The sequence below is a fragment of the Quercus suber genome, unplaced genomic scaffold (genome assembly GCF_002906115.3).
Source record: "Quercus suber isolate HL8 unplaced genomic scaffold, Cork oak 2.0 scaffold_251, whole genome shotgun sequence".
Classification (NCBI taxonomy): domain Eukaryota; kingdom Viridiplantae; phylum Streptophyta; class Magnoliopsida; order Fagales; family Fagaceae; genus Quercus; species Quercus suber.
In genome coordinates this window covers 291,939-343,452 of record NW_027069707.1, presented here as the reverse complement: position 1 = coordinate 343,452, position 51,514 = coordinate 291,939, and the positions used below count along the sequence as shown (strand labels likewise).

The 51,514-nt window shown below is 35.5% G+C and overlaps 2 protein-coding genes across 2 annotated transcripts; both read left to right on the top strand.

Annotated features, from left to right (window-relative positions):
* Window positions 1-6,625: 6,625 nt before the first annotated feature.
* LOC112030931 (probable inositol oxygenase) lies at window positions 6,626-9,089 on the top strand. The gene is made up of 11 exons (XM_024063600.2): window positions 6,626-6,759; window positions 6,889-6,967; window positions 7,068-7,146; window positions 7,240-7,444; window positions 7,647-7,706; window positions 7,795-7,847; window positions 7,939-8,061; window positions 8,192-8,261; window positions 8,363-8,441; window positions 8,628-8,709; window positions 8,801-9,089. The coding sequence occupies exons 1-11, from the start codon at window positions 6,732-6,734 to the stop codon at window positions 8,825-8,827; spliced, it is 885 nt and encodes a 294-aa protein (XP_023919368.2). The 5' UTR covers window positions 6,626-6,731; the 3' UTR covers window positions 8,828-9,089.
* A 7,676-nt stretch (window positions 9,090-16,765) lies between these two features.
* Window positions 16,766-39,799, top strand: LOC112012698 (bark storage protein A). Its single transcript, XM_065780927.1, has 8 exons — window positions 16,766-17,009; window positions 17,968-18,197; window positions 32,160-32,164; window positions 38,521-38,587; window positions 38,712-38,867; window positions 39,118-39,308; window positions 39,436-39,616; window positions 39,713-39,799. Exons 1-8 carry the CDS (start codon window positions 16,766-16,768, stop codon window positions 39,797-39,799), a joined length of 1,161 nt encoding a protein of 386 aa, XP_065636999.1.
* The last annotated feature ends 11,715 nt before the right edge of the window (window positions 39,800-51,514 follow it).

Here is a 51,514-nt window from a genome sequence, read left to right as displayed (position 1 = left end):
GTTCAGTGGTATAAAATACTATATGACAATTTTGAGACTCGTGTTTGAATTGCATGATTTGAGAATACCTTGTTTGGATAATTTTTAATATTCAACAAATAATACTACATTTAGATTGCGTAATTTGGGAATCTTTTGTTTGGATAGTTTATATGAGCATTAGTACTGGGTGTGCTAAAACCCCTCAAATTGCTAAAATGGCTTATACTAGGTAAAACTCTACCCCGTGTGCTATTTTAGCAAAAATTATGCGACATGCTACACTAAATTGCTAAAAATAGCTCTTTATAAGAACTAAAAGAACACTATGAACAAACATAAATAGAAAATGTGATTTTGCTCTTTACCATCATTTGGGTCAGTGAGCCCAACACAAAATGTGACAGTGAAATCAACACCAACCCAATATAGACCACCACACATAAACCCTGTTCATGCAACCCATTGCCTCAGCATAACCCACTTAAAAAATCCCAGCTTTCTTTTTGAGTAGAGAATACATAACACTTCATACATAGCACTCCCTAAGAACCTAATATCTGAATAATTTTCTTTTTGTTTCCTACAATATTTTATCAACCAAAACCTTAATTTAATTAAAAAATATAAAGAATATGAAAATTAAAAAGCTAACTCAATACTATACCCTCAAAAACTCTAATATCCAACTCAAAATCATTTCTTTCTAGCATTGTTTTCATCAATCACACACACCAATTAACAACAACCAAAAATAAAATCCATCAGAAGAACAAATAAATTGGGTCCAACTATAAAAAAACATAGAAAGGAAAAAAACATACCTTAAGAGGGTTTCGGTGAGCGTTTTTGGTGTTTGACTGTCTGAATGTGTGGCTGCTAGTGAGGGTTTCAATGCTGAAGGATGAGAGTGTTTCAGTCTGAGAGTGTTTCATTATGAGAGTGAGTGATTTGGGTGGTTTTCGGTGTCTGAAGGAGGAGAGTGTTTGAGGGTAAGAGTGTTTGAGTGACTAATTTGGGTGTGAGACCGAGTGATTTTAAGAGTGATGAGTGAGTTTGAAAGTTTGAGAGTGACTTTGAGAGGGCCGAGCGAGTTTGAAAGTTTGAGAGTGAGCGAGAGTGTTTGACCGAGAGTGTTTCAGTGTGTTTGAACTTTGAGAGTGTGTCTGAGTGAGGCGTTTGAAAGTGGCTATGTTTTTGGTTTAGAGTGTGCAGATTTCGAGTCTTATAAACTCTATTTCTACGTGGTTAAATTTCGTTCAAGTGGAAAATTTGTCCTCGTAAGGATATGACAAACACTAGAAATTGAGTTTTAAAAACTTGAGTTCTAAACTAATCTCGAGTTTTAAAAACTCTAGATGCTAGTTTTTCATATTGTTTTGAAACGTGATAACTAACGAAAATGTTAGATATTTAAGGCTAAATGGGAAAAAAAATTCCATTGTCTTTGTTTTCTTTCTTCTTTTGGACTTGTCGGTGTTGATTATTGACTAGAATAGCTTTCGTTGAAAACTGAAAATGTTTTGTATAACGGGGTAATTTCAAAGGTCTTAATTTGGGGGAGATGGCCCAAGTTATGCCCATTTAGCCCAAAAGTTATGTCACTTCACTATTAGTTGTTGGAAAGATATTTATAAATGGTTTATATTTAAATATATTTTGGTAAATAAAAAGTCAAATGAATTAAAAATATTCAAAAATAAATTAGGATTTATTTAAGAAAAGGACCATATATAGTATAATCAGAATTTGTTTAATTTTAGGCTGTTTTTATTCTAATTGCCAAGAGTCATCAATGGTTTATATTCTCTTTCTGATCCTCCCCCAGTTATCAAATTATCAAAAAAGAAATATTTTATTTTATTCCAATCAAACATTGAATTCTAGTTGGTTTTAATTTACATGTAAATATGTAATAAATACCAAATTTAAAAATAAAAAATTATGATTATATAAGCTTTTAAACAATTGAAGTGACAACATAAGAAAGAGTCAATATAAAAAGTCAAGTACTTTCAATTTTGTATGTGTCAAATAAAAAAAATAAAAAACTTTCATTTTTATATGCGTGCCTTTTTGTTGTGGCAAAGGCATTAGTTGCACTGTCAGCTTTTTTGTATTCTTCAATGGAGTTTGGATTTGCTGAGAAAATCGTGTAGTTCACAAAATCAATAAGTAAATGCCGATGGGGAATACGAAAAAAAGTTATCAGACATACACATTGTCATGCCTGCACATAACGAGCAACTTCTTGCCAATGTGTCTATTTTGTTGATTGCCTAGGAAGGAGGTTCAACATTGGCAGTATTAAAGGAGTAGATGTAATTTATGTCATGACTGTAGAGCAAACAGTAAGATTTCCTTTATCTTTCATTGTTTTTTTCAATACCACAACAATTAATACATACTACATATACTTGATGTGAAACATTTTTCATGAGTGGTAGACTTGACCTTTTTGTGGCACTCTTAGGTGAATGCAGGTATAACTGTTCAAATCCTATTTGATGTTAGGATTAGTGCCTTTAAATCCTATTGTATAATGCTATGTATGATATTAAGTTTGACATTGTGTATGACATTATGTATGACTTAATATTATGTTTAATAAATTTGTTTTATTATTATCTGAAATAATTGTAACATGAATATTCGGACATTATCACATAGTCCATGAGATGCATTGTATGTGATTTATGTGAAGAGTCACAGAAGAAATAAATCACAAGTTCTTTATAAACTCAGAATTATAGTTCGTAGTCAGTGATGAAATTGGGCATTTCATCTGCGAAGACTATAACATATCAACTACGATGATTTGTCTTGATTATGGACGTGGAGACTTCTAGTTGATGTGTTAATATGTTTTAAGAGTTAAGACATATTGAACTGGACCGCTGTGAGATTTATTATTCTCCTAAAACTGTCAAAGGAATAATAAATCTCACGACTTATATTTGCATGAACTCTTAATCCTGAGAGAATAATGGACCTGATCATGAGGTGTAGGTTGCTTTGATATATCAGGAGTGAGATCTAAAGTTATGGTCAAAACCTCAGTATGTTGGGCAGCCACATTTAGTGTTGATAGAACATGTATTCTCAAGATGAAATTCATAGTCTCTTAACGGAGATATAAAGTATTCCCTTGAGATAAGTTTAATGAGTTTGTTATTCAGAGAATTAGGCTTAGCCACTTTAGTAAGACTAAAGTATATATTTATGGAATTGGATTTCATAAATATATAATGAATAACATTAAAGGATTAAACCGGGTACTCAAGGATTAAGATGTAGTAATTTACAAAGTGGCAGTCTACATTAATGACTTTGTATTACTACGAATATTTTATGAAGGGGTTGCATTTATAATAAAGTCTTAGGATATAATTTATAAATAAGACCTAGAGTGCAACTATATTTATATAGTGGTATTAAATATAGTTAATGGTAACTTTGGACTTGTCAAGAGTTGACAGAAAAGCCCAAGGCCCATTGGAGCTAGTGTCTTATTGGTCCCTTTTGGTCCCACTTGTTTATTTAACTAGGCATGTTTTATAAACTAATTCATTAAAAAAAAGGTCAAATGTTTCTTGAAAATTCAATTGGTTGAAAACACAATCCGTGCTATCTAACAAAATTCCACTTTGAATTCATTAAATTTTATTAAAATGCAAATCCCCATTAAGACTAACAGGTAGTTGCTAAACTATCTAGCCATGCAACTATATAAGTTGATAGTGTATATATTGTGTGCGGGAATATGTATAAGGATTATTTTAAAGGCCATCATAAGATTGTTTCACTTGTTGTTGCATGCATATTGTGACCGGAGACAATTTTCCCTAGTTCATCTTTCTCTTGAAGAAGCTGCTGCGTTTGTACGCTGTAAGGTTTTGTAACCAATGAGCTTCTTGATCTTCATTTTGTAGATGAACTGAAGAACTTTGTAGCCAATATCCTTCTCAAGTTGGTGTGTTAGTCACATACTGGGATCCGTACATCGATTGGTTAGTCATGTACTTGGAGCCGTGCATTGAAAGGAGAGATTATCACTACATTACAAATCCAATTGTGTATTGGGGTAAGAGTTCAACTGTAGGTTGGTATAAGATACTGAGATTCCTTTATTTGTAACCACTTGTTTTGATAATAGTGAATTTCAGGAGTTGTGACTTTAAATTCACCTAGTGGGGTTTTGCCTCAGAGGTTTTCTCCATTCGTAAACAAATCACTGTGTCAATTTATTTTCCGTTGTATTTAGTTATTTGATAATTTGTTTGTGCTACCACGCATATTGCATGTTAATTAACTTAATTAATTAACTTGACTAATTAATTGGCTAATTTACCCAAGAGATCAATACATTCTTGGCCAATCAAGTGATATCAAAGCAGGCACACTATGATTAGGGTTAATATTTGCTGTGTGATCCATTGACCCCTGTTGTCATGGCTGCAATCGGCAAGAAAAGATCTTTTGCTTCAAATACATCTTGTTTTTCTAATCTCTATTTGATTGAGTGTCTCAAAAAATGCAAGTCTAAAAGTTATTTGAAAGCTATCATGATGATTATTGAAAAAGATCTTATTGTGACAAAGAAGAAACAAGACTGTCTCAAAATGAAAATGTGCAGAGGAATTCATCTAAGAAGAGTGAAGGTTAAAGGCTTTGTTCATAAATGGCAGATGAGAGAAAATACATTCCTACAGATTTGTCATCTAAGCATGAGGTGTGTTTTATAATGAAGTCTGCATTCAAGGTAATGAAACGGTTTCTCATTATATATGTGTGTGTGTGTGTGATTTAAAATTTACTCTTCGGTTTTTACACCCAATATTTCACTTGCCACAAAAAAAAAAAAAAAAACAAAACAAAAACAAAAACAAAAACAAAAAAAAAAAAAAAAAGAAAGAAAAAACTTAGATGGATTAGATTTGAACTCTTCGATTTATACACTCAATAATTCATGTGACACAAAATTAATTAAATAGGACTCGTGGCACAAAATCGAGAATCCAATTAAAATCTAATTAGATTTTCTATCAGCTTTGCCAATTAGTATATATATAGATATATAGATAGAGTGGAATTTAAGCTAAAAAGAATTCAAGAAAATAGGGTACAAAGATTATACACAGTGTGTGCTTAGCCTAAAGTAGGTTTCAAATTGTTATTTTTGCAAACAGGCATACACATGACCTGTTGTTCCATAAACATACATTGAACATACATACGCAGTTGTGAGGCATGTGTATGCATCCTAACAAAATGAAACTCTAATTCTACATCTTCTTCATTCTAAGTGATCAAACAAAATCCTAACCTAATTCTACAAACAAAAACAAGCATAAACTTTAAAACAAGAGAGATTTTGGAATTTAAAAAGAAAAGGGGCTTAACTTTTTCAAAGGATATTTGAATTTTGACCAGTCCCCTCAGGATATTGGATCCAAGCCAAAACGCTAGAAGTCTCCATTTATATAAATAAATGTCATTTAATATAAATTTGAATTTTCTCTATAGAACAGTGTCATTAAAAGAATTTTAAATTCATTTTGGCTTATTTTTTGAATGGTTTGGAATGGGTCATTTAAATGTTAACCCAATACAAGTTTATCAAACATTTGAAATAAGTAGTGTTTGTGTATATTAAGGGAGCTATGTGGGTCATGTTGAGTCACTCGCTTAATAAATGGGTTTTGTTAAGGTAGAAGAGTTTTGAAATGATTATTTAATGAGTTAGGTTAGGATTGGCCTATGTAGCTAGATACCGTGTCTCAAACACAATTTGTCATCACTGCATGCTTGAACGAAATTGTTAAATCATGGTTTTTTTTTTTTTTTTTCACCTTCATATATATATATATATATATATTATAAAGATTCTCCTTCCCCCCCCCTTTTTTTAAATTTAATAATTTAATAGTTGGGGAGGAGTTGATTTAATAATTCAATCCCTTAATTTATTAACCAATCCCATAATTTTCTCTTGAAACCAATGTCTTGACTTGGTCCTCAATGGCAGAAAAAATGAATTATACTTTCTTAGCTAATGTCCTAATTATACATGTCATGCATATCTTGGCCATTTCTGGTAAATACAATACAAGATAGAAGCTCACACATAGTCATGTTTATGTGGCAAAATTCAATCATCTGCTCTTGGTGAGCAGAGTCCTTAGGTTCCAATCCTATCAATGGAGAAAAAAAAAAAACTGAAGTTTCTTGATGGTTTTTGGCTATTCATTCACAAATATCTTAGCTCGGTTGTTGATTTCATTTTTTTTAAACCTTATCCTCATAACAGAACACAAAACATGGAGTTGGCCATGACTGGATTGTCTTGTCATCCATATCTTAGGCTAGTTTTTTGCATTACGAAAAATAGGATGTGAGTATCCTCAAAGCTGACTCAATGCGATATCACATCTCTTTTTCCCCTTTTCTTTGTAAAAGACAACCATGCATGTTTTTGGCAAAAAACAACCAAAGCATTAGGAATTTGGTTACATGGTTAAAATGAAGATAATGATTGACCATTCAATACTCTTACAGAAACAAGTTATTTTAAGGTAAAGTTTGTTTGAAAAAATTAGCTCTAGGATAATAAAAATTTGCAGTTGAGGAGTCCAAGCCCGGTCTATTTTCAGTTGAGGACTTATTATTTACCTATAAATCTGACCGGGGCCTTTCAAAGGTATTTGTCTTTGCTTTTTTTGCCTTCTTCTGAGTTTTTAAGCGGGAACAAGATGATTGCCGTTGAGAACCAGGCACCTGGTACTGCTTTGATTATTGTTTCCTTCTTCCTTTTGTGCATGAATGTCAATAATTTTTATTTTATTGTTAGTCTATAAGCTTAGTTCAATTGGAGTCTAACTTTTGTGTTCTTTTGTTTGAAAATGTAAGTGTCAGAGAATGCAATACCAAAAGATGCATCTGATGGATTTGTTGTGCCAGAATCCAATGCCTTTGGCCAATCATTCAGGTTTTGACATTTTCTTCCACAATCTTTGTTTATAAGATCAGGTGTTTTTCATAAATGGTGTAGTTTCTCATTCAATGAATTGTGTCAAAATGTGTGGTAGGGATTATGAAGCAACTGTGAGGCTAAGCATTGTGGAGAATACCTATCGGTTGAATCATATTAACCAAACATATGATTTTGTAAGTACACTTTCAATAAGTTATTGTTTAAATATTAAAGTTGAGGACTTCATAGATTCAATTTGACATATGAAACTTTCAATGCAAATGCAGGTAAAGAGGACAAGGGAAGAGTATGCAAAATTGAACAAAGCAGAGATGTCCATATGGGAAGCCATTGAACTCCTTGACAGTTTTGTGGATGAAAGTGACCCTGACCTGGAGGAACCTCAGATTCAGCATTTGCTGCAGTCTGCTGAAGCCATAAGAAAAGATTATCCTAATGAAGAATGGATGCACTTGACTGCCCTTATTCATGGTAAATACCCTATGCACACTCCTAGTTTCTGTTCTAAGGCTAACATGCAAAATATAAGTTCTTTGAATGTGTAATTGTATATGTTTAACTAAGTGGCTCTATGCTCTTATTCATAATATCAGATAATCACGGCACATTCTAGGCCCTATATATTCAAGTTTACATAAAACAACTTGATAATTAATTCTTGCATGGATTTCAGATCTTGGAAAGGTTCTTTACCATTCTAAATTTGGATCGCTTCCCCAGTGGGCTGTTGTAGGTAAGAAATGTTCTTTGACCAAATAAATGTTAATATATTTCTCCTGTTTTGAGTAATTTCAATCTGATGATGAATTCTGATGTTGCAGGAGATACGCATCCTGTTGGTTGTGCTTTTGACGAATCGATTGTTTATCACAAGGTCTTCTTAAAAACATTAGTTAATTATGTTTGACATGATTATATATAGTCAGTCAATTGAAAGAAATTTCTTCAAATCTTTTGCATTGCAGTATTTCAAGGAAAATCCAGATTACAACAATCCTGCCTACAACACTAAACTTGGAGTCTACTCTGAAGGATGTGGACTTGAAAATGTGCTGTTGTCATGGGGGCATGACGATTACATGTACATGGTATATCCTCTGAACCTTCAATGAATTTTTAATGAAAAATCTTTAATAAGATTTTCATATTGAAATTTCCACAACATGTTATTCCAAAATAACAATCATAATACTAATAACGTTGTTTCAAAATCCTTAGGTGGCCAAGGCAAATGGAACTACTCTACCATCAGCTGCATTATTTACTATCCGATATCACTCATTTTACCGTAAGTATTATTCTTTATTTTTTCCTGTAAATTTGAAAAATAGTTAATATTCTCGAATTGTTTTTATACAATAAAATGAGTTTTATCTGTCCATCTCGCAGCATTGCATACGGAAGGAGCATATCAATACCTAATGAATGAGGAGGACAGAGAGAATCTGAAGTGGGTTCAAACATTCAAGTAAGCTTCCATTTTGCTGTTTAATTTGTACATTTTTTTCTTTCTTACTCGTGTTCTTCCCCAACAACTATTCATTTCTCATTGAGCTGATTGTGAGCATCAGTGTTTTTCCCCACCAATTTTTCAATTTTTGTTCAGCTGATTGTGACAACTAAACTTATTTTATTGTATTGTACAAAATAACAGCAAATATGATCTCTACAGTAAGAGCAGCGTTCATATTGATGTTGAAAAAGTTAAACCATACTATGAATCCCTCATAAAAAAGGTGTGTACCAATGCAAAATTCTGTGCTTTGGTAATTTTAAACACTTTTTTTTTCTTTACTAAAATTGGATTTTTTTTCTTTCTTTTTGCAGTACTTCCCAGAAAAGCTCAGGTGGTAATCCTTGAGGCTGGAAGGCATACTGCACTAAGGGAAAGGATCCGGCTTTAGGCTGCCTGCCATACTTTTAGTTGTGCTTGCTTTCAATTGGCAAAGTTAATTTAATCTATATTTGCACTAAAGATTTCTGTACTCGGTACTATGAAGTTGGTAAAATATTAACTAATATTAATAAATAAAACACATCATAATGATGTGGTGTGTTCATTATTATTTGGCTTGGTTCTTACTTCTTATATATTGATGGCCAGGAGGCCATGTGTGGGATGTCTTTAAGGCCTTGGGGCCTAATCAAATAAGGCTAATGTTGCGGCTTCAACAAGGAAAACAAAAAAAAAAAACCTACGAATTGTACCTAGGCTTGCTTTGTATCAGCATTAAGCAACAACAACGAAAAAAAAACCCTCTTAGAAATCAATATCTAGGGTTATCTGGAATCAACACCAAGCTATTGAAGGAAAAACTCCAACAATCAAATTGATTACTGAAGTAAACTATATACAATACTGAACTCCAGGTTCTTTAAATATAGTTCCAAACTTAGAATTTGTTTGGATACTGTTTATTTTGTAGAAAATTGAAAATATTGTAGTAAAATAATTTTTAAATGTATAAATAGTATTGTTAGACCAATTTTTAATGAAAGATGTGTTGAAAAAAGAGGTTTGTGGGTCCTGTGAACAGTGCACAAGACCCACTAGAAAACCACTACAGCCACAGAAAGTTAGAAACATGCTTCAAAAAAAAAAAAAAAAAAAAAAAAGGATGTTGGAAAAGCTGTATCCAAATGGGTACTTATTATCCTAACAAGAAAAGGAAACAATTCTAACCAATGAAAATTCTACTAATCTAGTAAGAAGATGAATTAAATCCCTAAAACAAGTAGGAAATAGAATAAGATTAAAAAAAAAACAAGTGGTGGATTTATTGGTTATGTTACAGGTTCAACAGTCTTTGCAATTGAGATCTAGTCATCCAATGCATGGGGTTCTGGACGAGATCAATGAGAATGCAGGACCTTATATTGGGCTAGTGATAACTTTTCCTACTGAAGAACTTGCACTTATAGACTCTACTTTCTTTGTTCCCAGCTCGGAGATCCTATGGGTTGACTTGGCTGGGACTCTCTCTCTCATTGTCTTTGTTTTCTTTCTTCTTTTGGACTTGTCATTGTTGATTATTGACTAGAATAACTTTTGTTGAAATATGAAAATGTTTTGTATAATGGGGTAATTTCAAAGGTCTTAATTTTTGGGGGAGATGGCCCAAGTTATGTTAATTTAGCCTAAAAGTTATGTCACTTCACTGTTAGTTGTTGGGCTAGATCGAGTTAAAAAGGAATATTTGTATGTGTTTACACACACATTAAGTAGTGTGTAATATACAAAAAAGTTTATGGAAAGATATTTATAAATGATTTATGTAGGGATATTAGGCCCAGTAGAATGTATTGGGCTAGGGGTCCAGTTTGAGGACACCTCATAAATCCGAGGATGAATGCTTCCTTGGCTAGGTAAAGCCAAGGTCAAAAGATGCGGTTTGACATCAAGAGCAACGCTCCAGACAATTCCATTGATGAGATAAGTACCAAGAAGGAACAAGACAAAGGGAGGCCATGAAATATCTAAAGGGAAAGTTGCTATCACCGCATTAAATGCTCTGCAGCTAACTCTCTGGCCACATTAATAGAGAAGTGATACCTGAACAGTAACTTTCAGCCTTACAGCTACTACCCAAAGACTTTAGGAAGGTCTTATAGGACAAGGATCAACACCAACGATCCGATCTGCACGTGGAAGGTGGAGATCAAAGGGGGAGATAGTATATAATAGAAGAGATACCCTGAGAGAAAAGATCGAGAAATAAAGAGAAAAACACTATAGCAATCTAGAAGTGAATTTGTAATCACACTTGAGAGAAACATATAAGAACTGATCTCCTCGGACAGTGCCGATGACGATTTTCTTTAGAATAAATCAATCTATATTCCTTTTCTTGCCATCTGAACCCACTTTACTTGTTGTCCAACTCATTTAAGCCCAGTTTTCTAACCCACTCTCAACAAATTCATTGTATTGGGTTTTTTGGGCCTACGTTCATTTATCCTTTAGGCTAGGGACTTAAACTACGTCCTTACAATTAGTGTCATCTGTGGGAATTTCTGGTGTTATAATGAGTCTAATGTTTAACGATGGTAGGTTCAGGTCCAAACTGGGCAGAATTTATGGGGTCTTAGCGACAAGATCACTTCTATGATCTTGAACAAAGAAGGGACCAGGAGGGAAGCGTGCACACTACCCATACTAGGAGCTAGTCTTGGGGTGGAAGCCACGTCTCTCATAAAGAGAATGCTAGAAACATGTAATTGGAGATTGATCTCCTGCGGAGGAAGTTGCACTGTGAATGACAAAGAAAAACTCCCTCAAGTTTTGTTTCTTCTTCTAATGAGGAAGGAGATGACAGTTACAGACCCAGATCAAAGACTCCCCCCAGTGAGTCTTTCTCATATGATAAGGACTACCACCATGAGCGTAGGAACAGGAACTCATCTTCTAAAGGTTTGGGGAATGATGCAATGAGCAGAACGCTCAACCAAATTTTTAAGTCACCTTTCACGCCCAGGATTGAGGGAGGGAGACTTCCTCAGCGGTTTTCTCACCCCACGTTCACCATGTACAATGGTCGAACAGACCCTATGGAACATGTGATCCACTTCAACCAGAGAATGGATGTGCACTCCAAGAATAAGTCCTTGATGTGTAAGGTATTCCTGTCTAGCTTGGGGTCTATGGCAATGAGTTGGTTTGATGGCCTAGGAGCAGGTTCCATTGATTCCTTTAAGGAGCCCACTTGGGCATTTGAGTCTCGTTTTATTACATATAGTAAGGTTATTGGGAGATGTTTAATGAGATTGATGGGGATTTTGATGACATGGCCATAAGGACCTTCAAGGTTGGCCTGCCCATCGAGTATGATTTGAGAAAATCCTTGACCAGAAAGCCGATAAGGAGTGTGCATCGGCTTATGGATCATATCGACGAATACAAACAAATTGAGGAAGATCAGCAGAAAGGAAGAGAAAAGGCTAAGGTTATTCCTCAAGACAAGAGGGATTTCAGGTCGGACAGATATAATAATAGCAGGCCCAGAAGGGATTTTGCTGGGCAATTTAGGTCTACGGCTTTTCAGGTGGTAAACACAATGTTCAAAGAGCCAATGCATCAAGTCCTGGAGAAGATCAAGAATGAGTCATACTTCAAATGGCCAAACAAGATGGGAGGAGATCTCTTAAGGCGTAACCAGAGCCTTCATTGCCAGTACCATCAAGAACGAGGGCATACCACTGAGGACTGTAGAACTTTGTGGAATCATCTGGAGCAACTGGTCAGAGATGGAAGGTTACAAGAGTTTCTATACTGGCCCAATAGGCAAGGGGACTAAGCAAGGTCAGGGGCTTAGGGGAATGCTTCTTCAAGGTCCCCATTAGGCACAATTAATGTCATCTTTGCTGCATCTGGGAAAACTGGCTCTCATCCTTCCAGGTTGATGTCTGTAGCTTGGTTACTAGCTGAGGACTCTAATTCTGAGTCAAAGAGGGCTAGAGTGGAGATCTAACCGACATTGAGTTTTTTGGATGAGGACAAGATTGAAACCATACAGCCACACGATGATCCATTGGTGGTCACTCTCAGGATAGGAGGGTATGATGTGAAGAGGGTGCTGGTCCACCAGGGCAGTGGTGTAGAGATTATGTACCCTAACTTGTACAAAGGGCTAAACTTGAAACCTAAAGATTTAATGGCCTACGATTCACCCTTGGTAAGTTTTGATGGGAAAGTTGTCATTCGAAGGGCTCAGATTAGACTACCTGTGCAAGCAGGATCACAGGTAGTGAAGGTGGATTTCATTGTGGTGGATGCTTATTCTCCCTATACAACCATTGTGGTGAGACCCTGGCTTCATGCCTTAGGGGCCGTTTCTTTAACTTTGCATTTAAAGGTGAAATATCCATTGAGGGATCAGATTGGAGAGCTTATTGGAAGCCAGTCCATGGCTAGGCAGTGCTTAGTGGTTGCAATTATGCATCAGCTTGGAGTTGAGTCTTCAACCTCTGTTGAGGGAAGTTCATAGCAATCAAGGGTCTCGGTGCTATCCGTGGTTGCTGAATCAGAAGGGGTAAAGTGCGAAAAGCTAGAGGAAATTATTATAGATGGTGATCTAGAGAAGTTTTTTTTAGGTCGGAGCTTAGTTGCCTCCTCAGGAGAAGGAAGAGCTGGTTAGGTTTCCTAGGAAGAATATTGATCTGTTCGCATGGAATACTTATAAAGCTCCAGGGGTTGATCCAAACTTCATTTGCCATCATCTAAAAGTCAACTCGACCGTCCTCCCTAGAAAGCAACCACCTCGGTGCTCATCTAAAGAACATTCTGATGCTATTAAAGAGGAGGTGAATAGGCTTAAACATGCTGGGGCTATTAAGGAAGTATTCTACCTTGATTGGCTAGCTAATACTGTGGTTGTGAAGAAGAAAAATGGAAAGTGGTGGGTATGTGTGGACTTTATAGATCTGAACAAGGCTTGCACAAAAGATCATTTTCTCATGCCTCGGATAGACCAACTAGTGGATGCCACTGTAGGTCATCATTAGATGAGCTTTTTAGACATTTTTCAAGGATATCACCAGATACCTTTGGTTTTAGATCATCAAGAGAGGATAGCTTTTATTATTCTTATTGGGAATTACTATTACAAGGTGATGCCATTTGGTTTAAAAAATGCAAGGGCTACCTACCAGAGGATGATGACCAAGATGTTTGAGCTGTTAGGATTAGTGCCCTTAAATCCTATTGTATGATGCTATGTATGATATTAAGTGTGACATTGTGTATGACATTATGTATGACTTAATATTGTGTTAAATAAAGTTGTTTTATTATTTTTATCTGAGATAATTATAACATGAATATTCGGACATTATCACATAGTCCATGAGATGTATAGTATGTGATTTATGTGATTTTGTCACAGAAGATATAAGTCACAAGTTTTTTATAAACTCAGAACTATAGTTCGTAGTCGGTGATGAAATTGGGCATTTCATCTGCGAAGACTATAACATATCAACTACAATGATTTGTCTTGATCATGGAAGTGGAGACTTCTAGTTGATGTGTTAATATGTTTTAAGAGTTAAAACATATTGAATTGGACTGTTGTGAGATTTATTATTCTCCTAAAGACTGTCAAATGAATAATAAATCTCACGACTTATATTTGCATGACCTCTTAATTCTAAGAGAATATTGGACTTGATCATGAAGTGTAGGTTGCTTTGATATATCAGGAGTGAGATCTAAAGTAATGGTCAAAACCTCAATATGTTGGGCAGCCACATTTAGTGTTGATGGAACATATATTCTTAAGATGAAATTCATAGTCTATTAACGGAGATATAAAATATTCCCTTGAGATAAGTTTAATGGGTTTGTTATTCAAAGAGTTAGGCCTAACCACTTTGGTAAGAAATTACTAAAGTATATATTTATGAAATTGGATTTCATAAATATATGATGAATAACTTAAAAGGATTAAACCGAGTACTCAAGGATTAAGATGTAGTAATCTACAAAGTGGCAGTCCACATTTTTTACTTTGTATTACTAAGAATATTTTATGAAGGGGTTTGCATGTACAATAAAGTCTTGGGATATAATTTATAGATAAGGCTTAGAGTGCAACTATATTTCTATAATGGTATTAAATATAGTTAATGGTAATTTTAGACTTGTCAAGAGTTGACAGAAAAGCCCAATGCCCATTAGAGCTAGTGTCTTATTGGTTCATTTTGGTCCCACTCCAAGTCACACACTTAAGCCCAATTGGAAAGGCCCAAAAGGCCAGCCCAATTAGATAGTTGGTTAGATACAAAAGGAAAAATGTATAGAATTTATATGGTGGGAAAAACGTCATTATAAGTGAGTGTATGCGAGTGAAAGTCACTCAATTTAATTCTCCTTTTGTAACTAATTGAGAGTCCACACTTCTTAGACGTTAGTGGAATTGGAGTGAAGACTAAAAGTATTCCTAAGTGTTTCGATTTTTGTTTTGAAATTCACCGCTTCAAGGTACGCTCTCTTATACTCTAATCTGAAATTTACATAGTGCATGTTATAGATTGAGAATGAATTAGATCCGTTAATTTTTTGCTGCGCACATACTTATTTCCATCAAATGGTATCAGAGCGGTCTTCAATTTCTAATCTATTTAACATGTTTTGAGAGTTTTAGAATTAGAGATGATAGCTTCATATTGTTAGAAGATTATGTTTTAATTTTCTGCATGTTGTTGAAACTATGATTTGATGAAAACTGAAATTGATGTTATGATGTTGTTTAAATTTAAATTCAAGTACGTTAAATTGAGTTTTAAGGCTATAACATCAGTAGAATTCAGTTTTGACATCAATCTTTGTCTGTATTGTTCATATGTTGAATGTTTGTTCATGAAAAACGGAGAAAACTGCCTTAGAAAATTTCTGGAAATTTGAGTTTCGCGATTTTCGATCAATCGAAAATCACTTTCGATCAAGTGAAATAGTGATTAGACTTTTTAAATAGATTGATTTTCGATTGCTAGTCGATCGATCGAATCTGTTTTTTGATCGATCGAAAGGCAATCGAGTATCGATCGAACAAGTCAGGAGGTCAAGATCGAATTCTTTAATTTTTTCGATCGATCGAGGGGCACATTCGATCGATCGAAAGAAAGAATATTAGAATTTTTTCTAAGTGTTTTCACATGTAGAAAGAGTAAGGCTATGTGTAATTAGATTATGCATGTTTCAAAATTAAAAACCTTTATTTTAAAACATCTAGTGGGAGAGAGATACAAGGGTTGCATTTCATGTCCATTGTTGGTTTATAATAGTGTGATCAAGCACCTCGCATTGGCGTATATGCCTTGCTCCCTTCGGAGGGTGTTTGATTCATGGTACTACAGGTTAAACTTCTTAATGATAGATGAAATGTGTTTTTACATTGAGAACGACCACACTTCCGTGGAGTTACTTGGTGATTCACATTGATTCAAGGCAATAGTGTACACTAAACTAAGTGTAATGTTAACCTCCCTTTGGAGTTATGTCATTATTGCTTAGAGGCTGAAGGGAAAGTGACAAATTATTTTGTTTGGTAAGAGTTACCATGATAGCATTAATAATGAGAATAATTCTCGCCTGATCATAGTGATTGGTATGACCTCGCTTCCAAGGAATATTAATTGCAGGATTGGCTTGTCGTTGCATATATTATACTATGGTTTTATTAAGGTTTCATATTATATGATTATATGCTAAATTGATAATGTCCAGTTTACTTATTATATTCATGTTTATTGTTTTCAGATTTGAACATGACACCATTTAGCCCACTTGTTACTATTATTAATCAAAACAAACTGACTGGATCCAACTATGTTAATTGGAAAAGAAATTTGGACATTGTTCTTACTGTTGAAGAACATAAGTATGTTCTTACTAAACCATGTCCTAGCTTTCCTTCATTAGATGCTCCTCTTGCATAAAAACAGCGATATGATCGTTGGCAGAAATCTAATGAGATGGCCAAGTGCTATATCCTAGCATCTATCTCAAATGTTCTACAGCATCAAATGTAGGATGTAGAACTAGCTTTAGGCATTATGCTAAGTCTGAAGGAGATGATTGGTGAGCAAGGCCGTTCTGCAAGGCAAGAAACCAGGAGCCAAATTTATAATACCAAAATGACTGAAGGAAGTTCAGTAAGGGAGTATTGTCTTACAATAATCTCTAATCTGAACACATTGGAAGTTTTAGGTGCCGATATTGATGGAGAATCCTAAGTGGATATGATACTCTAGTCACTACCGAAATCATTCAAGGAATTCAGACTTAATTACAATATGAACAAAAAGGTTTATACATTATCTGAATTGATGAATGAATTGGTAGCGGCGGAAGGCATCCTTGGTATTTCCAATGTTGAAGTCAATGTTGGTGAAGCTTCTACTTCTCAACCTAAGTCGAAAGGCAAGGGTAAGAAGAAGAAGAAGAAGAAGAAGGACTTCACCAAGCAAGAGGGTAAACAAATTGCCTTAGGGGTTGCTAACAAAGGAAAGAATCTCAAAGGGAAATATTTCCATTGTGGTGAGAAAGGACATTGGAAGTGAAATTGTTCAATATTCAAGGTTGCCAAGAACAGAGGTATGATTAATACATTACTTCTTGAAATATGTTTGGTACAAAATCCCACAAAGTCCTGGTGTGTGGATTCAAGTTGTACTAATCATATCTGCAATTCCTTGTAGGGGTTCCAGGAGACCAGAAAGCTTAAAGAAGGGGAGTTGTTTCTTACTTTGACTGATGGGAGCAGGATTCCAGTTGTAGCTATTGGTGTTTACAATTTATGTTTTAAATCTAGAGTTCTAATATTAGAAGACTGTTTTTATGTACCTAATGTTCGTAGGAATTTAATTTCTGCTACTTACTTAGGTAAACATGGATATTATGTTATCCTAAAAGACAATGTTGTAATAAAGAAAGATNAAAAAAAAAAAAACCTACGAATTGTACCTAGGCTTGCTTTGTATCAGCATTAAGCAACAACGACGAAAAAAAAACCCTCTTAGAAATCAATATCTAGGGTTATCTGGAATCAACACCAAGCTATTGAAGGAAAAACTCCAACAATCAAATTGATTACTGAAGTAAACTATATACAATACTGAACTCCAGGTTCTTTAAATATAGTTCCAAACTTAGAATTTGTTTGGATACTGTTTATTTTGTAGAAAATTGAAAATATTGTAGTAAAATAATTTTTAAATGTATAAATAGTATTGTTAGACCAATTTTTAATGAAAGATGTGTTGAAAAAAGAGGTTTGTGGGTCCTGTGAACAGTGCACAAGACCCACTAGAAAACCACTACAGCCACAGAAAGTTAGAAACATGCTTAAAAAAAAAAAAAAAAAAAAAAAAACGGATGTTGGAAAAGCTGTATCCAAATGGGTACTTATTATCCTAACAAGAAAAGGAAACAATTCTAACCAATGAAAATTCTACTAATCTAGTAAGAAGATGAATTAAATCCCTAAAACAAGTAGGAAATAGAATAAGATTAAAAAAAAAACAAGTGGTGGATTTATTGGTTATGTTACAGGTTCAACAGTCTTTGCAATTGAGATCTAGTCATCCAATGCATGGGGTTCTGGACGAGATCAATGAGAATGCAGGACCTTATATTGGGCTAGTGATAACTTTTCCTACTGAAGAACTTGCACTTATAGACTCTACTTTCTTTGTTCCCAGCTCGGAGATCCTATGGGTTGACTTGGCTGGGACTCTCTCTCTCATTGTCTTTGTTTTCTTTCTTCTTTTGGACTTGTCATTGTTGATTATTGACTAGAATAACTTTTGTTGAAATATGAAAATGTTTTGTATAATGGGGTAATTTCAAAGGTCTTAATTTTTGGGGGAGATGGCCCAAGTTATGTTAATTTAGCCTAAAAGTTATGTCACTTCACTGTTAGTTGTTGGGCTAGATCGAGTTAAAAAGGAATATTTGTATGTGTTTACACACACATTAAGTAGTGTGTAATATACAAAAAAGTTTATGGAAAGATATTTATAAATGATTTATGTAGGGATATTAGGCCCAGTAGAATGTATTGGGCTAGGGGTCCAGTTTGAGGACACCTCATAAATCCGAGGATGAATGCTTCCTTGGCTAGGTAAAGCCAAGGTCAAAAGATGCGGTTTGACATCAAGAGCAACGCTCCAGACAATTCCATTGATGAGATAAGTACCAAGAAGGAACAAGACAAGGGGAGGCCATGAAATATCTAAAGGGAAAGTTGCTATCACCGCATTAAATGCTCTGCAGCTAACTCTCTGGCCACATTAATAGAGAAGTGATACCTGAACAGTAACTTTCAGCCTTACAGCTACTACCCAAAGACTTTAGGAAGGTCTTATAGGACAAGGATCAACACCAACGATCCGATCTGCACGTGGAAGGTGGAGATCAAAGGGGGAGATAGTATATAATAGAAGAGATACCCTGAGAGAAAAGATCGAGAAATAAAGAGAAAAACACTATAGCAATCTAGAAGTGAATTTGTAATCACACTTGAGAGAAACATATAAGAACTGATCTCCTCGGACAGTGCCGATGACGATTTTCTTTAGAATAAATCAATCTATATTCCTTTTCTTGCCATCTGAACCCACTTTACTTGTTGTCCAACTCATTTAAGCCCAGTTTTCTAACCCACTCTCAACAAATTCATTGTATTGGGTTTTTTGGGCCTACGTTCATTTATCCTTTAGGCTAGGGACTTAAACTACGTCCTTACAATTAGTGTCATCTGTGGGAATTTCTGGTGTTATAATGAGTCTAATGTTTAACGATGGTAGGTTCAGGTCCAAACTGGGCAGAATTTATGGGGTCTTAGCGACAAGATCACTTCTATGATCTTGAACAAAGAAGGGACCAGGAGGGAAGCGTGCACACTACCCATACTAGGAGCTAGTCTTGGGGTGGAAGCCACGTCTCTCATAAAGAGAATGCTAGAAACATGTAATTGGAGATTGATCTCCTGCGGAGGAAGTTGCACTGTGAATGACAAAGAAAAACTCCCTCAAGTTTTGTTTCTTCTTCTAATGAGGAAGGAGATGACAGTTACAGACCCAGATCAAAGACTCCCCCCAGTGAGTCTTTCTCATATGATAAGGACTACCACCATGAGCGTAGGAACAGGAACTCATCTTCCAAAGGTTTGGGGAATGATGCAATGAGCAGAACGCTCAACCAAATTTTTAAGTCACCTTTCACGCCCAGGATTGAGGGAGGGAGACTTCCTCAGCGGTTTTCTCACCCCACGTTCACCATGTACAATGGTCGAACAGACCCTATGGAACATGTGATCCACTTCAACCAGAGAATGGATGTGCACTCCAAGAATAAGTCCTTGATGTGTAAGGTATTCCTGTCTAGCTTGGGGTCTATGGCAATGAGTTGGTTTGATGGCCTAGGAGCAGGTTCCATTGATTCCTTTAAGGAGCCCACTTGGGCATTTGAGTCTCGTTTTATTACATATAGTAAGGTTATTGGGAGATGTTTAATGAGATTGATGGGGATTTTGATGACATGGCCATAAGGACCTTCAAGGTTGGCCTGCCCATCGAGTATGATTTGAGAAAATCCTTGACCAGAAAGCCGATAAGGAGTGTGCATCGGCTTATGGATCATATCGACGAATACAAACAAATTGAGGAAGATCAGCAGAAAGGAAGAGAAAAGGCTAAGGTTATTCCTCAAGACAAGAGGGATTTCAGGTCGGACAGATATAATAATAGCAGGCCCAGAAGGGATTTTGCTGGGCAATTTAGGTCTACGGCTTTTCAGGTGGTAAACACAATGTTCAAAGAGCCAATGCATCAAGTCCTGGAGAAGATCAAGAATGAGTCATACTTCAAATGGCCAAACAAGATGGGAGGAGATCTCTTAAGGCGTAACCAGAGCCTTCATTGCCAGTACCATCAAGAACGAGGGCATACCACTGAGGACTGTAGAACTTTGTGGAATCATCTGGAGCAACTGGTCAGAGATGGAAGGTTACAAGAGTTTCTATACTGGCCCAATAGGCAAGGGGACTAAGCAAGGTCAGGGGCTTAGGGGAATGCTTCTTCAAGGTCCCCATTAGGCACAATTAATGTCATCTTTGCTGCATCTGGGAAAACTGGCTCTCATCCTTCCAGGTTGATGTCTGTAGCTTGGTTACTAGCTGAGGACTCTAATTCTGAGTCAAAGAGGGCTAGAGTGGAGATCTAACCGACATTGAGTTTTTCGGATGAGGACAAGATTGAAACCATACAGCCACACGATGATCCATTGGTGGTCACTCTCAGGATAGGAGGGTATGATGTGAAGAGGGTGCTGGTCCACCAGGGCAGTGGTGTAGAGATTATGTACCCTAACTTGTACAAAGGGCTAAACTTGAAACCTAAAGATTTAATGGCCTACGATTCACCCTTGGTAAGTTTTGATGGGAAAGTTGTCATTCGAAGGGCTCAGATTAGACTACCTGTGCAAGCAGGATCACAGGTAGTGAAGGTGGATTTCATTGTGGTGGATGCTTATTCTCCCTATACAACCATTGTGGTGAGACCCTGGCTTCATGCCTTAGGGGCCGTTTCTTTAACTTTGCATTTAAAGGTGAAATATCCATTGAGGGATCAGATTGGAGAGCTTATTGGAAGCCAGTCCATGGCTAGGCAGTGCTTAGTGGTTGCAATTATGCATCAGCTTGGAGTTGAGTCTTCAACCTCTGTTGAGGGAAGTTCATAGCAATCAAGGGTCTCGGTGCTATCCGTGGTTGCTGAATCAGAAGGGGTAAAGTGCGAAAAGCTAGAGGAAATTATTATAGATGGTGATCTAGAGAAGTTTTTTTTAGGTCGGAGCTTAGTTGCCTCCTCAGGAGAAGGAAGAGCTGGTTAGGTTTCCTAGGAAGAATATTGATCTGTTCGCATGGAATACTTATAAAGCTCCAGGGGTTGATCCAAACTTCATTTGCCATCATCTAAAAGTCAACTCGACCGTCCTCCCTAGAAAGCAACCACCTCGGTGCTCATCTAAAGAACATTCTGATGCTATTAAAGAGGAGGTGAATAGGCTTAAACATGCTGGGGCTATTAAGGAAGTATTCTACCTTGATTGGCTAGCTAATACTGTGGTTGTGAAGAAGAAAAATGGAAAGTGGTGGGTATGTGTGGACTTTATAGATCTGAACAAGGCTTGCACAAAAGATCATTTTCTCATGCCTCGGATAGACCAACTAGTGGATGCCACTGTAGGTCATCATTAGATGAGCTTTTTAGACATTTTTCAAGGATATCACCAGATACCTTTGGTTTTAGATCATCAAGAGAGGATAGCTTTTATTATTCTTATTGGGAATTACTATTACAAGGTGATGCCATTTGGTTTAAAAAATGCAAGGGCTACCTACCAGAGGATGATGACCAAGATGTTTGAGCTGTTAGGATTAGTGCCCTTAAATCCTATTGTATGATGCTATGTATGATATTAAGTGTGACATTGTGTATGACATTATGTATGACTTAATATTGTGTTAAATAAAGTTGTTTTATTATTTTTATCTGAGATAATTATAACATGAATATTCGGACATTATCACATAGTCCATGAGATGTATAGTATGTGATTTATGTGATTTTGTCACAGAAGATATAAGTCACAAGTTTTTTATAAACTCAGAACTATAGTTCGTAGTCGGTGATGAAATTGGGCATTTCATCTGCGAAGACTATAACATATCAACTACAATGATTTGTCTTGATCATGGAAGTGGAGACTTCTAGTTGATGTGTTAATATGTTTTAAGAGTTAAAACATATTGAATTGGACTGTTGTGAGATTTATTATTCTCCTAAAGACTGTCAAATGAATAATAAATCTCACGACTTATATTTGCATGACCTCTTAATTCTAAGAGAATATTGGACTTGATCATGAAGTGTAGGTTGCTTTGATATATCAGGAGTGAGATCTAAAGTAATGGTCAAAACCTCAATATGTTGGGCAGCCACATTTAGTGTTGATGGAACATATATTCTTAAGATGAAATTCATAGTCTATTAACGGAGATATAAAATATTCCCTTGAGATAAGTTTAATGGGTTTGTTATTCAAAGAGTTAGGCCTAACCACTTTGGTAAGAAATTACTAAAGTATATATTTATGAAATTGGATTTCATAAATATATGATGAATAACTTAAAAGGATTAAACCGAGTACTCAAGGATTAAGATGTAGTAATCTACAAAGTGGCAGTCCACATTTTTTACTTTGTATTACTAAGAATATTTTATGAAGGGGTTTGCATGTACAATAAAGTCTTGGGATATAATTTATAGATAAGGCTTAGAGTGCAACTATATTTCTATAGTGGTATTAAATATAGTTAATGGTAATTTTAGACTTGTCAAGAGTTGACAGAAAAGCCCAATGCCCATTAGAGCTAGTGTCTTATTGGTTCATTTTGGTCCCACTCCAAGTCACACACTTAAGCCCAATTGGAAAGGCCCAAAAGGCCAGCCCAATTAGATAGTTGGTTAGATACAAAAGGAAAAATGTATAGAATTTATATGGTGGGAAAAACGTCATTATAAGTGAGTGTATGCGAGTGAAAGTCACTCAATTTAATTCTCCTTTTGTAACTAATTGAGAGTCCACACTTCTTAGACGTTAGTGGAATTGGAGTGAAGACTAAAAGTATTCCTAAGTGTTTCGATTTTTGTTTTGAAATTCACCGCTTCAAGGTACGCTCTCTTATACTCTAATCTGAAATTTACATAGTGCATGTTATAGATTGAGAATGAATTAGATCCGTTAATTTTTTGCTGCGCACATACTTATTTCCATCAAATGGTATCAGAGCGGTCTTCAATTTCTAATCTATTTAACATGTTTTGAGAGTTTTAGAATTAGAGATGATAGCTTCATATTGTTAGAAGATTATGTTTTAATTTTCTGCATGTTGTTGAAACTATGATTTGATGAAAACTGAAATTGATGTTATGATGTTGTTTAAATTTAAATTCAAGTACGTTAAATTGAGTTTTAAGGCTATAACATCAGTAGAATTCAGTTTTGACATCAATCTTTGTCTGTATTGTTCATATGTTGAATGTTTGTTCATGAAAAACGGAGAAAACTGCCTTAGAAAATTTCTGGAAATTTGAGTTTCGCGATTTTCGATCAATCGAAAATCACTTTCGATCAAGTGAAATAGTGATTAGACTTTTTAAATAGATTGATTTTCGATTGCTAGTCGATCGATCGAATCTGTTTTTTGATCGATCGAAAGGCAATCGAGTATCGATCGAACAAGTCAGGAGGTCAAGATCGAATTCTTTAATTTTTTCGATCGATCGAGGGGCACATTCGATCGATCGAAAGAAAGAATATTAGAATTTTTTCTAAGTGTTTTCACATGTAGAAAGAGTAAGGCTATGTGTAATTAGATTATGCATGTTTCAAAATTAAAAACCTTTATTTTAAAACATCTAGTGGGAGAGAGATACAAGGGTTGCATTTCATGTCCATTGTTGGTTTATAATAGTGTGATCAAGCACCTCGCATTGGCGTATATGCCTTGCTCCCTTCGGAGGGTGTTTGATTCATGGTACTACAGGTTAAACTTCTTAATGATAGATGAAATGTGTTTTTACATTGAGAACGACCACACTTCCGTGGAGTTACTTGGTGATTCACATTGATTCAAGGCAATAGTGTACACTAAACTAAGTGTAATGTTAACCTCCCTTTGGAGTTATGTCATTATTGCTTAGAGGCTGAAGGGAAAGTGACAAATTATTTTGTTTGGTAAGAGTTACCATGATAGCATTAATAATGAGAATAATTCTCGCCTGATCATAGTGATTGGTATGACCTCGCTTCCAAGGAATATTAATTGCAGGATTGGCTTGTCGTTGCATATATTATACTATGGTTTTATTAAGGTTTCATATTATATGATTATATGCTAAATTGATAATGTCCAGTTTACTTATTATATTCATGTTTATTGTTTTCAGATTTGAACATGACACCATTTAGCCCACTTGTTACTATTATTAATCAAAACAAACTGACTGGATCCAACTATGTTAATTGGAAAAGAAATTTGGACATTGTTCTTACTGTTGAAGAACATAAGTATGTTCTTACTAAACCATGTCCTAGCTTTCCTTCATTAGATGCTCCTCTTGCATAAAAACAGCGATATGATCGTTGGCAGAAATCTAATGAGATGGCCAAGTGCTATATCCTAGCATCTATCTCAAATGTTCTACAGCATCAAATGTAGGATGTAGAACTAGCTTTAGGCATTATGCTAAGTCTGAAGGAGATGATTGGTGAGCAAGGCCGTTCTGCAAGGCAAGAAACCAGGAGCCAAATTTATAATACCAAAATGACTGAAGGAAGTTCAGTAAGGGAGTATTGTCTTACAATAATCTCTAATCTGAACACATTGGAAGTTTTAGGTGCCGATATTGATGGAGAATCCTAAGTGGATATGATACTCTAGTCACTACCGAAATCATTCAAGGAATTCAGACTTAATTACAATATGAACAAAAAGGTTTATACATTATCTGAATTGATGAATGAATTGGTAGCGGCGGAAGGCATCCTTGGTATTTCCAATGTTGAAGTCAATGTTGGTGAAGCTTCTACTTCTCAACCTAAGTCGAAAGGCAAGGGTAAGAAGAAGAAGAAGAAGAAGAAGGACTTCACCAAGCAAGAGGGTAAACAAATTGCCTTAGGGGTTGCTAACAAAGGAAAGAATCTCAAAGGGAAATATTTCCATTGTGGTGAGAAAGGACATTGGAAGTGAAATTGTTCAATATTCAAGGTTGCCAAGAACAGAGGTATGATTAATACATTACTTCTTGAAATATGTTTGGTACAAAATCCCACAAAGTCCTGGTGTGTGGATTCAAGTTGTACTAATCATATCTGCAATTCCTTGTAGGGGTTCCAGGAGACCAGAAAGCTTAAAGAAGGGGAGTTGTTTCTTACTTTGACTGATGGGAGCAGGATTCCAGTTGTAGCTATTGGTGTTTACAATTTATGTTTTAAATCTAGAGTTCTAATATTAGAAGACTGTTTTTATGTACCTAATGTTCGTAGGAATTTAATTTCTGCTACTTACTTAGGTAAACATGGATATTATGTTATCCTAAAAGACAATGTTGTAATAAAGAAAGATAAAGTGTTTATCTGTTTTGGCAATATTGTAGATGGTCTTTATATTTTAACTCCTAATAAGCATGAATTATATAATTCTGAATTAGATAATAACTCTTATGTGAAATCATTAAAGAGAAAGTTTCCTTCTACTAGTGATGCTTATCTTTGGCACTTACGTTTGGGTCATATTAATTCAAATAGGATTCAAAGACTGATCAAAGATGGACTCTTAGAGCCCATGGACTTTGATGAATTTTCAGTTTGAGAATTTTGTTTGGAAGGTAAAATGACCAAACGATCTTTTAAAGCAAAAGGTAAAAGAGCCCAAGATTTGCTAGAACTAGTGCATTCTGATGTATGTGGTCCTATGTCAACCTAAGCAAAAGGAGGTTATGAGTATTTCATAACTTTTACTGATGATTACTCAAGATATGGTTATGTGTACTTAATGAAACGGAAGTCCGAAGCCTTTGAAAAGTTCAAAGAGTTTAGGGCTGAAGTTGAGAATCAATTAGGTAAACACATAAAAGCCATTCAATTTGATCGTGGTGGTGAATACCTTCTTAGGGATTTCAATGATTACTTAACTCAAAATGGGATTGTATCCCAATTGGCTGCACCTGGAACTCCCCAATGGAATGGTGTAGTAGAAAGAAAGAATAGGACTCTTTTAGAAATGGTTAGGTCCATGATGAGTTACTCAACTTTACCGATTTCTTTTTGGGGTTATGCGCTAAATACAGTAATACATCTTTTGAATTTAGTCCTTCAAAATTTGTTCCCAAAACACCCATGGAATTGTGGAATGGGCATAAGCCTAGTATGAAATATCTTCACATTTGGGGTTGTCCTACACATGTGTTAAAAGGGAAGCTTGATAAATTGGAACCAAAATCAGAAGTGTGTTTGCTTGTAGGTTATCCAAAAGAAACTAGGGGTTATTTATTCTATAGTCGTAAATATAACAAAATTTTTGTCAGTACAAATGCTAAATTCTTGAAAAATGACTATATGAATAATTTTACTCCTAGAAGTAAAGTTATGTTGGCTAAAATGAATGAACATGTAAATGAACAACCAGTGGTTGAAACTAGGGATGATGTGGTTGTATTAGATACACCACAAGATACTACTCATGACATGTCTAGTACACAGGTGCCTCGTCGTAGTGGGAGAATTGTTCGGCCTCCTATAAGATTCATAGGTTTAGGAGAAACTTATAAAGCTATCTCAGAAGAGGCTGAATCGGATCCTTACACTTATAAAGAGGCAATGCATGATATAGATGCACATCATTGGGTCCAAGCTATGAAATTTGAATTAGATTCCATATATTCCAATCAAGTTTGGGATCTTGTAGAGGTGCCTAACGGCATTAAACCTGTTAGTTGCAAATGGGTTTACAAAAGGAAGAGAGGGATAGATGGAAAGGTTGAAACCTTTAAAGGAAGGCTAGTGGCAAAAAGGTATACACAAAAAAAAGGTATAGATTATGATGAAACCTTTTCTCCAATAGCAATGCTTAAATCTATCAGAATTCTCTTATCCATTGCTGCTCATTTTGATTATGAGATTTGGCAAATGGATGTCAAGACTGCATTTCTTAATGGCAATCTTGAAGAGGAAATCTATATGATGCAACCAAAACGTTTCATAGCTAAGAACCAAGAGCATATGGTATGCAAGTTGGAAAGGTCCATTTATGGACTTAAGCAAGCATCTAGGTCATGGAACATCAAATTTATCAAGCAATCAGGTCATTTGGTTTTGAACAAAATCTTGATGAACCATGTGTGTACAAAAGACAACGAGATAAAGTAGTAATGTTCCTAGTGCTTTATGTTGATGATATTCTACTAATTGGAAATGATGTAGGGGTAATGCCATCGGTAAAGATTTGGTTGTCAAGCCAATTTGATATGAAGGACTTGGGTAAGGCTAACTTTATTCTAGGGATCAAGCTTTGGCGAGATTGCAAGAGTAAGATGTTAAGCTTATCACAAGCTGGATATATAGATAAGATTCTAGAACGGTTTAGCATGCAAAACTCCAAGAAAGGATTACTTCCTTTCAGACATGGAGTTCCTCTATTTGATGACTAAAGGCCTCAGACTCAAGAGGAAGAAGATTTGATGAGACAAGTTCCTTATGCTTCTGCAGTGGGAAGTCTTATGTATGTCATACTTTGTACTAGACCAAATATCTACTATTTAGTAGGCATGGTCAGCCGATATCAATCAAATCCAGGACCAAAACATTGGCAAGCTATAAAACATATTCTCAAGTATCTACGAAAACCGAGAGATTATATGCTTATTTACCGAAGTGAGGATTTGATACCTACTGGCTATACAAATTCAGACTTTCAATCGAATCTAGATTTCAGAAAATCCACATCAGGATGTGTTTTCACCTTGGGAGGTGGAGTCATAAGTTGGCGGAGTATTAAGCAGTCTTGTATTGCAGACTCCACCATGGAGGCAGAATATGTTGCTGCTTGTGAGGCAGCAAAAGAAGCTGTATGGCTCAAGAAATTCCTTTCTGACCTTGGTATAATGAGAATGGAGCAAGTTCCAATTACATTGTTTTGTGACAACAGTGCAGCAGTTGCACAATCTAAAGATCCAAGGAATCATAAGAAAGGAAAGCACATTGGGAGGAAGTACCATATCATTCGAGATATTGTTGCTCATGAAGATATGGTGGTAACAAAGATTGAAAGTACAAATAATCTAGCAGATCCATTTACTAAAGTCTTGCCTCAAAGGGCTTTCGAGTCACATTTGGAGGGAATGGGAGTTAGATTAGTGCACAATAGTCTTTAGGGCAAGTGGGAGATTGTTAGGATTAATGCCCTTAAATCCTATTGTATGATGCTATGTATGATATTAAGTGTGACATTGTGTATGACATTATGTATGACTTAATATTGTGTTAAATAAAGTTGTTTTATTATTATTATCTGAGATAATTGTAACATGAATATTCGGACATTATCACATAGTCCATGAGATGCATAGTATGTGATTTATGTGATTTAGTTATAGAAGATATAAGTCACAAGTTCTTTGTAAACTCAGAACTATAGTTCGTAGTCGGTGATGAAATTGGGCATTTCAACTGCGAAGGCTATAACATATAAACTACGATGATTTGTCTTGATTATGGATGTGGAGACTTCTAGTTGATGTGTTGATATATTTTAAGAGTTAAGACATATAGAATTGGACTGCTGTGAGATTTATTATTCTCCTAAAGACTGTCAAATAGATAATAAATCTCACGACTTATATTTGCATGAACTTTTAATCTTGAGGGAATAATGGACTCGATCATGAAGTGTAGGTTGCTTTGATATATCAGGAGTGAGATCTAAAGTAATGGTCAAAGTCTCAATATGTTGGGCAGCCACATTTAGTGTTGATGGAACATATATTTTCAAGATGGAATTCATAGTCTCTTAACAGAGATATAAAATATTTCCTTAAGATAAGTTTAACGAGTTTGTTATTCAGAGAGTTAGACCTAACCACTTTGATAAGAAATTACTAAAATATATATATATATTTATGAAATTGGATTTCATAAATATATGATGAATAACTTAAAAGGATTAAACCGGGTACTCAAGGATTAAGATATAGTAATCTACAAAGTGGCAGTCCACATTTATGACTTTGTATTACTAAGAATATTTTATGAAGGGGTTTGCATGTACAATAAAGTCTTGGGATATAATTTATAGATAAGGCCTAGAGTGCAACTATATTTATATAGTGGTATTAAATATAGTTAATGGTAACTTTGGACTTGTCAAGAGTTAACAGAAAAGCCCAAGGCCCATTAGAGCTAGTGTCTTATTGGTTCATTTTGATCCCACTCCAAGCCACACACTTAAGCCCTATTGGAAAGGCCTAAAAGGCCAGCCCAATTAGATAGTTGGTTAGATACAAAAGGAAAAATGTACAGAATTTATATGGTGGGAAAAACGTCATTATAAGTGAGTGTATGCGAGTGAAAGTCACTCAATTTAATTCTCCTTTTGTAACTAATTGAGAGTCCACACTTCTTAGGCGTTAGTGGAATTGGAGTGAAGATTAAAAGTATTCCTAAGTGCTTAGATTTTTGTTTTGAAATTCACCACTTCAAGGTGCACTCTCTTACACTCTAATTCTGAAATTTACATAATGCATGTTATAGATTGAGAATGAAGTAGATCCGTTAATTTTTTGCTGCGCACATACTTATTTCCATCATGAGCCACAATTAGGAAAAAACATTGAGATTTATATAGATGATATAGTGGTCAAGAGTAAGTTAGAATCCGTGCATGTTAACAACCTTGGGAATATCTTTAAGATCTTAAAGAGGCACAAGTTGCGCCTTAATGCTTCTAAGTGTTCTTTTGGCATTGGTTCAGGCAAGTTCTTGGTCTATATGGTCACTCATCGTGGAATTGAGGTCAATCCTGATCAAATTAAGGCAATTAACAGTCTACAACCATCTTGGAATCCTAAAGAAGTCTAAAAGTTGACAAGAATGACTACTGCCTTAAACCGATTTATCTCTCAGTCAGCAGACAGGTGAAGGCCTTTCTTTCAGCTGTTGAACAAGTGGAAGGGATTTGAATGGACCGAGGAGTGTGTCCTAGCTTTCCAATAGTTGAAGGAATACCACTTTTGACCACCCATTATGTCTAGACTTGACGTGAATGAGGTTTTGTTTGTTTATATTGCAGTGGCCTCCCATGCGGTGAGCTTGGTGCGTGTATGGGTTGATAGTGGTGGGTAAAGGCCAATTTATTATGTGAGCAAGTCATTACATGATGTCGAGGTCCGTTACCTACCATTGAAGAAGGCCATTTTGGCAGTGGTGCACACTACGCGTAAGCTTTCCCATTACTTCCAATCACATACAGTTGTTGTCCTAATCTAGCTTCCACTTGGAACCCTACTTCAGAGTGCTGATTACACAGGAAGGATTGTCAAATGGAGTACGATCCTATGGGCTTTTGATATCAAGTACATGCTTCGCACCTCTGTCAAGGGTCAGGTTCTTGCTAATTTGGTGGCCAAGTTTGCTAAATCTCCATTAGAAGAAAGAATGGAGAAGTAAAACATGGATGAAAAATAGGTTGGCGCAATCTCCTTACAAGAACCTTTGTCCTAGAAGGTATACGTTGATGGTGCAGCGAACCACAGAGGATCAGAAGTGGGGCTAGTTTTAATGTCTCCCAAGGGGATCACAATTAAGAAATCCTTGGGATTGAGCTTCTCGGCCATAAACAATGAGGCTGAGTATGAAGCTCTATTGGTAGAAATGACCATGGTTTAGAAAATGTGTGGAAAATTAGTGGAGATATTCTCTGATTCAAGGCTATTTGTGGGCCAAGTTCAGGGAGAGTTAGAAGCTAGAGATCTTAGAATACAAGAATATTTGAACCAAGTTAGACACTTACAATCAGGATTTAAGTCTTTTAATTTATTGCAAATCCCTGGAAGTAGAAATACACATGTTGACTCTCTTGCCATGCTGGTAACCTACTCGGCACAAAGTTTACCTTGAGTGATCCTTGTAGAAGACTTGTGTAAACCTACTGAGGTAGGGAGAAATGTGGTTCACATTCATCAAATTAGGGTGGGTCCTAGCTAGATGGACTCCATAGTACAGTTTCTTAAGGAGGATATCTTGCTTGAGGAGAAATCAGAAGCCGACAAGGTGGGAAGAAAGGCTCCTCAATTTTGGCTATTCGAGGACAAAAAATTGTACAAACGCTCTTTTTCTGGGCCATACTTACCATGCATACATCTAGAAGCATCAGAGCTACTCCTTAAGGAGTTACATGAAGGGATTTGTGGAAGCCACACTAGAGGCAGGTCTTTATCTCACAGAACCCTCACTCAAGAATACTGGTGGCTAAATATGCAGAAGGAAACACAAGAATATGTGAAGAAGTGTGACCAGTGCCAAAGATTTGCACTAAATATTCATCAACTAGGAGCGGTCCTTAATCCTCTGTCCAGCCCTTGGCCCCTTGCTCAATAGGGCTTGGATATTGTTGGACCTTTCCTTAAGGCAGCTGGGAATAAGAGATATTTACTAGTCGGCACGGATTACTTCACCAAGTAGGTTGAAGCTGAATCATTGACAAATATTAGGGATGTCGATGCTAAGAGATTTGTTTAGAAAAATATTATTACTCAATTTGGGATCCCTCTTACACTTATCTCGAACAATAGACTTCAATTTGATAGCAAAGTCTTTAGGAGGTATTGTTGTGACCTGGGAATTACGAATAGGTATTCCACACTGACTTATCCATAAGGGAATAAACAGGCTAAGACTGTCAACAAGGTCATAGTGAATGGACTTAAGAAGAGGTTGGATGATGCAGAGGGAAAATGGGTGAAAGAGTTGTCACACGTCCTTTGGACTTATCGGACCATTCCTTGTAAGTCAACAGGGGAAACACCCTTTTCGATGACTTATGGTGCCAATGTTGTTAGTCCTTTAGAGACTGGGTTCCTAATGCTGAAAACGAGTTCTTTCACTTTAGGCAACAATGACAAACTGTTAGTGAAGGGCTTAGAATTAATTGAAGAGAGAAGAGAAAATGCCATGGTCCAACTGACGTATTATTAGCACAAGCTCAAGAAAGGGTATAATGCCAATGTGAAGATAAGGCCATTGGCACTTGGAGACTTGGTATTAAGAAAGGTTTATGTATTGCCAAAAACCCAGTCTGGGGAAAGTTAGGGCCTAACTGGGAATGGCGATATTGTATCACATTAGTGGCTGGAATAGGTGCATATTATCTTGAAGATCTAGAGGAAAAGATTGTACCATGCCCTGGAATGTAAAGAACTTGAGAAGGTATTATTATTAATGAAATCTTTCTTTACCATGTTTGGGTTTATTATATTGTGCACCATGCTTTCTACTATTTGTTTGAATATCAAATAGAACCTCAGTCATGTCGGTCTCCTCGGACCACACACTTTGGGAAATTGGTATTCTAAGTTATTTTCCTAAGTATTAAACAGAACCTTGGTCATGCCTGACTCCTTGAACCACATAACTTAGGTAAATTGATATTTTTGGGTTAACTATCTAAGTATTAAACAGAACCTTAGCTATGCCAGGCTCCTCGGACCACATGCTTTAGGTAAATTTATACTTTCTGACATCTATCTAAGTGTTAAATAGAACCTTAGCTATGCCTGGCTTCTTGAATCACACACTTTAGATAAATTAATACTTCATATAATTTATCTAATCAAACAGAACCTTGGTCATGCCTAGCTCCTCGAATCATATACCTTGGGTAAATTGATATTTAAATCATTTTTCTAAGTGTTAAACAGAACCTTAGCTATGCCTGGATCCTCGGACCACATGCTTTGGGTAAATTAATACTTCTTGACATTTATTTAAGTATTAAAAAAAACCTTAGCTATACCTGGCTCCTCGAACCATATGCTTTGTGTAAATTAATAATTCTTGACATCTATCTAAATGTTAAACAAAATCTTAGCTATGCCTGCCTCCTCGGACCACATGTTTTGGGTAAATTAATACTTTTTACTATTTTCCTAAGTATTAAACAGAACCTTGGTCATATCTGGCTCCTTGAACCACATATCTTGGGTAAATTGATATTTCAAGCTATTTTCCTAAGTATCAAACAGAACCTTGGTCATGCTTGGCTCTTCGGACCATATACCTTGGGTAAATTGATATTTCAAGCTATTCACCTAAGAATCAAACAGAACCCTAGTTATACTTGGTTCCTCAGACCACATAAACTGGGCAAGTTCATACTTTCTGTTATTTATCTAAGTATCAAGCAGAACCGGCCATGCTAAGTGACAAAACTCTTTGTTATAATAACATGATCAAATGTACACTCATGAGCATCACTTAAAGCATTTGAAAGTATGTCCATGATTTAGTTTGAAAATTGATTATCATCCCCAGTTCCTTAGACTTACTGATAAATGGAAAACTAAGTAGAGCCTGATGTGAACAGGTGCTCTGCAATTATGTATGTTTTTGAGCTTAAGGTTACACTTTGCTGGGATTATGGACTTAGCAAATTTAACTTATCTTGCTGCTAATTATATAAGGTGGGATAACAATGCTGCCACTTATACAGAAAACTAAATGGAGCTTTATCTCATTTCCATGGTAGTCAAGTGTTAGATAAAACATAAACTATGTTAGAATCAACGTCAACATAAAAAAATATGAAGGAAAAACTTGTAAATTATCATTAATCTGAATGACAAGTTCCGGAAAAAAAAAAACACACACACACTAAAAAACTAACTAAAAACTATTACTCTAAACTACTTCTTTTTTATTACAATTTTCTCCTTTGGTGGACCCTTAGTGGATTGGGAGAGTGCTGCCTCTGAAGATCCTGAATCTTTGCTCTTGAGATCACCCTTGGTAAGCAATAGGAGAATTTCTAGAACTATCTCCATCGAAGAGGGCACCTCTTTCTCTTTAGGTTGATCTTGAGGAGCAGCAAGAGGCTTGGTGGCATTAAGGGCCACTCCTTTGTTAGCATCAGCCTTTTTTTCAACAACCCCCTGCTGCTGAGCCACCTCGGAAGGGTTGTCAGAGGAGGCTAGGGCCTTGGTTGGACTGGCTTTGCCCATTTTTGCCACCTTGGGGGAGGCATTAGTCCTAGAGCTGGCCAGGCCAGATGCTCGGATGGCGGGCGGGTAGTATACACTCTCTGCCTTCCTAAGAACTGAAGATGCCTCAACCCCAGCTTGGTTGAGGGTCTCATTCCAGGTTTGAAGGCAGTAGTTCCTACATACCCCCGAGACCTCAGCCACCCCTACAATATATCCCTCTTACTCGGCCTGATCCTTGGCCTTCTTCGCTTATTCCCTTGCCTTTTTGGCCTCCTCTAGCTTTTTCTTCAATGCAATGATTTGTCTTTTAAAGGCGGCTAGCTGATCCTGGGCATTGCGAAGGAGCACCTGTTGGCCTTCAGCCTGCCTCTTAACATTATCCAAGGCAACCTCAGTGCTTTTTTTGTCTCTCTCCACCTCAGATAGTTTATTCTTCATCTCACTTATTCTTTTTTCAGCTAGATTGAAGGCCTCCACTGTGGCATTGTGTCTTCCTTCTTCTTCCTTCATCTGGCGATGGCAAAAATGGTTATCACCTCTACTCGGAATGTGGCTTGAACGGCTTGCCGAGGAAAGAAACATGGTAAAGGTAACTAAAGAGAAATAGTAAAAGGAAGAAAGGGGAGGAAACTTGTAAAAAGAAAAGAAAAAAGAAGAAAAAAGAGCGAATTGAAAGACTTACCATCGTGAGGTCCCTTTTCAGACTAAGGAAGACCTCGTGCCTCTTCAAAGACCTTAGATCAGCAATATCTTCTGGGAGTAGCAATGCTTGTTCCACCACATCGGCCACATGGTTGGCCTTCCCTCCTTGGAAGTCCCTGATGAAGGCATTAATGGGTAGAGGAGCCCCATTCAGCATTAGGGTGGGGGCCGAAGATGGAGGTGTGACCTGAGAATTACTCCTTTGGTCAGCACCCTTTTGCCCCACCCTAGCTTGTTTAGCCCCTTTTTAGGCCTCATCTTCTTGAAAGGGGTGGGTTTTTCCTCCTTCCACCACCTCCTTACCTTTCTGCTCCCTTTTTCTTTTGAGGTTAGTAGGTTCGAGTTGGAGAGGATGGGTAGGTAGAGGAGTGGGAAGCCTAGTTTGGGCTGCCTTCCCAAAAGCATCCCCCCCAGGTTGGGACTCCAATAGTTCCTAGAGAGTGGACATCGACTTGCATTGGATTCCCATATCGTCTAGTATGGAAGTAGCTTCTTGGTTATGACTGGATTGGATTGGGAAAGAATGGCCAAGGTCACCAGTTGAAGCTTCTGGGGACAGAGGTTTATTGAAGACTTCGAACTCGTCCTCAAAGTCAAATACTTTAACTACTTCTTCTTCTTTTTCTTCTTCTTCTTCTATGATGGCAGGGTGAGAAAAAGTGGTCTTTCCAGTTGTATGCTATGGTGGCAAGGCTACCTTTGATATGCCTTTAGGTATGGGGTCGGTGGTGAGCATGCCTTCTAGGATCGGACCGGTGATTTGAAAACCCGAGGCGGCTATGCTTATTCTATGTAGATGAGGGTCCTTGGCTATGATGACGCATTTCGGTGCCTGGTAGCTTTTGGATATGGGTTTGTAGCTGAGGATGAGGTGTGCTGCTCTGAGCTGGCCGTCATTGTGGACGAACACCTCGGCTTTAAGTATTTTATCTAGGCTTGGTTGGTTGACAAGGTTGAAGTTAGGCATAACAGCGTTCTTATCTACAAAACCATGGGGAAAACAGAAAAACATCATTAGCAAAAAACAGAACTAACCAAAGGAAAACTTAAATACAAATATTTAACCTAGACTTAAGACCTCACCTTGCGTCTCCTTTCTCATCACGTAAGGGAGGCCATCATGCCACTCCCCTGACAGGATCAATAAGTCCTTGTTTAGGCCCTTGTTGGAATCGGGGAGGCACTAGATGAGCCTAACCTTAGGGTACCTAGACTTTAGGTAATACCCCTGCCCTTTTAGGTGGTAGAGGTTGTAAATCTAGTTGGCATCGTGGTGGGTCAGCCCTAAACCCATTTTTTCATTGAGGGCATCTACACTTCCTAAGATTCTGAATATGTTTGGGGCACATTGGGTGGGAGCTAACCTATGAGCCCTAAGATAGTCTCTGGTGACAGTGCCTATGGGAATCCCCATCCCACCCTCTATAAAGGCAATCACTGGGATTACCACTTCTCCCTCTTGCCTTTTTTTCATGCCACTCTCTCCTTACAATACCTAATAAACACTCCTAGCGGGATCCTGTATAGAGCTCTAAAGCTTTCTATTCCCCCCTCGGAGTTTACCAAATTGGCGAATCTACCCATTCCTAAGAGGTATTTGGAGGTACTAAGAAGATAAAGATAAGAAGAGTCGAGAAGAAAAAGACTGAGAAAATAAAAGTAGATGGAAAAATAAGTGAAAAGGTTTATGAAGACTTACACGAAGAAGACAACTCTCCTTGGACTAGCATTTAATAGGTGTGAAGGCACGAGTGAGTTAGGTAAGTTAGCATGTTCAATGTATAAGCTCTAAAGTCAAATGAATGCTAAAGTGAGGTGAGTGCTTGATTCGAGTAGTATTTATATCAAAGGAGAGTTACAAGTGGGAAAATTCCCTCCCGAGTTCCAGCAAAATCCTCAACCGTTGGATCCACATCACACCGTAGAACGTGGGGAGCATGGAGTCGTAAAAATTTAATGAGGGTGTGTCTCGTATGCTGAAGTGTCAGGAGCATGCCTTGGGCAATTAAAAAGGTGTCTACTCAATCAGGAGTGATGTATGATGAATAGAGTGGAAAAGGCAATATCGAAATCCTCCTTTTTCGCCCGAGGAGCAAAAGAGGGGAACTTCAAGGGGCTATTATAGGGATATTAGGCCCAGTAGAATGTATTGGGCCGAGGGTCCAGTTCGAGGACACCTCATAAATCCGAGGATGAATGCTTTCTTGGCTAGGCAAAGCTGAGGCCAAAAAATGCAGTCTAACATCAAGAGCAACACTCCGGACGATTCCACTAATGAGATAAGTATCAAGAAGGAACAAGACAAAGGGAGGCCATGAAATATCTAAAGGAAAAGCTGCTACCACCACATTAAATGCTTTACAGCTAACTCTCTAGCCGCATTAATGAGGAAGTAATACCTGAACAGTAACTTTCAGTCTTATAGCTACTACCCAAAGATTTCAGGAAGGTGCTAATGGGACAAGGATCAACACTAACGATCTGATCTGCATGTAGAAGGTGGAGATCAAAGGGGGAGATAGTATAAAATAGAAGAGATACCCTAAGAGAAAAGATCGAGAAATAAAGACAAAAACACTGTAGCAATCAAGAACTGAATTTGTAATCACACTTAAGAGGAACATATAAGAACTGATCTCCTCGGACAGTGCTGAGGACGATTTTCTTTAGAATAAATCAATCTATATTCCTTTTCTTGTCATCTGAACTCACTTTACTTGTTGTCTAACTCATTTAAGCCCAGTTTTTCAACCCACTTTTTACAAATTCATTGTATTGGGCTTTTTGGGCCTACAATTATTGATCCTTTAGGCTAAGGACTCAAACTGCGTCCTTATAGTTTATATTTAAATATATTTTTTTTAAATAAAAACTCAAATGAGTTAAAATTATACAAGTTAAATAAATTAGGATTCATTTAGAAATGGACCAAATATAGTATAATTAGAATTTGTTTAATTTTAGGTTGTTTCTATTCTAATTGCCAAGATTCATTCATAGTTTAAATTCCCCTTCCGACCCTTCCCCAACTATCAAATTATCAAAAAAGAAAAATGTTGTTTTATTCTAATCAAACAAAGAATTCTAGTTGGTTTTAATTTACATGTAAATGTGTAATAAATACCAAATTTAAAAATATATAATATAATAATATAATGATGATCTTAAAAAATTATGATTATATAAGCTTTTAATTTAAAAAGTTGAAGTGACAACATAAGAAAGAGTCAATCTAAAAAGTCAAGTACTTTCATTTTTGTATGTGTCAAATAAAAAAATAAAAAACTTTCATTTTTATATGCGTGCCTTTTTGTTGTGGCAAAGGCATCAGTTGCACTCTCAGCTTTGTTGTATTCTTCTATGGAGTTTAGATATACTGGGAAAATCATGTAGTTACACACAATCAATAAGCAAATGCCTTCAGGGAATATGAAAAAAAGTTATTAGACATACTAGACTATTTGTCATGCCTGCACATAATGAACAACTTCTTGCCAATGTGTCTATTTTGTTGATTGCCTACTGCCTAGGAAGGAGGTTCAAATTGGGACTATTAAAGGTGTAGGTGTAAATTATGTGATGACTGGAGAGCAAACAGTAAGATTTCATCTATCTTTCATTGTTTTTTTTCAATGTCATAACAATTAATACATACTACATAGACTTGATGTGAAACATTTTTAATGAGTGGTAGACTTGACCTTTTTGTGGCACTCTTTAGGTGAATGCAGGTATAACTGTTCAAATCCTACTTGATACATTTGATATCATAGGAATTGTTCATTATGGGATCGCTGGAAGTTCTAATGATTCATTGTACATTGGTGATATTAGTGTCCCAAATTATGTTGCCTATACAGGATCTTGGACATTGAAGGTACAAGTTTAAATTTGTATTAAATTGATGAAAGAATAATTTTTTTTTTCACTGCAATCCTTGCTTTTAAAATGAAGAAGGAAAAAAAAAAAAATCTTTTCTTTGTTTGATTTTACTGCTACGTTATGATGTTTGCCTTTATTGAATAAAAGTATTTAACAGAAAGAATATGCACTCTACTTATATTTTAGTTCAGAAAAAATGGTCTTATGTTTAATTCATCTTTCATCCTCTTATTTGATTTGTAAAGGAATTCAGGTCAGCAGAGGAGAATTTGACAGAATTGAAGTTTGGTAATTTCAACTTCCCTGAGAAGGGAGAAGATTTGTTGGCAATGATAGACTTCACTCCACAGAAATTATACTCTGTTGGGAAACCAATGGAAGAGGTTTTTTGGCTTCCAATTGATCCAAAATTATTCAATATTGCTTCTAAACTTCAAGTTCGTTGTATAATCATCCCCGATCTCTTTTAATAGCTTATGTGTGTTGATTAATATGTTCTGATGAAAATATCATTCAAGGTTTATTTTTTGGTTCATTATGACTTAAATTTTTAATTGATTACTGGATGTGAAACTACAAAAATGTGTCAATGAGACATATTGTCTACCTGAAACACCAAAGGTTGTATATGGATTGAGAGGTTCTACTGCAGATATATACCTTGACAATGCAGCTTATAGAGAATTTCTTTTCAAAGCATTTAATGTCTCAACTGTTGATGAAGAGAGCGCTGCAATTGTAATGGTTAGTAAGATAAAAAGTAGATTCACTTAATGATAATTCAAATGTATTTGTAAAGAATGTCTATTTACATGTTTTGTGTTGTTGCTCTCTATGCAGACATCTTTATCAAATGGAGTGCCTTGTGCTGTGTTTCGTGGTGTATCAGATTATGCAGGCAGAGAGGGATTACTATCATCGAATTGAGATTTAATATAGACTGTCGATTTAATCTAACGCTCATAAATTTGACACCTCGTATAAGACACCCTGGCGATTCACGTGATTCACTTTTGCCTTTCCCTTCTCTATTCTTTTGTCTTCAGTTTGTCCAAATTTCAAAAAGAAACAGTCTCTCTCTCTTATCATTATATATGTCCTTTTGATGCATATCGATTTTTCTTTCTAGTTAGTTTTTTTATTTTTTATTTTTTATTTTTATATAAGAATCATTCTTACCCTAAGTTATCTTTGCAAATGGACCTTACTTTTATTGCTACCTTGTTGCTGGCGAGGGCAAAATTTTATACATTTCTAGCTACGTATGACTTGATCGTCCCTTTTACTACTCAGAATTGCTTAGGTACTTTTTATTTATTTATTTTCCATTTTCCTTGATTTCTTTGTCAAAGATCATACCTTCTAATTGTAATTTAACCATTTGGTTTGGGTTTAAAATTTTATAAAACCTTTGGCCAAGAAGCTTAGAAACAATGAATTTAACCTTTGGTTTTGTTTTTTAAGCTTCAACTATTATCCATTCCTAAATCAATCACATAGGGAAACAAATAAAATAAAAATCAGAATTTAAAATGCTTCATTGAAATCAATCTGGGCCTGCACAGGGATGAGAAGTTTTTACTATTGTGGTTTGGGTTTGGCAATTGGCAGTAGGTCATTGTTATGTTTTATTTTAAAGTTGACTTTGAAAATGCACAGAAGATGTTTGTGAAAATATGTGTTAGAAAAATTGAAATGATGTTAAGCTATTTCTATCTATGCATGTTGTGCAGTCTTGAGGAAGATTCATCAAATTGAGAAATACATCAGGCTATTCTCCAAATTGGCTGATTTCCTTCACTTCCTACTTACAGAAGAAAAGGAAGCTGATATTGGGGAACAAAGTGCAGAAGCTCTCCCAAGTTTATCCCGCCATCAAGGAGGTCTTTCAAAGGATTTTGCGCCACTGAACTTGTCCCGTCCATGGCGTCGATCCTTTTTTTTTCTCTAGTTGTTGCTATTTTATAATTGAATTGTTGACCAAGTTGTTGAATTTTTCATGTTGTAGCTGATTTTGTGTTCATGAGTAATGAGTATATGTTGAATGGTTTTAGACCCCTTAAAAACAATCAGATTGCGTAGCCTAGATTAATTAGCCAAGTTGTTACTTAGTCAAATTAAACAATTCTAGGTTAAAACAATCAAATGAACATATCAAGATATAAAGCAGCGGAAAATAAAAGAACACAAAATATGATGACCCAGGAAACCACACGGTAAAAACCTGGGGAGGATTTGACCTAGCTATCCTCAAGGTAAACCTGAATCCACTATGCGAAAGAATTGAAGTTCATACAGAAGGACTACAAGCTCCCCGCTTGACTTCTTAATGCTACCCACCAGTAGAACTTATTGACACGACCACGTGCAAGCTCCGAATCCACGGACTCCTTCTTTCTTGGATTCTTCAATCAGCTACAAGCACCCCCGCTTGATTATCTTTAAGCTTCAATGGTAGCAACCAAGTTGATCATCAAGATGTAGATATTATCTTCAACTTGAAAACCCTAAGCTTTGTGTAAAGGAAAACTCCTCAAAGATCTCACAAGAGATTTACACAAAACAGCAATGTATGAGCAACAATACAATTGGAGCAACCCCCAAAAACGTGGCTAGGGTTTTGTTTATATACCTAGGGTAAAAACATAAAACCCAAAACGTTTAATGAAGTAGGGCTGAGTTGGAAATTCTGCAGAAAATTCAACCTGTGCGATTTTCAATCGATCGAGTCTAATCTTCGATCGATCGAGCCAGGCCGAAAGTCCCAAGTACTTCTGCAGCCACTCGATTCCAACTTTACAATAATAAACTAACTTTGAGCAAGCCTAAACAAGACTAAATACTGTGTTTTGATCATGGTTTGCCAACATTACACATTAGAGTTCTAAATACATAAAATCCTAAGACCTTAGAACCTAACAAACTCCCCCTTTGGCAATCCGTGACAAAACCCTAATTAAAAGCTCAAAGTTTTACAAGTAAAAAGCCCTTTACAAAGAAATGCTCATAAATTTCAAATTCAGCCTAACTACTATCCATCGGTTGCAAGTGTAGACAGCAACTTAGTTGAATCAACCTGTATATTCCTGAAATACTCAACAAACGCATAAACGCATGTGTGACAGAAAAGAGTAAAACAACAGGTATAACATTCTTGTAAAATTCACACAACACAAATAAAGACATATATAAATGATCAACTCATAAATATAAATCAATAAGCAGTGAATCACAAATCAACAAGAATCAATAAAAAAAAAATCTCAAACAATGTTACTCCCCCTAACAAGAATATCCTAAAAAATGATATACAAAGTGAAGCACCTAGATACAATCTAAAAAACTCCACAAGTAACAAAAATAATCTCCCCCTAACAAAAATCTCTCTACAAGTCAAAACTCCACTCCCCCTTTTTGTGACGGAATGCCAAAGAGCAATCATGAGTCGCCATCAAAAGGAGGTGGTGAGGGTGAATGAAGACGCGCGAAATCGGCTCGGAGAGCATGAATCTCATCTAGTAAGTCCACCAAAATCTGACTATGAGCCGCCTGAACAGTCACGATAGTCTCCAGAGTACGACGAACATCAAAGTCGGTCGAAGGAGGTGGAGGAACATCAGCAGCAGCAGCATCATCACCAACTGGATCAGGAACATCCTCACCAGCAGTACCTGTAGAAGAAGAAGGAGGAGGAGCGCTACTAGACGGCTCAGACCTAGGGTGTTTAGAACCAGTTTGAAGATGAGCGGCCCTCTGTTTAAGAAAAGACGCACCTATGGGAGCTATCACATGAGCAGGCTCAGAGGAAGGGAAGTCACTCAGGTCAAGATGGAGTAAAATCCTATGAATGAAAATAGGATGAACAAGGGCATGAGAAGAAGATGAACTCCTATAAACATCGTTCAAAGAACGAAGAAAGAGATGAGGAAAACTAATAGGAGCATCAGTAACCAGAGCGTACAAAAAGACACACTGCTCAAGAGGAATGGTGTGGACATGAGATATGGGCCAGATGGAATGACAAGCTATCCGAAAGAACAGATAATGCAACCCGGAGAGCTCAGCAGAAGTGATTCAACATGCTCACGTGCTCACATGCTTGCAAGCTCACATGATCACGATTTTAAATACACACATGCTTATATACTTGGATGCTCATATGCTCACATGTTTTGATACTTACATGTTCACGTGCTCACATGTTTAAATACTCTCACATGTTCACATGCTCGTATGCTCACATGCTTACGTGTATTGATGTTCAAATGCTAACGTGCTCACTTGCTTGCATGCTCACCTAATCAAATATGTAGATGCTTCCATGTTTTACATATATGTTTTGTCATTCAGATACTTATATGTTCGCAATGTTCACATATTCACACTCTTCTGTGCTCACATAAACAGATGTACATAAGTTTATACATTCTTTTGACCTTTAGGTTGGTTGTCTTCTGCCTGATCTTTTTTTTTTTTTTTTTGGTTTCTAGTTTATCTATTCACATAACCCATAGACAAACTCTAGGGCATAAATGTATGCACACATTCACATAGGCCCATTAGGCAAGACCCCATTCGATCACTATCCAATAACATATATGAAGGCTGATTATGGCTAGGCAAGTTAGGGTGTTTAACCTTTTCCCATCCTATACCTTAACTTTGGACCTAGTCGGGTAGGTAGACCTTCATGGAGTCCTGTGTTTGGTTCCTAAATCTATAACTAGATGGCGACTCCTCTATATCTTTTTAAGAGGCTCTGTGTACTCCTAGGTTCGTGATGACTTTAAGTCTAAAACTGCTTTTAGAGAAATTAAGTACTGAGCACCCTGCCTTCTCAAGAAGGAATTGACATGCTGATGTGTCACAAAAGGGGTATGGATCACGAAATATACACTGGGGGTGAAGTCTCTCACAGTACAATATTGTGCAAGTTTATATAAAATCTCTATCTTTCCAAGGGATGAAAGGGCAGAAGGCCTTTGATTTTTTTTCATGTTATCAAAGAGTTGAACAATGATTTTTCATGTTGTCAAAGAGTTGATTCACTTCTATTCTTGTTGGGATTGGATATAGATGGGGGGTCTATATATCATAGTAGTACACCAACCTTTCTAACCAACATCCAATACAATTTCACCTCAGCGCGGCCAAAAAAAGAAAGAGCTTCACTCAGTGGGCCTTTCTACACTAATGAATGCCTCATTTGTCTTCTCTGAAGTCTACAACAAACTAGTGGGAGAGGCAATTTTGAACCTATTTGTCTTTTAATCATTGCACACATTGAAGGCTATTTGGTCACACAATCCAATAATTGATTCATTAATTGTTTTCCTCTGTACGTGATCAAATCATCTCAAGTAACTCTCCTTCATCTTTTCATCAATAGGAGCCACCCTATCTTTAAGAGAATTTCATCATTTTGAATCAAATCTTTATGCGTATTTCCATTTATCCATCTTAATATTCTCATCTCAATTACATTCATTTTATTAATATATTACTTTTTAACCATCGAAGATTCAATACCACATAGCGTAGCTAGTTTGATAAAATTTTTCCCTTTAACTTAACAAGTATTCTACGATTACATAATACTTTTGAAGCACTTTCTTTACACCATTAACCATGCTCTTATCCTATGATTTACTTCATCTTCAATCTCTTAAAAGTATTGATCCTAGATATTGACTAGCCTTTTAGTATCTTTTGACCATCAACACTTACCACCTCTTCATTTTTATTTTTTTTTACTTTTACTAAACTTGTTTTTTGGGTACTCTGTTTTAGTCATATGTAATAAAAATACCCCATATATATAGGGACTAAAAGTGAATTTATGCCATTTGTATTTCTATCAATTTTATAAATTTACAAATTTTAGTTTTAAATTTAAGTATTTTAATCTAAGAAAAATGAATAAATAAAAATGTAGTTTATGTAAAGTTTTGATAGAAGTTCCTAAACAAATTATTTGTACAACAAAATATTAAGAGATGAAAAATAGGTGACAGTGGAAAAAAATTATGTATTAAATTTACCAAGTATTTTTTTTTTTAAAGAGAATTTCAACCTATGATGTCCACTCTAGATAAAATACTCTTTATCAATAGACCAAGCCATCAAATGATTTTTTATGTAGGCGGGAATTGAACCCCAGATTTTTTATTCAACCATCAAATACTTTACCATTTGAACTAACTAGAACCCACTAAATTTACCAAGTAAACTTATTCTTATCTAAGAAGGTTTGTACCTATTACCTACCTGTCGATCACTGTAAGCAAAAAAAAAAAGGTCCCAGCAAGTGTTGTGAGAGAGCAAAAATGGAAGGAGGCCATGTTGTGCGAAAGATGTAATAACATGAAAATGATCTGCCTGGGAAGATAACATCCTTAAAAACTACATTAAAACCCATGGCGGAGGGAACTGGATAGACCTACCTCAAGAGCTGGTTCTAACTTCTAACAATATGCACAATTAATTCTCTCTAGTGGTTCACTCTTTTGTTGTTTACTCACACTGTCACTTAGTTCTCATTTTTGTAGGGCTGAAGCGATGTGGGAAAAGTTGTCATCTTTGTTGGTTGAATTATCCGAAGCCAGGTATCAAGAGAGGTAACATTACTAAGGATGAAGAAGAGCTCATTATAAAACTACTTAAGGTTCTTGGTAACAGGTATAGGAAATCTTCTCCTTCGTTTGTCTTTCTAATCTTTCCCACCCCAAAATTTTTATTTTTGTGTTTTTGTTTCGTTTGATTTTGTTTAGTTTTTCTCTTTTCTTTTCTTTTTTTTTTAGAGAAAAAAAATGTAAAATTCCTTGTTGTTTTTCTGTAAAATATGAAACTCTTGAAGTTTTGAATGCAAAACATAACCATCTATAAAAACAAATAATGAATTATTCATAACACATGATTATATTATTTTCACATAAAACATAGGATTTTGTGTTATACTTTAAAAAAAATTAAAAAAAATTAAAAAAATAAAAAAAACCCCACAAAATGGTTAAATATTACACTCAAGAGTTCATAGGATTTCATGCTTTAAGAAAATCACGAGTTTTTATATAGTTGAAAATGAGATCCATCTTTATTGAAATCAATTTAAAATATGGCAAATTACAACTTACTCAGCTATGGTATAACCGAAATTTAAGTTGCTTACATGTGGTTTGAAATTTGCCACCTTACCCCCTAAGATTAATTTAGTTGGATTTCCTTAATCCACCACGGTTAAAAACATGACTAATATGTGATTTTACTTCACTTTTATATTTTTCTCCTCCAAAAACACCCAAAAAAAAAAAAAAACATAAAAATACAATATCAAATCAGATAAAAAAGAATCTAGTGGAACACTTGCATCATGGGATTTCAAACCACAGGTAGACAACTTAAATTTCAACCAAACCATAGGTGAGTAAGTTGTAATTTGCCCTTAAAAATAAAAAATTTTCACAAAACATTCGTAGTAATGAATTATAAAGATCTGTTAAATTTGTAGTAATTTTTTTTTTTTTTTGGGTTGCAAGTAATTATTATAGTTTCTATGTGTCAAACATCTTGTAACTCAACTAGCATATGTTGGTGTTTCAAACGGAAATATTTAGGATTCAAATTACCTCTTTTCCATTAAGTGAAAACGATCAATATTTGAAACCAAAGACAACTACAAGAACATTAAGTACGTGACACTGTATGCAAACTAAACTAATGTCATTCATTTGAGAATTGGTTATTTTTTGCACTTAGTATTTATTAAATATATAGTTTTTGGTAATTTTTATGTTAAATGTGTTACAAAAAGTTAAAAGTTGGTTTATTTCAGCAAAAAAAAAAAAAAAAAAAACTAGATTATTTGGTAAAAATCTAAGACAAAAGGTAAAAAAGCAAATTTTTTCAACAATTCCCAATCACACACATATTTTTTAGAATGAGAAAATATATATATATATATATATGACGTCAAAAATTTGTAACTCAATAGTATTATTTGATCTCCTACATAAAAAGCATCAAAGTTATCCTTCTTCCACTTATTATAACAATTTAAAATATTTATTTTATTAAAAAAAAATGATAGAAATCTAGTGTAATGTTTGTCAATTCAAAAAAAAAAAAAAAAACTTAATACACGTGTCAAATTTCATATTTCAATCGGATGTTATTTATTATTTGATCAATAAACTTAATTTTTATGTATACTTTTAGACTACAAAAATTTGAAAATTAAACATTTAATTGATGATGTAGTTATTGATCTTTGATTTCTCAAANGCCGGTGGAGATCGTGGTGCACAGATCAAAGGCCGGTGGAGATCAAGGTCGCCAAAAGGACAAGCCGGTGGAGATTGGCATTCACCATGAAGCACTACCTCGTCCGCCGCCCCACTGCCGTTCATCCTCATCCCCACCACCAGACTGGGTTAGATCGGCTTGGTTTTTTTTTTTTTTTTTTTTTTTATAATTTTAATTTTTCATATTTGCTTGTTCTGATTCAACTTTATTGTTAGAATTGGCTTTTGTTTTGTGTTTTGTGTTTGGATTATGTGAGACATTTTTTGAGAGTGAAGCAAAGAGACTGAAACAAAGATCAGACGTTTTTTGTGTCAGATCAAACGTTTTTTGATCCCAGCAGTTGTGTTTCTTTTTCTTTTGTTTTCCTGTATATTTTTTTTTTTAGGTTCAAATTCAAAAGGAATCGTGAGAAGCGGTCTGATCACGGTTCTCAGAACCGTGCGGTTGAACCGCAGTTCGAACAGTTCTTTGCTTTTTTAGCATAGACCGATTCTTAAGCTTAAAAGAACCGAGATTGTGAAAGGATCACGGTTTTCTCGGTCGAACTGTACGGTCTGGTCCGAGTTTCAAAACCTTGTTCATGGTTATATGTAATGTACATATACACATTTATACAACTCATTTTACATACATATTTTACATACACATTTTTTACTTTACATCAGAAAGTCATTTTACATGATCGGTTGTATTTCTCTTGTTATTAGAGATTGCTTCTTTTATGGCATCTCATTACAGTTTCCACTAACGTTCACCTCTTATTTATTTTGGCTAACTCATGTTGTCTTATTAAATGCTTCACAATAGTCTTTTGTTGATTGCGCTTTGTCCTTTTCAGGCAAATTATATAGGCTTATGCCTCTCTTTCCAAATTAATTAGGGAAATGTCCATTTTTTAAAACTTGATTTACTACAAATCGAGTTAAAAAAAAAAAAATTCTGGGGCCCTAAAGTGGCGTTTTTTTAACTCAACTTCCATGAAATCGAGTTATAGGGAATTTTTTTACCTATAACTCAATTTCATGGAGATTGAGTTAAAAAATGCTACTATAGGTTCTTAAAACGTCACTATAGGCTCCTTAAAAACTCCACTATAGGGCTTAACTCGATTTATAGTAAATCAAGTTTTAAAAGAGGAGTATTTCCTTAATTAGTTTGAAAAGGGGGGCATAAGGCTATATAATTTGCCCAAAAAGGACAAAGGGCAATTTTTTCCTCCGTACTAGTGTTGCTCATTCTTCTGTAAAATTTCCAATGTGTCCTACTGGAGATAAGGAAACTCTGCATGCAATTTCTTAAGTTTTATCTACATGTTCAAGCTTCTACTTGTCCTAATGGAAGTTTGCATGATGCCTATTTCTATTCTTTTTCTGTTTATCAAAAAATTCTTTTTCTACACTTTATGTTTTCTAATCTTGGTAAATTTAAGATAAATTACTTTGAAATTTATATTCAAGCTTCGACTAGCAATAAAGGAGGTTTGATTCTAACTCGGTCCTTTGTGAAGTTTGAAAAGATAATTGTATTGTATTTGAAACCTTAATATTAGTTCTTGCAACATAAAATTGCTATTAGTGCTTTACTTCTTGGTCAGTTTACAACTTCTTCACCAAGTTCAATATATGCCCCGGAGAACTTGAAAAAAAGGATTACATATCAAATTTATCAAAAAAAAAAAAAAAAAAAAGGATTACCTATCAAATATCAAGAGTCTTCCAAGAATGCTTGGCCTGTTTTACAATCAATTGATGCAAGAAAGAAGTAGACAAGAAAATAATTTAATTCAAAATAAACAAAAATTATTAAAATGTACACTTCAATATATATATATATATATAAAGCAGAGACCTCACACAGGAGTGCATGAGATCTTATCATGTGGCATTCTAATTTTGCATTTAGCCTTTTTTTTTTTTTTTTTTACCTCTTCTCATTAAGGGTGTGTTTAGATACCACTTATTTTACTGAAACTGAAAAAGTATTGCTGAAAGTACTGTAGATAAAGGTAAAATTTAATTTAAATAGTACAGTGGGGCAATGAATAATAACAAAAAGTGTAGTGGGACCATGAATAGTAGCAAAAATAAGTTGAATGGTGAAATAATTTTAATTTTTCATTCATATCCAAATGCACACTAAGTTTATTTTACTGTTACCTAAAAGTTTAGGTTAACTTATTTTGACTGTTATCTCATTAGTCTATCATTAATTACCTAAACTTACACCACAGATTCTCTTTCTTCATGTCTTTTAACAAAGCCACTATTTTAGTATTAAAAACAAAAGCAATATATATGTATACACACACACACACACACACACAGAACTAATAGTAATAACTAATCAGATAAGACCCATGGGAGAAATAGAGAAACACAAAAATGTTGTGGATTGTTAAATGAAACACATTGTTTCACTATTATAAAATTAAAAGACCTGAGATTGACGAAACATTTGTAAATCTAAGGGGTTGCCACCTCCTTCATACTGACCTCCCACCACCATCAAGCCACCGAATCCCCCACAAGTAGCTTTTTTTTTTTTTTTTTTTAATTATAAATTTTTTCTTTTTAAATTAGGGGCTTAAACATTGGTTGGATAATTTTTATTTTAGGTATATAAGTAGAGAGAATAATTGGTGCACAATGTAAAGCTATATTCTATAATGGTTTTAAATCATCCATAAGAAACATGCATATGTATTAATATTTCAAAATGTATATGTTTAATGCCAATAGAAAAGCCTAGTACAAGATCAATCTTATCTTAGACTAAGATTATTACTACTCCAACACCAACACGATTACGTTTTTAATTCAACAAATATTATAAAAAAAAAAATCCTCAGTGCCTCGCGGATTCGCAAGTCATTAAACAATTTAAACTAAAACTAAATCAAACCTAAAGGCTAAAAGGAAATAAGAAACTCATTTACTCTCTCTAGCCATCACCGTCTATCCCTGTTTGGCAACACTAACAACAACCACAACTGAACTCCACAAGCTTTATATTGTAAGACTTCATGTATCTAGGTGTTTTTTTTATTGTTGTTGTTGTCGTCGTCAATATATAAATTTTCTTTTTATAAGCTTATGTAATTTATGCTTCTTGACGAACACCTTAGGAAAAATTCCTGGAGCCGCTAGTGCATAGTTGCACTCGAGAAATTGCAATTGAAGTAGGGAGAACTTAGACTTAGGAAAGGGTTTTTGCTCAGCATTAACAACTCGTTGCTTTCTTGGAGCTTCTTGTAGTATTTTTCAAGGACTCCTGGAGGAAATTCAAGATAATGTATCCTGAGAATATATAGTACATGAACAACAAAATTATTAGTTGTATTAGCAATAAGATTCATTACTCATGATGAAATATTTAAAACCATTAAAATTGTGAAAAGTGAACTACACTACATGAGATATCTAATGTCAATAGAGAAGTTTCAAATTTAAAAAAAAAAAAAAAAAAATACAAACCTATAATTAAGTGCTTGACCACCGGTGAAGTCTGAACTAATATTCCATATAGTATGCTTTCTTGGAATCGGAGTACTCTCTTCATAGAATGAAGGGGGCCTATTAAGCTGAAAAAAATTCGTCAGTTTCAAATCAATTGAGACTAAGGAAAATATCACAATTCACCAATCCTATATTTCATTAAAAATTATGAAATTAAGAATGTGAAACTAACCTCAATTTCTAGAACTCCAGTCCCATCTTCCATAATTTTAGCTCTAATTGCTAAAATATCAGACCACTTTATTTCAATTTTTTTCTTCAAAGATTGCTTTCGAGAAATTTCCCAAGCCAGTTTTTCCTTTGCAAAGTAACACCTTACAATCAACCCTTCTACCTGTTCAGCAACTTCCTGCACATTTTTAATCAAAATTAATTATGATTTGTTTTTCTTCATCATCATAATATTTATTATTGCTTTTCAGATTATGGATATTACCTTCCATATGCCAATTTTGAGTAATGATGCTCGAAAGTTTAAAGCTTTCAACTTCTTAGAAACCTTTCTAACTTCGGCTTGAGCTTCACTATGATTAGTCTCATCAATAAATTTAGTGTTTTTTTCACATCTTAGAATCGTCTCCATCATCAAATCATAAAAAGAGTCGGTCTTTGTAATTGTTAAATGATCAAAACAACCCTTGTTCGTAATAGTTTCACCATTCGAATCATTCTGTAAATTAGGTATTAACAAAGAAGAAAAAAAAATCAACATTAACTAATGCATGCATCATAAAAATCATAGAAGATCACATACATATATAGGCCTTAAATTGATAAACCGAAAAAGTCGAAGTAATTTTAAATCAATGCATTAACCTCTAAACTT

What these genes read in the sequence shown, in the direction of transcription:
- LOC112030931 (XM_024063600.2), top strand. Translation starts at nt 6,732, where the DNA reads ATGATTGCCGTTGAGAACCAGGCACCTG. An exon ending in GCCTTTGGCCAATCATTCAG is followed by an intron (nt 6,968 to 7,067) that starts GTTTTGACATTT and finishes AATGTGTGGTAG; the next exon opens with GGATTATGAAGCAACTGTGA. An exon ending in ATGACGATTACATGTACATG is followed by an intron (nt 8,062 to 8,191) that starts GTATATCCTCTG and finishes CAAAATCCTTAG; the next exon opens with GTGGCCAAGGCAAATGGAAC.
- LOC112012698 (XM_065780927.1), top strand. Translation starts at nt 16,766, where the DNA reads ATGAACAAAAAGGTTTATACATTATCTGAATTGATGAATGAATTGGTA. An exon ending in CAGGATCTTGGACATTGAAG is followed by an intron (nt 38,868 to 39,117) that starts GTACAAGTTTAA and finishes TGATTTGTAAAG; the next exon opens with GAATTCAGGTCAGCAGAGGA. An exon ending in AGAGCGCTGCAATTGTAATG is followed by an intron (nt 39,617 to 39,712) that starts GTTAGTAAGATA and finishes CTCTCTATGCAG; the next exon opens with ACATCTTTATCAAATGGAGT.